General features: G+C 39.8%; 1 protein-coding gene and 1 long non-coding RNA gene across 2 annotated transcripts; one reads left to right on the top strand and one right to left on the bottom strand.

Annotated features, from left to right (window-relative positions):
- Nucleotides 1–24,183: 24,183 nt before the first annotated feature.
- Nucleotides 24,184–26,574, top strand: LOC127096129 (uncharacterized). The gene is made up of 2 exons (XR_007792703.1): nt 24,184–24,678; nt 26,260–26,574. It is a non-coding gene; the product is annotated as an uncharacterized LOC127096129 (long non-coding RNA).
- A 2,892-nt stretch (nt 26,575–29,466) lies between these two features.
- LOC127094350 (lysine-rich arabinogalactan protein 19-like) lies at nt 29,467–30,162 on the bottom strand. The gene has a single exon (XM_051033191.1). The coding sequence runs from the start codon at nt 30,160–30,162 to the stop codon at nt 29,467–29,469; it is 696 nt and encodes a 231-aa protein (XP_050889148.1).
- Nucleotides 30,163–72,089: the final 41,927 nt, after the last annotated feature.

Raw genomic sequence — 72,089 nt, 5'->3', positions numbered from 1 at the left:
AACTCACAAGACACTTTTGGATGCTACCGCGGGTGGCTCTCTTATGTCAAAGAATGCGGAAGAAGCAAAAGTCATTATTGACCGGATGGCACTCAATGATCGTCAAAGTCAACATGACCGTAGTCCTTCACAATGTAAACCGGGAGTTCTTGAGTTAAATACCAATGATGCCATTCTTGCTCAAAACAAGCTACTTTCTCAACAAGTGGAGTTGCTCACTCAACAAATGGCCAAGCTTCCATAACAAATGAAGGAAATTCAAGGTTCTCAAGTTCGACATCAAGTAGCATGTTGCGAATTATGTCAAGGAGATCATCCAACTGGTTTTTGTCCTCCACTAGAAGAAGTGAGTTATGTGAACAATCAAAATCAAGGCTATCAAAGACAACCTCCTAACAACTCATATCCAAGAAATAATCAAGGTTATCAACCATCAAGGTTCAATAACCAAAATTTTCAGCAGCAAAGTCCTTATCAACATCCAAACTCTCAAGGACAACAATTGCAAGGAGGAAATTCAAAGCTAGAGGACACTCTTCAACAATTCATGCAAGCCTCCATGGCAAATCAGAAGAGTAACGAGGCAGCAATTAAGAATTTGGAAAATCAAGTAGGCCAACTTGCGAAGCAATTGTCGGAACAAAACGCGAGATCTTCATTTTCCGCTAACACTCAAACCAATCCAAAGGAGCATTGTAAAACAATTGTCACGAGAAGCGGTAAAGAGTTGACAAGTGGAAAAAGTGAGGAAATTACAGTAGAGAATGATATGGATGTTGTACTGGAAAATGAGGATGTGGCTTGTGGAAAGGAGAAAGTGGCAGAAACTCTTCAGTTCGCGCCGCGATCTCCCTTCGTGCCGCGAAAAGAGCAGGATCAGCAAATGACAACAGAACAACAGGGTGAGGTGGAAAGGAAGAAGGAAGCCGAGCCAAGAAAGAAGAAGAAAGGAGACAAAGGCGTGGGTGTCATTCCAACTCAACATCTACCTTATCCGCATGCACCATCAAAGAAGAACAATGCTAGACATTATGCACGATTTATGGACATATTCAAACAACTTCAAATAAATATTCCATTTGCCGACGTATTAGAGCAAATGCCACGGTATGCAAAGTTCATGAAGGATATTCTCACAAAGAAAAGGAGGCATGTGGAAGACCAGACAATCTTGCTTGATGCACGTTGTAGTGCCATCATTCAAAAAACTTTCCCAAGGAAGGAATCCGATCCGGGCCGAGTCGTTTTACCGGTAACCAGTGGAGGCACCTACATTGGTAATGGCTTGATTGACTTGGGATCTAGTATCAATTTAATCCCCCTATCCATTGTTAAAAGATTGGGAAATGTTGAGATCAAATCTACAAGGATGACTTTACAACTAGCCGATAAATCTACCACTTCACCATATGGAGTTGCTCAAGATATGCTAGTGAAGGTGGACAAATTCTTGTTTCCGGTAGATTTCGTGATAGTGGAGATGGATGAGGATCGTGATGTTCCTCTAATTCTTGGAAGACCATTCATGAAAACAGCCCGGATGATGATTGACATTGATGATGGATTAATGAAAGTTAGAGTGCAAGATGAAGAGGTAACTTTCAATCTTTTTGAAGCCATGAAGCATCCTAATGACAAACATGATTCCTTCCGAATCGATGCCACCGATGAGGAAATAGTGGAGGTCGCAAACCAAGTTCATGTTTCTAATTCATTAGAGAGATCCCTTATCGGAGCCTACAATGTTTTGACCGAAAATGAAGAAAAAGAGATCGAAGCAATGTTGCATGAATTAGAGTCTTGTGGAGAGCTTGCTTATCATGAAGAGACAAATGAAGATTTGGATGTGACAAAGAAAGTGGAAGAACCAAAACTAGAGTTGAAAATGCTACCTTCACACTTGAAGTATGTGTTCCTTGGTGATGATTGTACTAAACCGGTGATCATTAGCAATACCTTGTCCATAAAAAAGGAGCACAAATTGATACAAGTGCTGAAAAAGAATGAAGGTGCAATAAGGTGGGTATTATCCGACTTGAAGGGTATTAGTCCGACCTATTGTATGCATAAGATCATGATGGAAGAAAACTTCAAACCCGTTGCACAACCTCAAAGGCGCTTAAATCCATCAATGAAAGAAGTAGTTCGGAAAGAAGTTGTCAAACTCTTGGAAGCCAGAATGATTTATCCTATCTCCGATAGTGAATGGGTGAGTCCGGTGCAAGTAGTTCCAAAAAAGGGTGGCATGACGGTTATCAAAAATGATAAAAATGAGTTGATTCCAACTAGAACGGTAACCGGGTGGAGGATGTGTATTGACTATAGAAGGCTAAACCAAGCTACAAGGAAAGATCACTTCCCACTACCTTTCATGGACCAAATGTTGGAAAGGTTGGCCGAAAAAAACTTCTATTGTTTCTTGGATGGTTATTCGGGTTACAATCAAATTTCGGTCAATCCGGCGGATCATGAGAAGACGGCTTTTACATGTCCTTTCGGCATCTTTGCTTACCAAAGAATGCCTTTTGGGTTATGTAATGCACCAGCAACATTTCAACGGTGTATGCAAGCGATATTCTCGGATTTAATAGAAGAATGCATTGAGGTGTTCATGGATGATTTCTCCGTTTATGGATCGTCTTTTGATTTGTGCTTGAAACATCTTGATGTAGTTTTGGGAAGATGTGTGGAGACCAACTTAGTGCTCAATTGGGAAAAATGCAACTTTATGGTCACCGAAGGTGCTGTACTCGGTCACAAGATCTCCTCCGAAGGGTTAGAAGTTGACAAAGCAAAGGTGGAAGTCATTGAGAAATTACCACCTCCAAAAAATATAAAAGGAATAAGGAGCTTTCTCGGACATGCCGGTTTTTACCGGAGATTCATCAAAGATTTTTCAAAGATAGCAAAGCCATTGAGTAATTTGCTCAACAAAGGTACGCACTTTCTTTTCGATGAGTCGCGTCTAAAAGCTTTCCTTGATTTGAAAGAAAAGTTAGTCACCGCACCCATAATCGTTGCACCAAATTGGACACTTGATTTTGAACGTATGTGTGATGCAAGCGATTATGCGGTTGGTGCGGTGTTGGGTCAAAGAAGAGATAAAAAATTTCATGCTATCCACTATGCTAGTAAAGTTTTAAATGAGGCGCAAGTCAATTATGTAACAACCGAAAAAGAATTACTAGATATAGTGTATGCATTGGAAAAGTTTAGAGCTTATTTGATAGGGTCTAAAGTTGTAGTCTACACCGACCATTCGGAGATCAAATATTTGTTAACCAAGCCGGATTCTAAACAAAGATTAATTCGTTGGATTCTCTTATTGCAAGAATTTGATTTGGAAATCCGGGATAAAAAAGGTTCCGAAAACTTGGTGGCGGATCATTTGTCTCGTTTGGTTAATGTAGACATTACAAACAAAGAAGAGGAAGTAAGAGAAGAATTTCCGGATGAAACACTGTATGCGATTCAAGTGAGGCCTTGGTTTGCTGATTTTGCTAATTACAAGGCAACCGGTTTAACACCGGAAGACCTCACTAGTAATCAAAGAAGGAAATTCTTGGCGGATGCAACATATTATGTTTGGGATGATCCATATTTGTTTAAAGTGGGTGTAGACAATATTTTGAGAAGGTGTGTAATAATTGAGGAGTCAAAAGACATCCTTTGGCATTGTCATAACTCTCCGTATGGAGGTCACTATAGTGGTTTGAGAGCAGCCACTAAAGTGCTCCAAGCGGGTTTTTATTGGCCGTCTTTGTTTAAAGATGCATATGAACACACGAAGAGTTGTGATACATGCCAACGGAGTGGAGGAATAGGCAAACGGGATGAAATGCCTCTAACCAACATGCTAGAAGTAGAAGTTTTTTATTGTTGGGGTATTGATTTTGTTGGCCCATTCCCCTCTTCTTTCTCAAATGAGTACATCCTAGTGGTCGTTGACTATGTTTCGAAGTGGGTGGAAGCAATAGCTTCACCTAAGGCCGATGCCAAAACAATGATTAAATTTTTAAAGAAAAACATATTCTCACGTTTTGGTGTGCCTCGGGTGTTGATAAGTGATGGAGGATCACACTTTTGCAATACACCTTTAGAAAAAGTTTTACAACATTATGGTGTAAAGCATAAGGTGACCACTCCCTACCATCCACAAGCGAATGGTCAGACGGAAGTTTTTAACCGGGAAGTCAAGCGGATCCTTGAAAAAACAGTCTCGAGTTCAAGAAAAGATTGGTCTTTAAAACTGGATGAAGCTTTGTGGATGTATCGTAACGCCTACAAAGCTCCTATTGGACTAACTCCATTTCAGATGGTGTATGGGAAGACTTGTCATCTTCCGGTGGAAGTGGAGCATAGAGCATTATGGGCTCTCAAATTCTTGAACTTTGACTCCACTTTAGCTGGAGAGAGAAGAAAAGGACAGCTCCATGAATTGGAGGAATCAAGGAACAACGCTTACCACAAAGATAGGACTTATAACTACCGGTTACTGGGTAGAAGGCCACAGAAATAGGACTTACAACTACTGGTTACTGGGTAGAAGGCCACAAAAATAGGACTTACAACTACCGGTTACTGGGTAGAAGGCCATGAAATTCCGCCGGGGAAAACATGGACGATTACTGGTTACTAAGCAATCATTCATCTAAACTATGGGGAAGTTGTAATGGAAAATAACAAGAGGAGTCAATCTAGGAACAAACTAGAGAGACACAAGGAAACAAGACTCAACCCAATAAGGATATAACTCAGGGGAGCAATTCCATCCCAATACATATTTAGGGAGGAAACTGAAACAATGATCATCCACGAGGACATAACTCAGTGGGGAATATGGAAGAAAGGATAAACACTTTCTGCCTATGGGGATGACTTTATATGGAGAGATCAGACACAAACATATGCTTGGGGAAATATATATCACCAAATATCAGGAGACAACAAACAAAGATATATGACAAAGAATGCAACATGAATATCTGAATGTTATAATTATGCATGTATATGCGTGGTTTATGTATGATGAATGCTGACAAACAGACATATCTAACATAAACAGGTCCAAGAATCAATGGACAAACATCTGGTACTACATCTCAAAAGAGAAAGCCAGGCCCACTGAAGAACATCCAATCTGATGGGGGCAACAAATACCAGGAAACACCAATCTCTGCAGGGGAATAAAGGCCAATGTTGAGAATCGAGCAAAGTCACTGCCGAGGAAAAAGATCGCTGCTAGGGAAACAGGCAGGATCACCGGGGATCAGAGACCGCTGTTGGGAATAAGCAAGGGATCACAATCACCAAAGTTGGGGATCTTCCAACAGCATGCAGAGACAAGGATAAGATCAGACCGAGAAGAAATCTACTAGGGATATTATCAGGGAGTGATGTAGAATTCTACGGGGAACAACCACCAAATAGACGCACATCAAACAACATCCACTTCTAATCACGGAAGGAAAATATCTCTGTCAAGGAGAAAGAGAATCAATCACTCCACTGGGGAAGGAATCAACACATCTTCCTCAGAAGTTCCAACGCCAAACTGAAATTAGGCAAAGCCTTAGCCGGGGAAGCTAAACGCGGATAAGATCCGCCGTAGAAGCAACTCTAACGAGGGGAAATTATCAAGGAAAGATATGAAACTCTGCGGGGAATAACCACCAAACAAAAGTTCCAAAACCATCATATTTCCTCGTACTGCTGGAGAAACAATCTTTGCCGAGGAGAAGAGAAACACCGCTATGTTGAGGATAGAAAATAAACATTTTTCAACACCCGCTCTACTCAAGAGGAACACTATCCAAGAAGGAGGAACCAACAAACAGACCCCGATCAGACAACTCCACTGGGGAAACATTGCTGACAACTGAACTGGGAATCAACTGTAGGCAATCAGCTGGGGATAGCCTGCTGGTGACCGTACTGGGGAGTTTAAATGGGATCAAACCTGCTAAGGATGAACAAGAGCCAAACTTGCTGGAGATTAATGTAGGCGAATCCACAGGGGATAAGCTACAAATCAACTGCTCACGAAGGGAGTTCCTGCTTGCTCTGCGGGGGATATTCAATCTGAATGAAAGAATATCAACTTCCTCAAAGATAGCATATCAATTTATCAATCTATAAGGGATTTTAGTTCAATCCGCACAAGGGATGACAACCATATAATCGATAACACAAATGCTAGATCCAGCTTCACTGGGGAGCTAGAATATTAAGACCAAACTCCAAACTCTCTGGGGATTTGGTGGGATTAGAGGTATACTTCTATAAACAAATCAGGACCAAAAGCTCCAGACTCTCTAGGGAATTTGGTGATGCATAATCTTCTTCTGCGCTCGCAGAGGAGACAACCTGAAAGATGATGGAGAGGATACAAGTATGCTAGGAATAATGAACAAATGTCTTACCCTTTTGGAGATCATACTATCCTTGGGAAAGCGCTGAAGACGTCCCAATTATCCTTTTCAGTCTTTGTGAATGTTCACTTTGTTTAAAAACAATTTATGAAAATTTTATTTATTTAAAACAATGATATTTATTAATTAAAACATGCAAACATTTGTTAAACAGAAACAAATAAGAGTGCAAAGAATTGGATAAAGGCTCAAATTTATTTGATGGAATGGTAGTCTGCAAATGGCAAGACTCCATGGATCTTTACAAATTTGAAATTGGTGATATATATTGGAAAAGGGCTACATTGAACATAATGACCATTTCTCTACCAACTCTGAATCCAATGTATTTGAAGCTTCAGTTGACGATGACTGAGCGAAATTCTTTGATAGAAGACGACTTAAAAAACAAAGTCTTGTCAGGATGCAGTTACTTGCCAAATCCCTAATTTTTGCCTAGATTGCCCCAGGGTGAGGTACTCAATCTAGCAGGATATATATTCATTTTTTATGTCTCTAACTTTTGCCTGGATCACCCTTTCGGGTTTTCAATCCACCGAGACGCTCATTTTTGCCTAAGCCGCCCTTTCGGGTTTTCAACTTAGCGAGCTATTCTGTTTTTATTTTAGGCGAAGTATTTCTTGACTGCATCTGAATTCACAGGACGAGTGAAATCCTCCACATCCATAGTTGTAAGTATCAAAGCACCGCCTGAAAAGGCTCTCTTAGCAACATATGGACCTTCATAGTTTGGAGTCCACTTGCCCCTGGAATCGGGCGCGAAAGACAAGACTTTCTTGAGCACAAGGTCACCTTCTCGGAACACGCGAGGCTTGACCTTCTTATCAAAGGCTTTCTTCATCCTTTACTGATACAACTCGATATGGCATATGGCAGTCAATCTCTTCTCTTCAATTAAGTTCAGTTGGTCATAACGACTCTGAACCCATTCAGCCACAATCAACTTGGCTTCCATCAAGACTCTCATTGATGGGATTTCGACCTCCACGGGGAGCACAACCTCCATGCCATATACAAGGGAGAAAGGGGTTGCCCTTGTTGAAGTGCGGACAGATGTACGATAGCCATGCAAAGCAAATGGCAGCATCTCATGCCAATCTCTGTACGTAACAACCATCTTTTGGATAATCTTCTTGATGTTCTTATTAGCAGCTTCAACAACCCCATTCATCTTGGGTCTATAAGGAGAAGAATTATGATGTGCTATCTTGAACTCGCTACAAAGCTCTTTCATCATCTTGTTGTTCAAGTTAGATCTATTATCAGTAATGATCTTGTCCGGCACACCATAACGGCATATGAGTTGATTCTTGATAAACTTCACAACCACCTGCCTGGTCACGTTTGCATACGATGCCGCTTCGACCCACTTGGTGAAGTAATCAATTACTACGAGAAAAAATCTGTGACCGTTGGACGCCTTTGGCTCTATCATGCCAATCATGTCAATTCCCCACATAGAGAAAGGCCATGGTGATGAAATCACATTCAGAAGTGTCGGGGGAATATGAATCTTATCTGCATAAATCTGACACTTATGGCATTTCTTCACATATTTGCAGCAGTCAGACTCCATTGTCAGCCAATAGTAGCCTGCTCTCAACATCTTCTTTGCCATGGCATATACATTAGAATGAGTACCAAATGAACCCTCATGGACTTCAGTCATTAACAGGCCTGCTTCGTGTCTATCCACACATCTGAGCAGAACCATGTCAAAATTCCTCTTATAAAGCACATCGCCATTGAGGTAGTAACTGCCAGATAATCTCCTCAAAGTCTTCTTATCTTTAACAGATGCCCCATGCGGGTAAGTCTGACTCTAAAGAAAGCACTTGATATCAAAATACCATGGCTTATCATCTTTCACTTCTTCAACTGCAAATACATGAGCTGGTCTATCCAAGCACATCACAGTAATATTGGGGACTTCATTCCAGAATTTCACCACAATCATAGAAGCAAGTGTAGCAAGAGCATCTGCCATCCGATTCTCATCTCGAGGAATATGATGGAAGTCAACCTCAGTGAAGAACGTTGAAATCCTCCTCGCATAATCTCTGTATGGGATAAGGCCAGGCTGATTCGTTTCCCATTCACCCTTAATATGATTAACAACGAGGGCCGAATCGCCATAAACATCAAGATGCTTGACCCTAAGATCAATACACTCTTCCAAACCCATAATACAGGCCTCATGATCCGCCATATTATTCGTGCATTTGAAAGTTAGCCTTGGTGTAAAAGGAAAATGTGTGCCCTGAGGAGTAATAATCACCGCCCCGATACCATTTCCATGTTGATTTATAGCGCCATCAAACACCATGCTCCATCGGGAACCAGACTCTGGCCCTTCATCGAGCGTAGGCTCATCGCAATCTTTCATTTTCAAATACATAATCTCCTCATCAGGGAAGTCATACTGAACTGACTGATAATCCTCAATTGGTTGATGTGCCAAGTGGTCAGCCAAGATACTACCTTTAGTAGCCTTCTGAGCTCGATACTCAATGTCATACTCAGATAACAACATCTGCCAACGGGAAATTCTCCCAGTTAAAGCAGGCTTCTCAAAGATATACTTGATTGGATCCATTTTGGATATCAACCAAGTCGTATGATTCAACATATACTGGCGTAAACGCTTAGCGGCCCAAGCCAAAACATAACATGTTTTCTCAAGCATTGAGTATCGAGACTCACAATCAGTGAACTTCTTACTAAGATAGTAGATGGTATACTCTTTCTTCCCTGATTCATCTTGCTGACCCAGGACACAACCCATAGAGTCTTCAAGAACAGTCAAATACATAATCAAGGGTCTCCCTTCCACAGGCGGAGACAAAATCGGAGGCTCAGACAGATACTCTTTAATACTGTTAAAGGCCTTCTGGAAATCCTCGATCCAATCATGACTTTGATCTTTCTGGAGGAGCTTGAATATTGGTGCACATGTGGCAGTCATGTGAGATATAAATATGGAAATATAATTCAAGCGGCCAAGAAAACCTCGGACTTGCTTCTCAGTTTTGGGCGCATGCATCTCTTGTATTGCTTTGACCTTGGCAGGATCAACTTCAATACCTCTCTCGCTAACAATAAAGCCCAATAACTTGCCGGAACGGACTCCAAATGTACACTTGTTAGGATTCAGACAAAGCTTATACTTCCTCAAACGCTGAAAAAGCATCAACAAGTGCTCTACATGTTCAACTTCCGTTCTTGACTTTGCAATCATATCATCAACATATACCTCGATCTCCTTGTGCATCATATCATGAAACAAGGTAGTCATAGCGCGTTGATATGTGGCACTAGCGTTCTTCAAACCGAAGGGCATCACTCGATAACAGAATGTTCCCCAAGGTGTGATGAATGTTGTCTTCTCCATATCCTCGTGCCATTTTAATCTGATTATATCCGGAAAATCCGTCCATAAATGAGAAGACATTGAATTTAGTTGTATTATCTACCAACATATCAATATGTGGTAGAGGAAAATCATCTTTCAGACTAGCTTTATTCAAATCTCTATAGTCCACACACATTTGGACTTTTCCATCTTTCTTAGGCACGGGCACAATATTGGCCATCCATTGAGGATATGTAGAAGTCACCAGAAACCCCGCATCAATTTTCTTCTGAACTTCCTCTTTGATCTTCACTGCCATATCGGGATGAGTTCTTCTAAGCTTCTGCTTCACAGGCACACACTCAGGCTTCAAAGGCAGGAAATGATGCACAATATCTGTATCTAGACCAGGCATGTCTTCATATGACCAGGCAAAGACGTTGACATATTCTCGCGGCAACTCAATCAACCCCTTCTTAAGAGTTTCTTCAAGGAGTGCCCCAATCTTCACTTCGCGAACACAATCTTCAGACCCCAAGTTGACTGTTTCCAGATTCTCAAGATGTGGCTGAATGATCTTCTCTTCGTGCTCAAGTAGACAGGTAATATCGTCAGGAATCTCTTCAACATCATCTTCTTCGGTCTCAAATACAGGGAACTCAAAGTTGGGAGATGGTGTTGGATCATTATGTTCAATGGGTTTGATCAACCTGCATAATGATTTTGGATATAAAAGAGATTTTAGAATTCAAACAAGGCAAATCATTATGCAGATGAAAAGATTGATTTTATTATATTTTTTAGGGTTTTATGGTGATCACCAATTTCATGCAAAAAGCAAAAAGTGAAAATAATTTGGAAAAACAAACATTTAACATGAATTTATTGAATGAATATCATTGTATTTATGAGCCAACAATGTCATCACTTCTCCTTTTGGCATGGGAGAAGGGTTTTTAAACAAAAATGAACATTACATTGACTTATGGACAACTGTTGGAACATCAACAGCGACCCAATTATTGCAGACCCCTCAAGGGATGACAAAGTTGCCAGAATCTTCCTCTGCATCATCTTCCACAACAACAGCAGCTTCCTGGTCCTCGACCGTGTGGATAAAACCACCACTCTGAAATAACCTGTGCTTGTTGAAAGTGCCTGAAGAATACCCTATGTGAGCCTGGGATTTATTGTCTTCCAGCTTGATCATTTGTCCTAAACCAGTAGTTGCGCCATGCTCAATGGCCAACTTCGCATCATTGTAGGATGCAAATGAAGAAGTTCCTTTCTTAGAAGGTTCAACAATAGATAAGGCTTGGAATAGCGTCCCAACCTCGTCCTCAGCATCAATATAAGAAAAGGAAGACAAATGGCTAACCAAGAGAGCCTTCTCTCCCCCTACCACCACCAACTTTTTGTTCTTCACGAACTTCAACTTTTGGTGTAGGATGGATGTCACGGCGACTGCCTCGTGAATCCATGATCTTCCCAACAAACAACTATATGATGGGTGGATATCCATGACCTGAAAAGTGATCTAGAAATCAGTAGGTCCTATCTTGACTGGGAGCTCAACCTCACCAATCATAGTCTTGCACGATCCATCAAAAGCTTTCACGACCACTCCACTCTGCCTCATGGGAGGCCCCTGGTATGAAAGTCTAGCCAGAGTGGATTTTGGCAACACATTTAGTGATGATCTAGTGTCTACCAGCACATTAGACATGGCATCCTCCTTACAGTTCATGGAGATGTGAAGTGCCAAATTATGGTCTCTTCCCTCCTCAGGGAGATCAGCATCACAAAAACTCAGATTGTTACAAGCAGTAATGTTTGCAACAATACTATCAAATTGCTCTATAGTGACGTCATGATCTACATACGCCACGTCCAACACCTTCTGCAAAGCTTCTCGGTGTGGCTCAGAGTTCATCAACAAAGATAACACAGAGATCTTTGAAGGCATTTGTAGAAGCTGATCTACAACATTGTACTCACTCCTCTTGATGAGCCTTAACATCTCATCATAGTCCTCTTTAATCATGCCATTCCGGCCAGCAGGGATGGGAGTTTTAGCAGCAGCGGCAGGTCTATTAACAGCAAGTGTCGGATTCGGAGAAACAGAAGAATTCCCCAAAGGACGAACGACACTATCAGCAGTATCAGCTCTTCTGGTGTCAGCCTGGGGTTTTGGCAGCGCCGAGAAAACATGACCACTATGGGTCAGACCATTGACATCAGCAATGTTAACAACAGAAGTGGAGGGTAGGGGCACCTCCTTCCCATCTTCCAATGCCACAACATTATAACGATAGGGAACAACTTTGTCAGAAGAGTAGGGCACAGGGCCAGCTGGCTTAATTATGAGAGTAGGAGAAGCCTTCTGCTTGCTGCCATCGTATCGGATGACAACAGGCTCAGGTATCTTGAATACCGGTGATATCACATTAACTTCATCGTCCTTATCACGATTCTGAAGTATCTCTATTACACCCTGATCCAACATTTCTTGGATGTCTTTTCTGACTTGACGACATCCTCTCACATTGACAGTGCAAACACGGCAACTGTCATGGTCATGCTCGTAGTGATTGTATCCACACAACAGTATGTGCATCTCGGCCAAAGATTGTCGGATATGGCTGACACATCGGACCTTATATTTACCAGGGCAACCCTGAACCATGTTGACAGCAGACTTCCCATGCTCGGGCAATGGGTTCTTCTTGACATTAGGATCTACGTCCTCGAAAAACAATATACCGCTTCTCACAAAGTCTTGAACCTTGGTCTTCAACGGGTAGCAATTATCCACATCATGTCCGGGAGCATCGGAATGATAAACACAATGAAGCTCAGGCTTATACCACCACTGAAGGTTGGTAGGTATAGGAGGTGGGTCACGTGGAGTGATTAGTTTCCTTTCAATTAAAGAAGGATATAGCTTTGTGTAGGTCATGGGAATAAGATCAAAATTGACCCTCTTCCTATCATAGCTTGTACTGGTCTGATTGTTGTTTCGAGGATGGTAGGCCTGCTGTTGAGGACGGTCCTGTTGTTGCTGATATTGTTGATGTTGTTGTTGCTGGTTCTGATTATGATGCTGATATTGCTGATTTTCTCTGAAAACAGGTGCTATATGAGCCACCTGGTGCTGATTACTGGCTGGACGCACAGTCTTCCTCTTCACAGAGGGTCTTCTAGATTTGACATGGGAGGTCACAGCATGTGCCTCACCATCTTTCTTCTTTGCAAATGCCCCATAACATTTGGTAGAAGAGCCTTCTTCTCTAGTCAGGCGCCCTTCCTTGACTCCTTCTTCTAAACGCATCCCCATATTCCCCATCTTGGTGAAGTCAGAAGGAGCGCTAGCGATCATTCGCTCATAATAGAATGAACTCAAGGTCTTCAGAAAGATCTTGGTCATTTCCTTCTCTTCTAGCGGAGGCACAATCTGTGCAGCCAATACTCGCCACCTCTGGGCGTACTCCTTAAAAGTTTCCTTATCCTTCTAGGACATGGCCCTCAATTGGTCCCTATCGGGAGCCATATCAATGTTGTATTTGTATTGCTTGACGAAGGCTTCGCCAAGATCGTTGAAGAAGCGGATGTTCGCAGTATCCAGGCCCATGTACCATCTCAATGCGGCACCAGACAAGCTGTCCTGGAAATAATGGATTAGGAGTTGATCATTGTCGGTCTGAGTCGACATCTTACGTGCATACATAACCAAATGGCTGAGCGGGCAAGTGTTTCCTTTATACTTTTCAAAGTCAGGCACTTTGAATTTGACAGGAATCTTGACATTAGGAACAAGGCAAAGCTCAGCTGCAGATTTTCCAAAGAGGTCCTTCCCTCTGAGAGTTTTAAGTTCCTTGCGTAGCTCAACGAATTGATCGTTCATAGCATCCATTTTCTCATACACGTCTGGGCCCTCAAATGGCTCAGAGTGGTAAATGGTGTCATCTACTCCCGGCAAAGTATGCACGATTGGAGGTGACACAGCAAGGACCGGGCTAGATGCCGACAGAGAAGCAAACGTTGGGGCGAGACCCTCAGGAACAAAGTTCGCGGGCATCCCCCAGGGAAACCCGACTGGCATAGCAGTAGGCGCAAAGTGGGCACTGGCAGCAGACACTGTTGAGGATGCAATCTCAGAAATGATTGTCCTCTACGGAGGAGTTGAAGGCGTTGGAGTAGACTGGCTTTGGGCGGCCAAGAAAGACTCCATCAGGGCAGTCAATCTTGCCACTACCTCCTTCAGCTCTCTGTTCTCTTGTTCTAGGTGATCCATCAACTTTGATGAGTTGGCTCTGGTGTAGTATCGGTGCGTCAGCTTGTCTTCAAAATAAATGAAGAACACAGAGTTAGACCATTGAACAAGAAGCCCTGGAACAAAACCTGCTTATGCACATGATACATGCAATGTTTGTGCATATGATTTTATTTTTTAATCAGAGGAACTTTTAGAGTTCTATTTGCAAATATTTGGAAATATTAATCATTTAGACATATATGGAAAAATCATATCAATAATATATGGAAAATATTTTTACACCAAAGAAGTACAGTCTTGGTAACCAAATACAATACAAGAGAGAAGGAAAATGAACGTCCTATGGAACCCTAGAAACAATCGTCTAAAGCTCTCGAGACTGGAAGATAAGCTACACGAAGCCTCTTCACCTCTCTCTCATAGGCTGCTTCCATATCTGCCATCTCCTTGGCGAGTCGATCATACTTCCTCTTCCAAAACCTGGAAGACTGAGGAAGAAGAGAAGTCACCACATCATCAGGCTCATCGATAACCTGATGCTCAAGAAACTCTATCAATGCATCCTTATCTCTAAGCTGCTGAAGTAGCTCTTCTCGCTCACGGACCCAAGCACGTGAACGGTCTTCGTCTCTCAACTCCTCTACTCCTTGGTCAGGAAGGGTTGAAGGCCCAGCCACAACCATAGGTGTAGGTCTCAGGTAATCATAAGGCATAAGGTACTCAGAAACTCTCCTCCTAACCCACGAGGTATAGGGTTCCAAAGCAATACAATTCTTCGAACCAAGCTCTTTCCTTCCCTTCCTATGAATCTTGCGCCAAGCGCGGACTATCCTGCCCTTCAAGTTTTAGGGATCTTTACCCTCTTGAAAGAACACACCTTCTAACAAAATGTTATTAGGTTTATCCTTTAAGGGGAACCCAAGCTGACAACGTGCTAAAATAGGGTTGTAGTTAATCCCACCACATGTACCAAGAAGAGGCACATTGGAGAATTCACCACAAGAGTCAATAATCTTCACACCATCATATACACGGTTATACCAAAAGATATCATCATTAGAGAGAGACATAAGTCTCGTGGACCACCGTAGACATCCTTTGTTTTCCTTGAAGGCGGCCGTCTGTGGCAAGTGCGAAATAAACCACTTGTACAACAGAGGCAAACAACACACAATGGTACCACCACCCTTTGCATTCCTTATATGCAAAGAGAAATAAGTGTCACCCAACAGAGTAGGAACGGGATTAAGAGTAGAGAAAATCCTAATAGCGTTCACATCCACAAACTTGTCGATGTTGGGGAATAACACTAGCTCGTAGATGAGAAGTACAAATATGGCCTCAAAGGCGTCCTCACTCATGGCCTTCCCATACAGAGTAGCTTGAGCAATAAGGAAATCAGATGGGAGACCTTGAATTCCACCTTTGGTAGTCATATGAGCACCAATAATAGATTCATCTATATGCAACAAATCAACAATCTCTTGAGAAGTAGGAACTCTCTCCAAGCCACTGAACGACAACTGATCTAGAATAGGTATACCCACAAGATGGGCATACTCCTCAAGCGTATGCAAAAGTTGGAAATCCGGAAATGTGAAGCAACGGTACAAGGGATCATAGAACTGCACCAATACACTCATCAGACCTTCATCCACCTGAGTAGCAAGAATAGACAGAAGCTTCCCATGGCGAGCCTTGAACTCCAAGGGATCTAATACATAGGATTTCAAACTCCTTAACTCTTTCAAGTCGGGTTGTCTGAAACTGTACTTCTTTGTATTCCTTCTTTGCTTATCCATGTCTGAAAATTTGCAAATAGACCTATTAAGTTCCTTGAAAATTTTCTCATTGTTGATGATATGGATGTGTATGAATGCATGAATGCATGGATGCAACAATCACACTCAAGGATCAAGCAAAACACGCCATGCAAAGGTCATGGGATGGATCAAGTCATCCTTAATATCAATCATCCATTTTGGTGGATTATGGTTTACACCTTATCAACACCCAAGTTCCATTGATATTAAGGATATACAAGAACGGATCAAACATGAATCAAAGGTTTGTTGCAAGTCACGAGCATGGAGTCTCGGTTAAGAACCACCCAAAGGGAGTATACTAAGGTTAAACCTGACAATCATGTTCTACAAGAGGTTCCCATAGTCATCATCCCATCTTTCGGATATTATCGGATAAACGACTACTCGTATTCCAAAAATATTCTCAAGAGAGACTCTTATGAGTGTAGTATCGCGTAACAATCGTATCAAATCTTACACTTGAATGACATTCGCACTACGTCCTAAAAATAGGCCAAGATGGGCTTGGTAAACTAAGGTCCTTGGCTTCTAAGGCATATATTGGAAAGAGTAATGCCTAACCACGACTACTCGTGTGATATTATTGATCCCAACATAACCTCCACCAAGTGAATGGGCTTGCAAGTCAACTTACTAAGGAATAACTCCACACAAGTCAACAAGACTATGCCATTCTCCTATCATAAGTGCACTCGAGTTCGGGTATAGAACTCATCTCACAAGAGACCACCAAGCACACAAGCAATTAATATATCAAGCAATTCATACATTACAAACAAAACAGTAATCCCAAATTTGCACAAAAATATGTCACAAATAATATAAACAATACAATACAACAAATGTGAAAAGTAGGCAAAACCCACTAGGCAAATGATCCCCAGCAGATTCGCCACTTTTATGTAGCGGGGTATTCGTTACCTTTTGATTTATTGACTAAATCAAAAGTAAATCATACAATTCGAGTCGACACCGCACTTCTATTTATCCAAAGGAAAGGTTAGAAAGCGAACAAAAACCGAGAAGTTTTATCAAATCAAAATCTAATAAAAATGTCAGAGATCTGGGTAAGGGGGTTGGTTATGCAATGGGAAGGTTTTAAGCACCCAAAACATCCTTAGTACTCTAAGGGAGCCGTTTTCACCAATGTTGTAAGGTAGGTTGGTATTTGTGAAAATTATTTGTGCAAACATGATTGGGGAGATGAGAAAAGAATATACAATTTATTTACAATTTGTGTTTGAATGGATAAACCCATTGCCTACGTACCATCTTAAAAAGGTAGGATCAAAACCTCGTAGTTCAGGATAAAAATCTCAAAAGAAGTTGGTGAATTGATTGGTCAAAAGCCTTAAGGTCTTTTGTTATCAAAGGGATAAAACTCAACCTAAAACCACAAATCCACCATGTGAGGAGAGCTTCAACATGCTAGTGAGGGGTTAACCCTATAATAAGCATGGAAGACTTATAGTCCATCACTAAGGATAAAGGTGAGTATTATATCAACCTCTAGGATAACTCAAACCTAATAGCTAATGTTTATGAAAATCTTTGGCAAGAAATGGCCATTGAAACCACAAAAACAATTGAGTGAGTTGTATTTACCAATGAAAAGTATTCATAAAATATGGTCAAAATTGACTTAAGGATTCAATTCAAAATAAGTGTTATGAAAAGAGTTTGGAAAATCAAAAGCATAGTGCTTAGGTTTCTAATTTTGAAAACAATGTTAATGTTTGCACAAAAGTTTGGCTTGGGTTAGAGTGGAGGGAAGAAGAAGAATGGCTAAGTCCTAAACATACAAAGATGAAGGAAGAGAAATAAAACCACAATGGAGTTCCCTTCTTGAGATCATAGTGATGATCCAAGTAGCTCCCATCCTTTGGAATTAGCAAGCAATAAAGCAAATAACTCAAGCAATCAAGCACATAACAATCAAGCTCCTAGGAATCTTCCAATGGCTTTTGTATCTCTCACTTTGGATGCTCATGACAATGGTTCTTCTACTTGGCTCAAGTTTGGGATCCCTAGCACAAGAACACACACATCAAAAAGTTCCACAATACAATAGAAAGAATGGACAAGAGTGAGTTTAGAATTGGGTCCTTTCAATTCATCTTCAAGCTTTAAGCATTCTAAAGGCATGAGGCCTTGTTGTTCTTTGACATTTTCTTCATCTTTGTTTAGCATTCTAAAGGCATGAGTCCTAGTTTCTCTTTGACTCCATTAGCATAGGTAAGGTCCTAAAATCTAAGTCCTTTGTCCATTTGCATTTTGGTTCACACAATCAAAACAAAACAAGCACAATAGTATATACACAATCATGTGCTCAAGTGAGCAAAAGGCAAATTGCATTAACATAAACATGAGCTCAAGTGAGCAAAGGGCAAAAGAAAATGAAATAATGTACAAGAATATTAAATTGCATTAAAGTAAATTGCAAGAATTAAATGACTTGAATTAAAAGTTAATGTTAATAGTTAGTGTTAGTGTGCCATAAGACAATTTAGCGCTATGTTAAGCAATCGTAAGTGGACTAATGTAGTAGTCACACCTATCTGAGGTCGGTCAATAAAACCATAGGCAACAAACACAAGTTAGAGACCATGACTAGTAAGCCAAGCTCCTACAATTTGTCATGCCAAAAGAAAAGAAGAATGATCTTGTATTGATTTAGGTTTTTTGCTTGACCAAGAAGCAACCTATCCTCAATGCAAATCCATTCACTTAATCTATGATCAAGATGAATTAGATTTGAATCAAGGAAGGTTAATCCTCTCATATGTCAAGGCTAACCACCAATCTTTAACTCATTGATCAAAAAGAAAGAAGAAGAAGAAGAAGAAGAAGAAGAAGAATGTACATGAATTGAAATTCAAATGAAATAAGCAAAGTACATTGACCAAAGATGAATGTAATCAAAGTCAATCAATGGTAAACAGAAGCAAAATGAAACTTAGAAGTCAAGAATCAAATAAAATATTTTTGGTATTTTTGAAAATTAAAATAATACTTGAATTAAAATAAACAATTAAAGGTCAAACTTCAAATCCATTTCAAATCAACTTGGAAAAGGCCAAATTGATCATCCTAAGTTCAACAAGGTCAATCAAAGTTTGACAAAAAATTTCAGCATTTTTGGAAACCAGAAACTATTTTTAAACAATTAAAAATGAATAAAAAATAACATAATTGAACTAAAATCTAAAATAAATCTCAAACCAATTTGAAAATTGATGAGAATATTTTTCATGGATTCATCATCATTCATATATGTTAAAAAAATATTTTTGCATTTTTTGAATATTGGAAACTATTTAAAATGAATTAAAATAACCAGAAAAGAGAAAATTCACAAAAAATATCAAATGACAAAATAAAAAATATTAAAAATCATTTTCAGAAACTAGAATTAAAAAAAGGAAATAATGCAATTGGTCCCATATTTTTTGGATTTAAAATGAAAGAGATATGAATTTTTGAAATAAAATGAAATAAAGGAAAATAAAATAGAAAAATAAGAAAATAGGAAAAGCCTGGCGCGTTGGATCAATCTCATTAAATGATGTGGCACATCAGATGGCTCACAGGCGCGCGCTCACCAAAGGCTTTAGTCAACTGAGAAACATAATGCATTAAAAATAGTCATAAGAATGGAAGGCTATGATTAGATCTGGGAATGCAATCACACGGCCTAGATTAAATCTGGCAACGGGGACGATGGTGTACACCACCGTCTTCTTCGGCGAGCTTGTTAGCTCCCGTGGAAGTTGCAGGTCATGAAATCTCAACCAAAAGGGACGATCCTCATATCATAGGAAAGCTAGGGTGATGTACATCACCCTTGTGCCATTGATTTTCACTCTAGACTCTCATAGAAAGAGAAATCAGAGATGGAAAATTATGGAGTTCAAACTGAACTTGATGGATTTATGAAATTAAGTACACAATTCAATTGCCTCTTATGAGAGGACTTCAGAGGAGCCAACAAACACAAGAAATGAGCAAGAATCAGTGAGTTTCGAATTGAAAAAGTTTGAACAACAACCTTTGAAGTGCAACTCTATGAAGCACGATCCTTCCCAATTCTTGATAGCAGCTTGTTCTTGAGATGGAAATAGGGCTAGGCTAAGGAATTAGAGTCCAATAATCAACCAAGGAAGTTGAAAATTGGATCTGAAAAATTGAAGTGAAATGCAAAAATTCCTTTTGAGTGAGGTTTGGATTGAGTTCTGCAACATGTAAGGTGCCTTAAGGTTCATCTGGAATGAGGCTGAGCATCTCTATTTATAGCACAAAGTGATGTAAGTCATGCAAAGTTCATGTGTGCATGAAGTGAGGGCCTTCATGCACGGGCCTGTACAGGCGCATGGGAGGCCCAAATGCAAATTATTTGGCATGTTGATATCACATGAAGCTGAATTGGACGTGTAAAATTGATGGAATTGGCTTGTGCAATAAGTTTTCACATGGTTTCCAAAAATGCACATAAACTTTCCTTTCTTCGAAAATGCCTCTTACCAAAATGAAACATGGCCTTGTCGGTAATGGTTGGAAAGGTATTGATATGAGGAACAATTGTTATGTTGAACAAAAATCCATTTGGAATTGGGAAATTAATGAAAACTGATCATAAAGTTCAAGGTGCAAAACATGTGTATGTGAATTTTGTCAAAATGGACCAACTTCAAGCTCTTCTGTTTTAATGATGCAAGCCTCAAATGACAAAACCTTCAACATCAAAGTTATAGATAGTTTCAATACAATCCATTTGGACTCAAATTTTGCATAATTTGGATTTTTGATGAGAAAGTTATGGGCACTTGAAGTTGGATTTTTTCACATTTCAATGAATTTGGTCCAAAGTGACCTATAATGTTTTGCATTATCACATGTGTTTATTTTAGGATTATGAAAATTTGTTCAACATAACAAATTAATTAGACATCTTAAACTTTCCAATTCATTTGATCCCACCTCAAAATCGTGAAAAATGAGTGAGTTAGGTCCTTGGGAAGTTGACCTAAAATTAGGGTTTCAGTCAAAATGACCTATAATGTTTTGAAATGGATGATGACCTTCCAAGCTTCAAATCAATTTTTGATGAACATTAAAGTTGTTCATATGGTTCTTAATAATATTTTTTCTCTTGGGGTCATCTTCATTTGACAAAGACATTAAAAGTTAGGTCTCAGTGGATTTCAAAATAGTAAGATGAATTGACTGATCAACTTCTCAAGTCCAAACTTCAAATCTTGATGAATTGATGATTGAGGACACTCACATAAGCTCAAATATGTATTAAATGATGAATGAAATAACTTCCCTTGATTTTATTTGATCATGGGTTGAGGTTGCTTCATGAGCAAGGCACAGTTGATGCATAGATGAATTAGGGTTTCCTTGGGAAACAAACCTCAAGCCCTTTAGTTTTTCTTGATCAAATTGACAAATTGAGATACTTGGGAGGCATATATGATGATTGAGATATTTGTGAACCATTGTCATGCTTGCTTTCACCTTCATCTGGCCACATCAATGAGCATAGGGGCCTCCTAGGAGCCTTGGATCTTATGATTGCTCAAGCTACAAAACAAAAGATGTTAGTGACATATTTTTGTGCTTTTGGTTAGTAAACAAAATAAGAAAAGAAATAATATACAATTCAAGCATGCTTGGTGGTCTCAAACCAACTCACACAAGTCCCACCATATAATCCTTGAGGCAAATGCAAAATGCAATGATATGATGCCATGAGGGATCTTAGGGTCAAAATTAGGGTCTTACAGAAAACACAAGAAAGAGTTGTTATAATAGTGATGATAAAGGAGGTTAGATCTTATTATCAGAATCCCTTATTTCTACTTGATTGATGAAACACACATTAATAAACATGCAATGACTACAAAGTTACATGGGGGACTAACTCTACCACTAAATTGAATACCTTGGCGTGTAACTCACTAACCTAAGAGCCAATTCCCCAATCCCTCGGGCTAATTATAACGTTAGATTATGCCATATCGCACGTTAATCCGTGTCGCTCTACGAAAAATACCCGAGCGCATCGCACGCTCGAAATACAATGGAGCCGCTACTGAACTTTATTTATTCCAAAGGAAAGGAAAAATATCGATAAAACTTAAGGAGAAGAGAAACAGGGTAAGGAAGTCGGTTATGCAAGGGGAATGTATTAGCACCCCTCACATCTGTTGTACTCAACGGGAACCATTTTGATTGTTCTTTGCATGGATGGATGTTATTATGTAAAGGTGACTTGTAATTGATTTTAATAAAGGTGGAAAATAATTTATTAACTAATGTGCTCGCCAAGGATTCAAATCCTCGTGCCGACATATTCTTATAGTGCAATGAGAAAATCAGAGGTTCGTAGTGTGTGGTAGAAAACTACATATTTGTTGGTTGATTTTAGGGAACTATGTTATAGTCGCACCCTGGAAGTGTTTTGACGTTAGCTAATTCTGATCCTCATTCAGATGCTCTAAGCTTTTAGTCTGACTGCTAAGGAATATATTATAACAGTTATTTTATGAAAATAAAATGGTTTGATTTGAAAAGAGTTTGTAATTGAATTGAATTAAATTGGAAAGAATTTATGAAATGGTGAAAATGTTGTTTGGAGCAAGAGTGTGTTGTTTGAACCCATAGAGTCGTGTATCTGAACCAAAGAGTGTCGCGTTTAACCAATAAATGATGATTAACCAATGTAGAATTGTAGGGTTTTGCCTAGATCCAGGGATCAAGACCTACAAAAGGGGGGTCTGCCTAAGCCTGATCCTCACAAGGCAGACATGCAAGAAAATGAGGAGTTTTCCTAAGCCTGAGTATCACAAGGCAAATATGCATGAATGGGGGATTGCCTAAGCCTGGGTCTCACAAGGAAACCATGTATGACATAGTCAGTCTAAGCCTGAGTCTCACAAGACAGACATGCATGAGAAAGGATTTACCTAAGCCTGAGTCTCACAAGGTAAACATAAAAGAAAAGGGGGGGGGGGGGGTCTGCCTAAGCCTGAGTCTCACAAGGAAGACATGCATGAGAATGAGGGGTTCTTCTAAGCCTGAGTCTCACAAGGAAAACATACATGAGAGGGGCTTACTTAAGCCTGAGTATTACAAGGAAAACATACATGAAAAGGGTTTTAACCATGAAAAGGTGATTAACCTACGGAGGAGGTGATAACCAAGAACCGATGATTAACCTCGAGAGTTATGCATGGTTTAAAGATTGGTTTTTAACCAAGAGAAGGTGATTAACCCATGAAGGAGGTGATTAACCAAGAGAATGTGATTAACCTCAAGAGTTGTATGGGTATTAAAAGAGTATAGTTTTTAGTCTAGAGATAAAGGTGTTATGGATGTTGATTGTTGAAGTGTTGTCTGAGAATGAAAGTTGTCAATTGTTTGATTTAATTTGCACTAAAGTCTATAAACGAAGGTGAATACTTTGAATAATTGGGGCCTAAGTCCCGTATTCAAAGATATTCAACACAAGGTTAGGAAATATCCCTCTCTTTTATCTCTGTTGCTTAAGGATCGTGGCGCACAATTCATATCATAATTAACATGTGTTTTGAAAGTAAAAGAGGTTTTGTTTGAAAAAGGATGAGGAAAGGTGTGCTTGAATGGGTGAAACTCAGTAGGGTCAGGTCTTAATGTTCTTCTATCTCCAAGATCTTGAAACTTGACTTCAGATTGACTTAATGGATCAGATGTAATGCAAGTGCAAAGGTCTAACTCAATCAAGTGATCAAGGGACTTTTGATCACTTAAATGGATGTGAGGAGCATACAAATTATTCATGAAAAGTTATAACAAACAACTCTAAGTCACAAAAGGTAATTAATTGATCAAAAATGAAAGTGATCAACTAATCCACCAATAAGGGATCATGCAAAGAATCACACAATAAGAACATGAATTTAATTAAAAAAACTAAAAGCTAATCTCAAGTTAATCATGAAATTAACTAGAAATTATAACAATTAAATCAATTAAGAATCTAACCTAACTAAAAATTATCCTAAAGAAATTCATGTTCAAAGTGTGTTTTTATTGTATTTTTTCAAGTGTAGGAAAAATGGTAAAAGCAAAAAGAATGAACAATAAGTAAAATAAAAACAACACTATGCAGGGGGAGAAATGGATAAAGGAGTTTGGTCAGTAAAAGGGGCGCTAGGCCCATGCAGTGAGGCTCATGGTTGTGTTTCTTATATGAGTTTAGAGTAGGGGTGTGAATTGGAGGAAATAGAAGTGTGGTGGAGTAAACGTTTTTGGGCTCAGCTGAAGGCCCAACACAAATAGGGAAAAGGGTATAGTGACTCAGTTTCACTCTCATTTTAATTTCTCTCCATCATACATGCTCTCTCCTTCCCTTTTAAGACTTACCTCGCCAGAAATCGCTCTGTCATGCCAGAGGTGGCGGAGCAACCCAGCCTAGCCAAAACAACCACCAATCAGATGGTTTTTACCTCCTTCATTCACCTCTTACCCTTAATTCAACTAAAAAAGCCTCTGAATCCTTCGTTTCAATCATAACACCTCAAGAACCCTAAAAATTCTAAACCAAAATTAAATGGCTACCATCCACATATCCGTGTTAATACCTTAAGGCTATTACTTAGTAACTCAAGGGCTACAAAGAGGTAACAAATTTGAAGCAAAATTAGGAAGAATAAAGGAAGCTACTTGCAAAGCGGAGAATTACCCTGGGGATTGTTGAAGTTGCTTGAAGAAGATGATGCATAGAGAAAATACCAGAGAATTGATCAGGTAATAGACTTCAAACCTTAAATCTTTGTTATTCTTGCTATTTATTCTTCTTCTTCCGAGCCTTAGTTATGTAGGAATATGAAATTGTTATGTTGTTGTTGTTGTTGTTGATGAGTGTAGAGAGAGTGTAAAGTAGCGAGTGTGCATAGGGGCTTAGCTCTTGTCGCAACAAACTTCAATGTGAAGCTTTATAAACAAAGGAAGAGTTTAGAGCTTTGAGTATTGGTAAAGGAGAGTAGAGAGTGAGTGCGGAGAAATTGCAGAGAGAGTGAATTGTGGTGCAGAGTGAAAGTGATGATTGTGGTTGAGGGAGAATGAAGATGAATTGTATGTTATATAAATATTGAAGTGTAAGGAGATTGTAACAATTGAGGGAAGTTGTTATGGAAAGTTAGTTGAAGGTTTGGTCAGCTGTTAGTGTTAACTGGTCTCATGAACAAATTAGTTAGAGGGTTAACTCTGTTAGTTTTCTGTTAATGATTTGAATTTTGACAATTATTCAAGTTGAAGTTAGGGTATTGGACAATTAGAAAGTTAATTGTTAATTTTAACTAAATTGTTAATGCATTAATTTGGTCATTGAGTTAGGGTGGTTACTTTGATTATTGAATTGACGCTAACTGGATTGTTAAGTGAATTTGAATGCAGTTTTGAGTGAATGGATAAGATTTATTGTCTAAGGTAGTTAATCAGCCAGTTGGAGTTAACTAGACTGTTATGGGATTTGAACGAAAACTAATTTGTTATGCTAACTGAACTATTAACTAGTAGGAAATGCTAATCAATTAGGTTAGGAAAAAAAGAATCAATTAGTTAAGCTTGTAAATTTGAAAAACAATTATGTTAAATGGGCTATTATGGAACTGTGGAATTATGATTGTGTTAATAAACTGTTGGGTAATTAATTATATTAGGAGAGTTAGATTAGTAGTCAAAACAGTTAGGAAAATGTATTAGAGTTAGGGGAAATCAAGTAGTTAAGTTTGTTAACCATGACAGTTAGCATGTTAGGAGTTTGTTAAAATTTAGCAATTTGGAATTGTTATGTTAATGCTAAATTCTTGCTAATTGTTAGGATTGTTAGAGGTTAGTTGGCATTATTAACTATGGTTATAACTGACTGTTATCAATTAGTGACAAATTGAAAAATAAATGCTAGTTGGATGTTAATTAGCAGTTAGGATAACATGTGCTATGGTTAAAAGTTACTGATATTTTGAGAATTGGTTAATGGTTAACTAAGGTAATTTGGATTGTAATGCTAATTACCTAGAGACTAAGGATGGGTGAATCAATTGTTATAAAATTGGAAAAGAGATAGGAACATTATGGTAGGCATGCTGAATTTTATGTGAATGTGATCATGTTTTAAACTTGGATTGAACTTTGAACCTTAGGACATGTTTAACATTTTGACAAAGGGCCTGGTTTGGTTTGGATTTGAGGCTTGCATATTTTATTGATGTGTATATGTTTAGGTTGAACCTTTAGGGTAAGCATGATGAGTTTTTGTGCGCCTTGTGTTTTTGTTTGTGTCATGACTTGGTTTGTATTGCTGCATGACATATGCTCATTTGGTAGGGTGAACTTGGCTTGGCATGAAGATGTAGTCATCAAGATTGGAATGGAATTTAAAAGTTGGAATGATATCATGGACAAGGAAAGATTTTGGATTGCATCAAGAACATGGATCAATGGAATGTCTTGAGGATGAAGACAAAAGTAGGCTAGGGTTAGTTTAACTTTGGTCAACTGTTTGACCAAAATTCAACTTTAGGTTAAAAAAGGATTTTTCTGTATGTAATTTGTGGTTTTAATTTTGTAATGAAATTTGATATTTGTAATGAGATTCTTGGCCTTTGAATAGCCATTTTCCACATGATTTCTCAAGAATAAGTTTTTTCCCTCCAAATCAAAATATTTGAATATTTGAATTGTGAACTTTAACTTTGAATTCTTGAAGGTCTTGAACCATAGAACGAATAGCTAACCAATACTACCATGTAAAAGGTCCCACAAAGAAATTGGTCAAGAAAAAGTCAGCCTTCCATGGTTGACTTTGTTGACCAAAGTCATTCTAGTCCATTACTTCCAAATTCACATGTCCATGATGTAATCCACACAATCAAAAGCCTAAACCAACATTAGGATCTCAAAGACTTAATCCAAGACCAATGAACATTCAAAACTTGTTGTGCCCATAATCAGAAAGTTAAGATGAAGCATAATGAAACCCATAGGCTTGATTCACAAGTGCACCATAGATACCCTAGCTTATGAATTAATCTCCTTGTCACAATCCATTACTTTGCATCATAAATAACAAAAACCCTTTGAATCAATGATGTCATTTAACCAATCTAAGTGAAAATGAATGATCTATATGATTAGAGCATGAGTATGCAGAAGAACCAAGGACCATGAGTCAGATAAAAATGAAAAAAAAAGGTAGGCAAATTTTGGGGCATGACAATCCCTAAGTCACAATTCCTAATTATCCTATCCCTAGTCAATTAGAGAAATCAACGATTAAATTAGTTCAGATATATGAAGGTAGAGAAAAACAAGAAAAGGGGTTTGAATTGTTTTAAGAGAATAATTTATTTTAGAAATAATACACACGCAGAGAGAAAAGAAATCAACACAGAATTTTTATACTGGTTCGCTTGAAATTCAAAGCTACTCCAGTTCACCCGGTCAAGGTGATTTCACCTTCAAAAAGGACTTAATCCACTAATCTTGAAAGATTACACAAACAATTGTCTAAGAGAATAGAGATCCCTTATCCCTCTCAAGTTTACAGACTTCACAAGTCACTTGAGGAAATTTCTTAGCAATATAATATGATTACATTAATGAATAGTGCTTCTAACATAAGCAGAAATTACACAAGGTAAGAGCAAGAAATATTTCCACGTTAGAGCAGCAGCTCGTGAGGGAATGACTAATGAATAGTGAAAGTATTGTATTCTCGTGTGTTTCAGGTGTTTTCTTTGGGTGGAGTTCCGTCCTTTATATAGGAGTATTGAGCATACCGTTGAGTGATGTTAATGTCAGATCTTGGGGAATGATGGATGATTAATGTCATTAATCTCTGTGTTCTTTCCAAAGCAATATTTGGAGCACCATAAAATCCTTCCTAAAATAGCTTCTTTCCATAAGCGAATTTCTTTAAGGTTAAGCTTTTTGAATCAGAGGATCCTAATGTTAGAGCCTTTATTAAGCGTTTGCGACTTCAGAAGATGCTTGTTGCTGATTGTCTTCAGAGTTTCTCTTTACTTGATTTCATCAGAGCCTACATCTTCAAATTCTAGAGTCATTCTTCCACTTCAGAGTGTCTGACTTCTTTAGTTTAGCTTGCGCTTACGTTTGATTAGAGTCAGAGCTTCTGTTTGCGTATCTTCCAAGTGGTATCTCAGAGCTTGATTCTGTATCTGATGAATGTATATCTGACTGTTTTGATTAGAGTCTTGCATACTTAGAAATATTTTGTTAGGGTACCATTTTGTTTCATCCTTTGTTATCATCAAAATCTTAGAGATACATTGTAGAACTAAATTTGTTCTTACAATCTCCCCCTTTTTGATGATGACAAAACAAGTCAGAGTGATGATGAAACATTGAATAGTATCTCAAAATCAGATAAGAACAGGGGACTCCCCCTGAGTTAAATCATCAGATTTATCAGAAGTTCTTACCAGACCTTCCTTGTGTGGTAGTTGGTTTTATACCTTAGCTGTTATCCTGCATAACTTTAGTTCTTATAAATCATTAAGATATTAATTTTTGCAGTGTATTAAAAGGTTTAGATATGTATTTTCATCATAGCTGTTTTAGTTCTCCCCCTTTTTGTCATACTCAAAAAGACATAGAAAGTACAACAAGAAACAAATATTCATATAAGAGAAAAACTGGTACAAATATGCAGTAATGAAAGCATATATCAGGAAGCATAAGAAAACATCAGAAGAAAACAACAAAGATCAAAGAGCTAAGTGCCTAAGGGTTTGGAGGCGGAGGCATCCTTTGGAGCAGTTGAGTCAGCAGGTTCTGAATGTTGTTGTTGACGGAGTCCTGGTGATCCAACCTTGCTCTCACAACTTGTTGTTCTTTTTGCAGTTCCTTCATAGTTTTCAAGACTAGAGGGGTGAAACCAGAGTTAGATTGCTCCCCTTGAGTCAGAGCATCAGCACTGGCCTTTGCAGTTTCCTCTGCAGCAATGTGTGTTGCCTCTTCAGCTTCGACTTTTGCTTTTGCCTCAGCCTCAACAGCAGCCACAGCAGCAACAACCTTCTCCTCAGCTTCTCTGATTCGTTGCTCTTCTTCGAGGCGAGCTTTCTCTTTTTCTTCCTTCCTGGCCTTTTCCTCAGTCTCTCTGACCAAGCGAGCCTGTAGCCTTACTCCAACATCTCTGATAAAGTCGTTGCAGACTTATTCATAGAGGCCTTTCAGTTTGAAGGCTTCAGAGGTCATCCATCTGATCACTCTGTTCCAGTGGATCCTCACTGCAAAGGGATCATCACTGATGCCAAAGTTGATAGACAGAGAATTGATCTTCTCCACTGAAGTCTCTGCAAATAAAGTTATTGCTTCTTCTAATATGGGGAAGGCAGTTTCTGGTTCAGGGTTAGAGGATGAGGAGGATGGTGTTGTTGGGTTGGTGTCAGCGGGATCTGGAGTAGGAGTGATGATGTCTTCAGAGGTTGGTAGCAGGGGAATATCAGAGGGAGGTGGTGTCGTTTGTTCGGGTGGTGTACTAGATTTATGTTCAGATGGTGAAGGTGTTGGTTATTCAGGAGGTGGTGTTTGTGGTTGTTCAGATGGTGGATTTGTTTGTTGTTCAGGGGGTGGTGTTTGAGGTTGATCATATGGAGGTGGATTTTGTTGTTTAGGGGGTGGAGAGGTGACTTCTTGTTCAGGTTGTGGTGGTTGCTGTGAGGCCAGAGCACGTGCCTGAAGTTGAGCTAGTGTGGGGGATTGGGGGTCAGAGGGTTTGTTGTCAGATGAGAGAATGTAGTATGGTGGGGATGAAGGTGTGGAAGATGATGGTGAGGTGGTTTCGTTCAGCATTTCTGCTTCAGAAACTGGTAAGGTAGTGGTTGCGAGATTAAATTTCAGAGATGGCGGGTTAGAGGATCTGGTGGTGGAGGGTGGTGTTTCTGATTGGATGTTGATGGGAGTGGTTTGGGGAAGATAAGAAGCAATTGACTTTAATTTAACAGAGCGAGAGGGAGGCAGATACTTACTTGGAGAATCAGCTAGAGGGACTAGAGGTCTTGACCCATAAGTTTCTCCCAATTTAGCCTTATTGGCATTCTTTGACTTTTCAAAAGGCTCTCGCATCCTCTTCATGAAGTTTGGTGGATGCTCAAGCAGCCAATCCATAGAGAACACAGAGATATCCACCCCTTTGGCTTGCAAGGTCTTGCGGATAGTGATCCACCACTTCTGGAGGGTCAATCTTGGAGAAAAGGTAGAGACCATTTGAGATTTTCCTCTTATCCTTGAGTGCTTCCCAGGAAGTGTCTAGAGTTGGTTTAGTTCTGACTTGATCAATCACCCTTATACTCTTAAGATTCCGAGCATTCAGAGGTCTTCCAGTGTCATTAGTGACATCTTCCATCAGGTTGTGACGGATCAGGTGATCCACGAACCCACTCTCGATCAAAACATCGGAGATGAGTCTCCCCAAGGGAATGTAGGTTCTGGGTTTCATATTATTTTTGGTATCCTTGACAAAATCTCTGAGATACTTGAAGAGCAGCGCTAACAGATTCAGTTTCAGCCTTTTGTGAATGCAGTAGAGAATGCACTCCTGATCCGTGTTGATGTAGTCATAAGAGTTTGATGCAGGGCGGTGATGGATGGTGCCCAGGATGATCTTCATCTAGAGACGGATTTCTGATGAAGTTCTTTGTTCTTGGAATGTTTGCCCTCAGTGTTTTGTTGAAAGATGGTGGGGGCTATTTCCTGGGACAAGTACTTTTCCCTAGGATTGATGTTGTAGATTCTTCTTCCCCCCGTCTTTTCCATGTTCAGAAGGGAGGCTATTGACTTCTCAGTGATGACTATTTTGACTCCCAGAACGTGAGAGATGATATAGTAATCATCTAAGTCTACGAAGTGCCAAAACTCCTTTACCAGATAGGTGTACACAGGACCGGAAAGTCTCTGAAAGTAGGTTTCCCACCTTTGCGTTCTTAATTCCTCAGTGAGGTCTATGCCATTTCACTTCATGTTGTCGAAATCTACCAGTGATTCACACAGTACATCAAGCTTCTCAAAGGGTGTGGCAAGATGAATGTGAGGTTCGCGGTCTAGAATGTGTGGTTCTCTATAGATTCGGGTTGAAACGACACTAGTAGTTGCAATTGTTTGTTGAGTAGAAATGGGTGTTTGATTAGTTGATTCCATCTGCCAAGAATAGTTATAGACGGATTGTTGTTGAGCATCCATGTAGAAGTTGTTGAAATAGTTTGAAGGATGAACAACTTTGCTTGAGGATAATGAAGAACTTGTTGAAGATGATAAACTGAGAAAGAGAGAGAGAGAGAGGTTTGTGTAGGGCGTGAGTGTAAAAGTGTGAGATTGTGATGAGTGAAAAGTATAAATACCCAAGGAAATGCATGCAAAATGACAGCGTTAGAGGCAGTTGAGAAGTTATAAAATTAATGGTGCACATTATCCAAGTTTACACGCTTAGGAGAGAAATGATTACATCCCATGATGGAGGTCTAATCCCCAAATCAGCATACTGCTCGAGGAGATCTCAAGAGTCTGTCTCTTGATATCTGCTAGACAACTGTCTAGAAGATCCAAAGTCAGACGCATGATACCCCACGTGTTGATTTATCTGATCTTCAGGAATACCAAAAGATTGGATCCTGAGGATTTCTGATTCAGATAACGCCTAACTGGTAGAAGTATCAGAGTCAGATCCAGATACCAGATGTTTATTTCATAGCCTTATTTTGCTATTTCAAAGAAGCACATTTGGTTTATTCTGGGCAAATTTCAATTTTTAAAATTTTCAGAATAAAGGAGAATCTATCTTCAGCGAGGGGTTTAGTGAAATATCAGCCCATTGATGGTCTGTATCAATAAATTTTAATGATATTACCCCTTTCTGAACATAGTCTCTGATGAAATGATGTTTTATCTCTATGTGCTTAGATCTGGAATGCAAGATATGGTTCTTACTTAAACATATGGTAGCAGTATTATCACAGAAGATAAGAACGTTACTCTTAAAGATCTGAAGGTCTTCTAGTTGATTTTTCATCCAGAGCATCTGAGTAGTGCAAAGTGAAGTTGATATATATTCTGCTTCTACATTAGACAGGGCGATGGTTGACTGTCTTTTGCTGGCCCACGATATGAGATTATTTCCCAAGAACTGACAGTTCCCAGATGTACTTTTACGTTCCATTCTGTCCCCTGCATAATCTGTATCGCAATAACCAGAGAGCCTATACTCTGATGTTTTCTCATACATCAGGCCAAGGTTAGGGGTTCCTTTCAGACACCTTAGGATTCTTTTAACAGATGTTAAATGAGATTCCTTAGGATCTGATTGGAATCTGGCACAAAGACATACACTAAAAAGAATATCAGGGCGCGTAGCCGTCAGATAGAGAAGAGAGCCTATCATACCACAATAGAGCTTCTGACAGACCTTCTGACTAGCCTCTTCTTTCTCCAGAATACAAGTTGGATGCATGGGTGTCTTAGCAGGTTTTCATTCTGACATTTTGAATTTCTTCAGAATTTGTTTTATGTATTTACTTTGATATACATAGGTAGCTTCTGAAGCTTAATTAATTTGAATTCCCAGAAAGAACTTTAGTTCTTGTATTAAGTTCATTTCAAATTCTGCCTGCATTAGCTCAAAGAATTCTTGGCACACAAAGGGGTTAGCTGAACCAAAAATAATATCATCAACATATATCTGGCATATCATGAGATCATTTCTAATGTTTTTACAGAAGAGTGTAGAGTCGACCTTTCCTCTAATAAAGTCATGTTCCCGGAGAAAGTTGCTTAGTCTTTCCCGGAGAAAGGAGCTTGTTTTAGTCCATACAATGATTTTTTCAGTTTAAAAACATGTTCTGGACATTTAGAATTTTCAAAACCTGGAGGTTGATTGACATACACTTCTTCTGATATGTAACCATCAAGGAATGCGCTCTTGACATCCATCTAATATAATTTGATGGAATGATTTACATCAAAAGAGACAAGTAAGCGAATATATTCTAACCTGGCGACTGGAGCAAAGGTTTCATTATAGTCAATGCCTTTTTGTTGACTGTAACCTTGTGCCACCAGTCGTGCTTTGTTTCTGACTACTTCTCCTTTTTTGTTCAGTTTGTTTTTGAATACCCATCTTGTTCCAATAATATGAGTTCCTTTAGGCTTTGGGACAAGATCACAGACATCATTCTTTGAGAATTGATCCAGTTCTTCTTTCATTTCCAGAACCCAGTCATTGTCTTGAAGTGCCTCATCACAGGAAGTAGGCTTGATTAGAGATACTAATCCCAGAGGAGTTTCTTCAGATACTTTGAATTTTGACCTGGTTCTGACAAGTTCATCCTTGTTTCCCATAATCAAATCTTCAGAGATGTTAGGGCGACTTCTTGATCTTTTCTGGATAGTTGAAACTTCAGTTGCATCTGGATTTTGTTTCTCAGTTTCTTCTGATGCTTTAGTCTTTTCGTCAGAGCCTGCAAGAGTTATCTCCAAATCTGCAAGTTTCTCAACTAGCTTTGACTTTTTAGGGTCAAGCTTATCATTAAATCTAACATGTATTGATTCTTCCATAATTTTGGTTTCTGTGTTGTATACTCTGTAGCCTTTAGAGCGTTTTGAGTATCCTAACATAATACCTTTTTGTGCTTTTGAATCAAACTTGTTCAGATGTTCTTTAGTATTAAGAATAAAGCACGAGCATCCAACAGGATGGAAGTAATAAATGTTAGGTTTTCTTCCCTTACACAGTTCATAGTGAGTCTTCTCCAGAATAGGTCTTATAGAGATTCTATTATGAATATAGCATGTTGTATTTACTACTTCAGCCCAAAAGTGCTTAGCCATATTTGTTTCGTTGATCATGGTTCTGGCCATTTCTCGGAGTGTCCTATTCTTCCTCTCTACAACTCCATTTTATTATGGAGTTCTATGGCAGGAGAAATCATGGGATATTCCATTAGAGTCGAACAGTTCTTCAAAGAACTTATTTTTGAATTCGCCACCATGATCACTTCTGACTCGGATAATTTTAGAGTCAAGTTCGTTTTGCACTTTAGAATAGAAGCTAGTGAATACAGAGTGGGACTCACTCTTGTGCTTTGGGAATTTTACCCATGTCCAGCGACTAAAATCATTAACAATGACCAGTCCATACTTCTTTCCATTGACTGACATTGTCTTAACAGGCCCAAAAAGGTCAATGTGAAGAAGTTCCAGAGGCTTAGAGGTGGAAACAACATTTTTTTAAAAAGATGTTTTAGAAAATTTTCCTTTCTGACATGCCTCACACAGAGCATCTGAAGAAAACTTCAGCTTAGGTAGACCTCTGACTAACTCGAGTTTATTTAGTTGAGAGAGTTTTCTCATGCTAATGTGGACCAAGCGTTTATGCCATACCCATTAATCTTCGTGAACAGACATCAGACATTTTACATTTTGATCTTTTAGATCTGAAAGATTTATTTTGTAAATGTTGTTTTTCCTCTTGCCAGTGATTAGAACTGTTCCATTATTCTGATTAATTGCTTTACATGTTTTTTGATTGAAGATTACATCATAATTGTTATCACTTAATTGGATTATTGATAACAAATTGTGCATTAATCCTTCTACGTAGAGAACATTAGATATAGAGGGAAGAGATCCATTACCAATAGTTCTGGAGCCTCTGATTATACCTTTCTGATTTCCTCCGAAACCTACGAAGCCAACATCTTTAAGTTCCAGGCTTTGGAACATATGCTTTCTTCCCGTCATGTGTCGCGAGCATCCAAAGTCCAGGTACCATGACTGGTGTCTTAACTCTGCTGCATAAGATATCTGCAACATAAACAATCTTATCCTTTGGTACCCATAATCTTTTGGGTCCTTTGTGATTAGTTTTTCCAGAGTTTCTTAGAACTTTGGGTTCTCTAGCATTAGTAAAACGTTGTGTTTGTGCATGTGTGTAGTGATAAGAAAAAAGCGATTTGGGTTTGTCATCTGTGGAAGATTTATCTTCACTAGGATCACACCTTATTCCTCTTTTATTATTTTGACTGACTCCATAAATCATTGATGCCATCCTGCTTCTTTCTATCCCATTTTTCAGAAACTTTTGAAAAGATTTTTCATATTTATATATCATTGTGTTCGAAGTTTGTGAGGCTTGAGATAAAGCTTTTTCAAGTTTTAAACTTTGTTTATTTGTGGATTCTCTTTCTTTTGTCAGAGTTAGATTTTCATCTTTTAGTTCTGAAACTGTCAACTCAAGCTTATCACATTCTTTGGTGGTTCCTTCAAGAACTCTTTTTAGTGCTTTAAATTTTTGTTTAAGTTTCTGATATGAGTTCAAAGATTCAGAAAGGCGTGATTCAAGGTCAGAGCGAGAAAGATAATAAAATACCTCTTCAGAATCAGATTCTTCATCTGATGTGTTTCTAGAGGTGGTAGCCATGCATGCAACGTTTGCCTGTTCTTCGGAGTCTCATTCAGAGGAATCAGATCCACTGTCGTCCCAGGTGGCCATCAGTCCCTTCTTGGTTTTGAAGGAGCTTTTCTTGAAACTTTCTCTTCTGGAGCTTTCTTTCTTCAGCTTTGGGCATTCGTTTCTATAATGACCTGTTTCCTTACATTCATAGCATGTTACCTCTTTGTTTGATTTGCCTCTGGAAGTTGGTTCTGAATGGTCTCCCTTGGGTCTTGGTCTTCTGAAGTTATTATTCCTTTTGCTCCAGAGTTGTTTTACTCTTCTGGATAAAAGGTATAACTCTTCTTCATCGTCAGAGTCCTCCTTTTCAGAGTCGTCATTGCCTTCCTCTTCAGCTTGGAAGGCTTTGTTCCTTTCTGGTTTGCGTCTTTCAGATTTGGACTTTAGTGCTACATATTTGATCTTATTTTGAGGCTCATCTTCCTCAAGTTCTATCTCGTGACTTCTGAGTGAACTGATGAGTTCTTCAAGGCTGATATTGTTCAGATCCTTTGACAATTTTAATGCTATGACCATGGGTCTCCATTTCTTTAGCAAGCTTCTGACTATCTTTTTGACATGATCTATAGTTATGTAGACTTTTTCCAGAACCCTGAGTCCTGCAATTAAAGTTTGAAATCTAGAAAACATTACATCTATAGCTTCATCGTCCTCCATCTTGAAGGCTTTGTACTTCTGAATTAGAGCCAGAACCTTTGTCTCTTTGACTTGAGAACTTCCTTCGTGAGTCATCCTCAGGGAGTCAAGTATTTCTTTAGTTGTTTCCCTATTGGTGATCTTTTCATATTCATTATAGTAAATGGAATTCAACAATATTGTTCTGGCTTTGTGATGGTTTTTTAAGTCACGCTTCTGATCATCTGTCATCTTGCTTCTGGCCACGGCAACACCAGCGTCAGATACAGGAGGTATGTAGCCAATAGTAACTATGTCCCACAGATCAACATCATAGCCCAGAAAGAAACTTCCAATTCTATCTTTCCAGTAATCAAATTTTTCTCCATCAAAGATTGGAGGTTTAACATTGTAACTATCTCTTTCATTGGTGTTGGCCATAGTGTTTTTCTCACGCTGGATCTCTCTACACTGTTAAGTGTTTGATTAGAAAATCAATAACAGAGTCGTAGCTCTGATACCAATTGAAGGTAGAGAAAAACAAGAAAGGGGGTTTGAATTGTTTTGAGAGAATAATTTTTTTTAGAAATAATACATACGCAGAGACAAAAGAAATCAACACAGAATTTTTATACCGGTTCGCTTGAAATTCCAAGCTACTCCAGTCCACCCGGTCAAGGTGATTTCACCTTCAAAAAGGACTTAATCCACTAATCTTGAAAGATTACACAAACAATCGTCTAAGAGAATAGATATCCCTTAGCCCTCTCAAGCTTACAGACTTCACAAGTCACTTGAGGAAATTTCTTAGCAATATAGTATGATTACAGTAATGAATAGTGCTTCTAACATAAGCAGAAATTACACAAGGTAAGAGCAAGAAATATTCCCACGTTAGAGCAGAAGTTCGTGAGGGAATGACTAATGAATAGTGGACGTATTGTATTCTCGTGTGTTTCAGGTGTTTTCTTTGGGTGGCGTTCCGTCCTTTGTATAGGAGTATTGAGCAGACCGTTGAGTGATGTTAATGTCAGATCTTGGGCAATGATGGATGATTAATGTCATTAATCTCTGTGTTCTTTCCAAAGCAATATTTGGAGCGCCATAAAATCCTTCCTAAAATAGCTTCTTTTCATAAGCGAATTTCTTCAAGGTTAAGCTTTCTGAATGAGAGGATCCTAATGTCAGAGCCTTTATTAAGCGATTGCGACTTCAGAAGATGCTTGTTGCTGGCTGTCTTTAGAGTTTCTCTTTACTTGATTTTATCAGAGTGTACATCTTCAAATTCTAGAGTCATTCTTCCACTTCAGAGTGTCTGACTTCTTTAGTTTAGCTTGCACTTGCGTTTGGTTAGAGTCAGAGCTTCTGTTTGTGTATCTTCCAAATGGTATCTTAGAGCTTGATTCTGTATTTGATGAATGTCTATCTGATTATTTTGATTAGAGTCCTGCATACTTAGAAATATTTCGTTAGGGTACCATTTTTGTTTCATCCTTTGTTATCATCAAAATCTTAGAGATACATTGTAGAACTAAATTTGTTCTTACAATATATACCCATAGGGTCAGTAGTTACTACTTATAAAAATCAAATCGAATGTCATAACAAACAATAGGCAATGAGCATAATCAGTAACTGAATAATATCTAAGAGTCAGAACAATTACATTAACCTCATCTGATCATATGACCCAATCAAATAAAAAATAGGTTCATCATCAAATCAGACCTAACCTAAGAGAAATCTATCTACTCATGTTGAAATTAATCAATACCATAATTGTAGACTCGAATATCATGAAGAATCAACGAAGAAGAAGCTATCCAGTGGCTCAAATGGCTTCTAAAAGCTCCCAAATTGTAAAACTATATCTCTTTTATGTCTTAGAAATCGAACCCCTTTTTCTTCTCCATTTTTTTCTTTTCAAAGCCATCAAAAACGTGTCAGGTGAGTGTACAATTGCGGCCGCACTGAGGAGCAAAGCGGTCACATTGAGAAATGAAGTCAGAAATACGGCCGCGTAAGGATGAGGTGTAACACCCCGATGAAATAAGGATAATTATTTAATTTAAATTAATAGTATATTTATTAATTTAATTAAATAATTGGATTATTATTATTGGATTATTATTATTATTATTATTGGAATAAAAGTTGGAATTAAAAAGGTCCCATTTGGTAAAAAGGGTTATTTTTCACGTGAAAAGGAAAAAGAGACAGAAAAGTGGAAAAAGAGCCAGAGAACAAGGGTTGAAGAGAGGAAGAACTCGAAGCTAAAGGATTGCCGGATTAACTCAGGTAAGGGGGGTTTATCGTCGTTTGATGGGTATTATGGGTTAACATGTAATGGGTAGTGATAAACCATTGATTTGACTCTAATTAGAATGATGTATGCTGAAATTTGTGAAATATTGGATGAACGAAATTTGGATTATAATTGAAGGAAATTCGTAGGAATTAGAGGTAATAAGGTTAGAAATTGTGAGATTGAAAGTGTATGATCTGTGTTAGACAATATGAATGAATGTTGTGTAAAAATTGGAATGTGGAAGGTTGGATCTGAGAATCTCGTAGCAGAGAAAACCATAGCAGATCTGGAAATCTGGTTTCTGGTCATACGCGTATGACACTAGGTGATACGCGTATGAGATGGTCTGGTACGCGTATGGCACTAGGCAATACGCGTATGGATGAGGAAGATGATGTTTTGAACGTAGTTTTGTCTCTGTTGGTACGCGTATGAGGATGTGGTACGCGTAGCATACGCGTATGAGGCAGACAATACGCGTATGGGATTGGCTGAGAAATGGGCCATACGCGTATGGGACTAGGCAATACGCGTATGGGCAGAATTGTGATTTTTCTGTGCTGTTGTTGTGCAGTTTTTGGTTGTTCAGCTGAGTAATGTAATTTTAGCTGATGTATGATATAGTAGGGATCGTTTCCCGTTGTTTTGAGCAGTGTAGGTATTAGTAGAGTGTGCTAATACTGTGATTATTAATTGGCATGACATGATATGATTTTTGTGATAACATGCTGATGATTTATGATGGTATGCATAATATTGTGAATGTATCTGTTATGCATGTGTTGGTGAATGGACTGTTTTATGGCTTAGAGTGTGAGCATATGTCCATTGTGGATTGTTGTTGATGATGTTGCATTGCTAGGTGAATTAGCATGCATATTGTGGCCTTTATGGTGGTAGCTAATTCCCATAGTGAGGAATTAGTGAGTTAGTCATTATGGACTGTTGTTGATGTTTGCATGCTAGGTGAATTAGCGTGCATAGCATGGCCCTTGGGGTGGTAGCTAATTCCCATGGTGAGGAATTAGTGAGTGAGTCACTAGGTCTCAAATGAGTGGGACTAGTGAGCTTGGTAGCCGTATCTGGATTTGATCGGTGAGGTTGAACTATATGTTCACGAATAGTCGGTACCGCATGCATGGAGTCTCATTGCATAATGTATGTATGGCGTATAATATGAATGGATGTATTCCAATATTATACGTGTGTTTTGTGTTTGTGTTGAATATGATTTTGAGTTGATGTTACCATTGCTGAATGTGTAATCTGATTTGGGTGATGAATGCGTTAAGTTACTTAGCATTACATGATATTTTATAATGCTTATTATATCGATTGAGGAACTCACCCTTACAACTATGTTTCAGGTAACGAGCAGTGATTGAGTAGAAGCTAGTCCTTGGAGTCTAGTGTAGTTCCTTAGTGGGTCATGCTCTGGTAGATGTAACATCGGGACGGGATGTTTTACTTGTTTTTCATTGTTGATTGTTGAACAAGTTTACATGTAATGTGTGTAGCACCTCAAATTTGCACCTATCATTGTACATACATTTTCATATTAGGTCCTAGCATATCATGGTCCATTGCATAGCATTGCATTGCCTCATTTGCCTCAAGTGCAAGCCAATCAAGGAATTAGGTCAAACTGATCAGGAGATCAGTCAACCAAGCAAGCAAGTGCATTTCTCAAGGAGCCAAGGCCCTAGGGTTTGTCCAACAAGATCACATGACTTGGGGGTCCATTTGAAGTGTTCAAGTCAAGGGTTGAAGGCTCAGAGGTCATCAGTTCACACACAGACAGTCAAAAACCCTAGACAGTCAACAGTCAGTCAAAGCAGTGGATGGTGGCCATTCTTGTGGGATTTGGGCACCATGATCAATAATCAAGAGTTCATACAACTTGGGACATCATTTGAAGTCAAGTTCTCAAGGAATTAGGGTTTGGAAGTCATCAGTCAATGCGCAGTCAGCCAGAAACCCTAAAAGTCAACTGTTGGTCAACTGTCCATTTAATCAGTGATTTGATGACTGGAATTGGTTTGTGAGAGCTCATTCATGGCCAAATAGTCTTCATATATCATGTCAAACACCATCATGGAAGAATTTGAAGCCAGATCAAAAATTTCCAAAAATGGAAACTGGACCTGTAACTGAAACTTACCAAAAATGGAAAGTCTTGATCCTCAAACTTACATCATGATACAAGCTTCAAATGAATTTTTGCCCAACATGAAAGTTGAAGATCTTGTTCTCCCATTTCCAAAAAAGTCCAAGAACTCTTAATTCCCATGTGTGGTTGGCAAGTTATGATCGAATCGACTTCAGAAATTCTTGAACTTCAAAAGGCCATATCTCTCAAACCGTTTGGCCAATTTGGGTGGGGTTTTTCCCTACAAGTCACATTTGTTCCCCTCTTTCCAAAAATATAAATTTCATAAGCCAAAACTTCACCAATCAAAATGGCATTTTTTGACTTGTCTCATTTAAATTCAAGTTTGACCAAGAGTTGACTTTTTGATTTAATCATCTTTTAACCATTTGGCCATTGGAATATGTTCAGAAATGTTATTTAAAACTTGTTGGAAGCCCATTCCCATGAAGTACATACAGCCCATGCTAGTTTGCTTGATTTTTGGAAAGAAAGTACAAGTTTCACCAAACCACATCCCATAAGCCATGCTTTTACCACAAGACAGCAGACTTTGACCATGATTTTCTGTCAAACCAATCCTAATAGCAGGCACATAAACCACCTTTGACAGCCAAAAAAACCAGAAACTGCACTCATTCATACTCATCCTTGGCACTTGACCAAAAGCTGTCAAAAACACAAAACCTGCTAGCAACATCCAACAGCAGATTTGAGGAAGATTTTTTGTCATTGTGTGAACCATAATGAGAGCCTCCAAACCAGCAATACACGGCATACAACTCACTCCCTCAAGAATTGACCTTGCTTGGCATTTCTAATTTTCTGTCAAGAACACCCTAAGAACCAAACCCTGCAGGACCAAAAGCAACACTCAACAGCAGGTTTGGAAAATGATTTTCTGTCATTTGTGGACTTGATTTGGAGCTTCTAACCACAGAAGTCCTTACCCCCTCTCATTAGGCATTTTTTCTCCAAATTAAAAATGCTGTTCAAAACACAAGCAACATGAAAACAGAAGATCAAGAACCTCATTCCCTGCCATGGTAAACCAATTGCAGACAACAAGCCAACAGAAAAACCTTGTGCTCTCACTCTCTCAAAAAGGAGCACATTTTGACCATTTACCAAACCTATCAAAAAAACTTCCAAAGATCAAAACCCTGGCCTTTGTTTTTTCACTATCCTTTCCTCATTCTGAACTAATGGCAGCCATCACACACAGCAAAAAGCCTTGGTTCATCTCATTCTAAAAAAACACATTTTGCACTTTTCAAAAACAGTCAAGAAATTCTAAGGAACCTAAGCCTGGCCTTTGTCTTCTCATCATCCAAGCATCATTTGTGACTCATGGCAAGCCTCATTTTGCTGCTGTAACAGCCTTTCCACCACTGTCTTCTCTAAGCACTCATCCATGACAGTCTATGATTGGAGCATTTTCCCACATTCCTGAGCCAAAGCATCTGCATCATTCATCATTGGGAGGGTGCTAACACAACTGTTTCTCTTCAAAACAACCAAACAACATCAGAAACACTACTGCTCTTCCAAATTGGTAAAAATTCGACTTCCACTATTCTTAAAACCATTACATGCTTAGTGTAGGTCTATCCATGCTGATTGTCATGATGCTTTTATTTTTGGAAATGGTTGCTTATTCATGAAGTTACATCGTTTTGAAGTTTGGTGTTAAGATTTGTTTTTGTTCGATTCATGAGCATGGTTGTGTTTTAAGAAAAACCAATGATGGATTTAGGTTGTGTGCTGTTTGATGATCACAATGGTATAGTCAATTGCAATTTCTGGGCACTCTTAAAAATCACGATTTGGGAGAGGAATGAATGCTGTACTGTTCATTAAAACCCTAGCCTTTGATTTTCCAGATTTTTTCTCTTCATTCACGTGTACATGGCTTTACTGTTCCAATCCCCCAGAGCCAATCAAATTATTTCATTTTCTGGACCAAAACGCAGCGCTTTGATAAGTGGATGGCTTATTTACAAAAATGCCACAGCGTGCCCTAATTAGACCATTAATCCATGTTGTTTTGCATTTTAATTCACCAATCTTGTAAAATTCATAACTTGTTCAATTTTGATCCAAATTTAATGGGATTTTTTGTGTTGAGTTCATCATGGTCTCTACTTTTTTATCATTATTTTTCCAGAATTTTGTGATCAATGGATTTTAATTTGTATGAGGGTTTGTGACATGTGACCAATTTTTGTACACTTTGCCAAATCAATTGTGAAATGATGAGAATGTATCCAATGGCTCCCAAATTTTTTTTGCTTAAACTAGACACACTCATGGTGATTTTGGTGTAGAGTTTGTGAATTTATCTTTTGTGGATTGAGAGATATGATTTTTTGAACTAGGGTGTGAAAATTTGTGTCACACCATTGATGCCCAACTTCATGATTTTCATTACCATGCTTCTTGACCTCCAATTGATCTGATTTTTTGCATGAACCAACTCTTGTATGTCTAGTTTGCATGTGATTTTTTGTGGATTTATTTGTGGCATTTCCTAATTGTTTGAGATTTTCTCCCCTGGTTAGTCATATGTTGACCTTGTGTGACACCTGTTCCCATTTCATTTGTGAAATTCTCATACTTTATTGGATGGACATGAAATTTTACATGAGATAACTAGACATCCTCATCTTTGCCATGGTTTTAGTCCCATTCATTTATCATACACCATCTCTGACTTATGATTTTTCTAAGTTGATGCATGTTTGGTTGACTTCTTTGAGCATGTTCAAAATTGCTTTGACTTTCTGATTTTCATTGACTGCCTTCCACTTGTCCAAATGAGATGAAATTTGACATGCTTACCATGCTGTGGATTGTGATTGATCATGATTTATTTGATGATTTTTGGAAATGTTTAGGATTGCTTTTGATTCAAGTCTTGCTGTTGACTTCTATGAGCTTCTAAATGCCATGTTTTGACCTAATTTGATCATGAAATGATGATAGTGATTGATATGAGTGTGAACCCAATTGGCTGTGTTTCTTAATTATTTGAACATAATTTTGGATGCTTGCCCCTTGCTGTTTTGACTTTCTTATTCTCTTTTGACCCTAGGCTTGCCCTAGTGGTCCTGCTACTCACCTTTGAGCTCATGTTTTCAGGTTGACCAACAAATGACCAATGAGACCAATTTCTTTTGATTGAGCTTGCCTAAATACCATGACTAACTTGTTTGTTTTGTAGGTAGCTTGGCTCACATGCTTTAAGCTTTGTGCCTTGCACATTCACTAGCTTGTGTTGACTGGTTGATGTCTGTTTCATTTTGATTTAACTCTGACTTGTATACTAACTGTGCTTGATTGATTTCAGGTACTTTAGTTGCTTTTAGTTCCTTGTGAACTTTTGCTTTGCTTTGCTTGTATAAGCAATTTGCATTGAGGTATGTCTCTTTGTCTTCATGTAGTCTGGAAGACCTGGCCTGTTACTTGGCCAGGCAATTGTCTGAAGTCCTCCTTAAGAGGCAATGTTTGTGGATGTTTAATTTTGTCCTTGCATAGAGTCAAAGTCCTCCTAAGTGAAGAGGCAATTGGTGGAAGGTAGGGATATGCAATCTATCCCCCACTATTCAGTGTGTCATCTGCTTTGCTCACACCACTGTGTTGATGCATTGCGGATACAAACCCAAGATCTTGTACAATTATACAATTGAGTCAGTTTTAAATGTGTAGAAGGGTTCCCACTTTCTGAACCCACACATTCTTGTCTTAAGCTCTCCCAGGCCAGGGATAAGAGCTGTGAAGTCTTATCTTCACTCACCTTTCATCTGCTTCACCTTAGCCCCTCAATGGCAAGGTTAAGAGCACATTCACCCAGTTCCAGAGGTTTGTTTGTTGAGGTTGATATGACCCCTCGACTAAAACCTAGCCTTGTTTGAGCCACTTGCTTGTGTATAGTGTGTGCTATCTGTGCTTGTAGGATTGTTTGACTTGCTTCCTGTGCAAGTTAGGATTGTTTGACTTGCTTCCTGTGCAAGTTAGGATTGTTTGACTTGCTTCCTGTGCAAGTTAGGATTAGTTTAGACTTGCTTCCTGTGCAAGTTAGGTTTTGCTTGGCTTGCTTCCTGTGCAAGTTAAGTGTGTGTGTGGCTTGCTTCCTGTGCAAGTCATGTCTAGGATAGGCTGGCTCTCTGTGCCAGTTAGCTAGAAACCTTAACTTAGGGATGATTTTGCATGATAACATCTAGGCTCGAGTCGTAGTCTCCCTAGTTGTGTCTCCCTCTGTTATCTGGTTAGGCTAGTCCTTTATCCCTCCGTAGGGGAACTACATCGCCCTGATCTTCACACCAGATGAAGTATGTAGGCAGGAGATTGAGCTGATCTCTCCGGGCGCCTTTTCTTTTCTTTGTGTGTGTGCTTGACAGTTATAGGCTCGAGTCCCCGACTCCCTATTAACTTGTTGTGTTGTTGTGTGCTTGGAAGCTGATGTAAGACCATCGAGTGGCATTCGGGTTCCAGTGTGTGTTTGTTGGTTCGGATGCTGATGTAAGTCCAGTGATTGGCATTCGGGCTCCATGTTTGCCTGTGTTCGCTTTGCTTGTGTGTGTGTCAGCCGAGCTACGAATGCTCTGATTCTTCTCTCGTCCGAGAAGATACGTATGCATAGGATGCGATATCCTAGCGAGCATGTGTCGTTTCCCCATTCCGAACTACTTCGACTCTGATGTCTATGCCTGATAGACTAAGTAGGCCCAGGATACGATATCCTGCCGAGTCAGTTTCAGTCAGTTTCTTTTGTCTCTTTTCAGCCAGTGTGTGTGAGTTTGAGCAGTGTTTTAGCAACCAATTTCCTTTCTATTGTGCGTGGATCCCGTCGAGTACGACGGATGCGTAGGGGTGCTAATACCTTCCCTTCGCATAACCGACTCCCGAACCCATTCTCTTTGGTCGCGAGACCATGTTCTTTTCCAGGTTTACTTCGAGCGTTTCCTTTCCCTCTTTTGGGATAAATAACGCACGGTGGCGGCTCTGTTGTTTCTTCTGTTCCCGCCGGTTTTTCGCGTGATGCGACAGCTGGCGACTCTGCTGGGGATATAGAGAAGTTGACCTCTGCTGGTCCATCTTCCCTGAGCGAGTCTCTCCTAACGCTCTCTAGGATTAGGGTTTTGGTTGCTTTCTGCTTGTTGTATTTTATTGCATTCATTGTATATATGTACATTTATTGTTTGCATTGATTGTGTGCATTGATGTTTGCATTCATATTCATTATTCATTACTGGCTGGCTGTCTGTTTTTCTCTGTGTGGGGGGGAGTCAGTTGAGGTAAAAGGTCCAATACCCAGACCATGAGTGAAAATCTAGGATGATTAGGAATAGAGTGATTCATGGGAAGCGGGTGGTATGGCGCCACTTAGAGGAACATTGATATCACGAGCAGTTCAGACCCTGGTGGGATACTGTCGTTACATACTTCGGGTGTGTATATGATAGTATTTCTGCGAAAAGTTATTTATGCTGCGTTTCTCTCAGCTTTACCCTGGCCTAGACTACACCCGTGAGTGGGGAAGGGTTATTTCATTACAGGTACCGTTGGTGACTCGGTTCTGTTGGTGACTTGGTTCTGATGGTGACTTGGTGTTCAGACAGTGTTCAGTTAACCTTAAGTGGGATTTATGTTCCGATTTTGACTGAAGCTTCGACCTAGTATCAGAGTTTGCACAACCAGCCAGTCCAGTCTGCATCATGTGCATCATAGCATATTTATTTTTCAAAAGAAACGCATTGAAAAAAAAAAAAAATCATCAAAAAAAAAAAGAAAAAAGGAAAAAACTAATCTCTGCATGCATATCATTTCTCAGGTACATTCCAGAGTCTGTCTACTGATAGAGATGACAACGGTCCCCGAGCCGAAGCGGAAGACATGTTCTTACAGTTTCCACCGTGAGCCGTTGACTCCGCTAGTTGAGTTGGGTAGCCTCGTGATAGATGACCGACTGAAGAGTTTTGTTGGGCGGTACGGAAATATCTTGACAGTATTGAAGACAGTAGTAGATCCAGTGCCTCTGCAGACACTAGTACAGTTTTATGATCCAGAACTCAGATGCTTCACTTTCCAGGATTATCAGCTAGCACCCACTCTCGAAGAGTATTCTATCCTATTGAGTATCCCTATTCAGCATCAGACTCCCTTCTTGGACGTCCCAAAGGAGGTCGACTTCAGATTGATTGCCAGAGCTCTCCGGTTGAGTGTTGAGGAAGTTGGTGAGAATTGGAAGCCCTGTGGGGAAGTAGTAGGTCTGCCTTTGAAGTTTCTGTTGAGGGTAGCCAGAGTTGAAGCAGAGAAAGGAAATTGGGAAGTTTTTCACGCTCAGCTAGCTGCCATGATCTATGGGATCATCTTATTTCCCAGTATGCCAAATTTCATTGACTTCACTGCTATCAGCATTTTCATCAGAGGGAATCCAATCCCTACTCTTCTAGCAGATACTTACTATGCCATTCACAGCAGGCATGGTAAGGGAGGAGCCATCAGGTGCTGCCTGCCTCTTCTGTTCAAATGGTTCATGTCTCTTCTGCCAGCCAGTGGACCATTTGTGGATACCCAGAGCACTCTGAAGTGGACTCAGAGGGTCATGTCGCTCACTTCCTATGACATCAGGTGGCAGTCGTACCGGATGGATGTGAAGGATGTCATCATAAGTTGTGGTGAATTCCGGAGCGTGCCACTCATAGGGACCAAAGGTTGCATCAACTACAATCCAGTTCTTTCTCTTCGCCAGCTAGGGTTTGTTATGAGTGAAAGACCGCTCGAAGCTGAGATGGCCGAAAGTTTTTGTTTTGAGAAGAAGGATGACCCTGCTAAGTTGGAGCAGATAGGGAAAGCCTGGAGAGATGTGGGAATGAAGGATGGATCCGTCTTAGGGAAGAAGTTTGCCATTGCAATGCCCGATTACACCGATTGGGTAAAGAAGAGAGTGGAAACTTTGCTGCTACCCTATGATAGGATGGAGCCGTTGCAAGAGCAACCACCTTTGGTCCTTGCTGATAGTGTGCCTGCAGAGCACTACAAGCAAGCCTTGATGGAGAATCGCCGTTTGAGAGAGAAGGAGCAAGATACCCAGATGGAGCTGTACAAAGCTAAAGCTGATAAGCTGCACTTGGCCCATCAACTCAGGGAAGTGCAAGGAGAGGATGCTAGCAGAGCAAGGAACAAGAAGAGATCCTACGAGGAGATGGAGAGCATGTTAGACGCAGAACATCGGGAGCGCTTGAGGCTGCAGAGGGTTGAGGCCAGCTATCAGAAGAAGATCAGAGACTTGGAGAAGCAACTCAGAGATAAAGACATCCAGTTGAAGAAGGAAGTAGACTTGAGACAGGAATCAGAGAACCACCTTGGAGGAGAAGTGGTAGAGCTTAGACGGCAGTTGAAGGAGAAGATTACCCCTCTACCAGAATGTTCAGAATGCACACTGTTGATAGACCAGTGCCATTACCTGAAGACCCTCATTCCGGAAGACCGTCTGTCTTAGTTTGTGTCTCTGATTGTATTTTGTTGAGAATCACCTCCAGGCTTGTTGGATGGGATTCATTTGCGTGTAAGACATCTCTTAGATCTTTTGTTAAGAATCACCTCCAGGCTTGTTGGATGGGATTCTTTTTCTTTGTACGTTGTTTATTCAGATATTCTGTTGACATTGGTTGTATGCCTTTTTACCCTTATGTATATATAAGGATGTCAGCATTTCCTTGTATCTGTTTGTTCTCTTGTTGCTGCAGGTTGCCATCTTTTCAGGATGGGTCAGGCTCTTTGAATGCCTGAGAAATGAGCATATCATGTGCATCATACGCATCATTAGCATCATACTCATATCATTTTGCATAACAGGTGTTCTTGGTCGTGACTTCTCACTCTTGGTTCCTGTTCAGGCAGGATAGCTGATCAACGTCCGCACCGCTACTCAACAAGACTGAATCAACAGAGAAGTATGGATCAATTTCAAGCTGAGTTGGCTGAGATGAAGGCTAGCATGGCCCAGTTTATGAATATGATGCAAGGGGTTGCGCAAGGTCAAGAAGAACTCCGAGCCATGGTTCAGAGACAAGAGGCTGCAAATCCACCGGTCAACCATGCTCCGCCAGAGGGAGGCCCGGTTAATGATAACAATGCTGCTGCTGCTGTACCCATCAACAACTATGCTGTAGGTGATGAGTTGGGGGGTATTCGAATCAACGGTCAACCTATTGTTCCAGATGCCGCTAATGCCAGAGTAGTCCGTGCTCCGGCCCGTAATCCTGTTCCGATTGTTGACAGACAAGAGGATATGTTCTCTCTGCTAAGTGAAGACGAAGACGTTCTGGGAAGGGTTAACGAGAGAGACCGTAAAGTTGAAGCTCTTGCTGAGAAGATCCGTGCTATGGAAAGTCAGAATTCTCTCGGTTTTGATGTTACTAATATGGGATTGGTTGAAGGTTTGAGAATCCCTCACAAGTTCAAAGCACCGTCATTCGACAAATACAACGGTACTTCTTGCCCTCGCACCCATGTGCAGGCTTATTATCGAAAGATCTCTGCGTATACCGATGATGAAAAGATGTGGATGTATTTTTTCCAAGATAGTCTATCTGGGGCTTCTTTGGACTGGTACATGGAATTGAAGAGAGATTCGATCCGATGCTGGAGAGATTTGGGTGAGGCCTTTTTGAGGCAATACAAACACAACATGGACATGGCACCGAGCCGGACTCAGCTGCAGAGTCTATGTCAGAAATCTGGAGAGAGCTTCAAGGAGTATGCTCAGAGGTGGCGTGAACTGGCTGCTAGGGTTCAACCCCCTATGCTGGAGAGGGAGTTGACAGATATGTTTATCGGTACTCTTCAAGGTGTGTTTATGGACCGGATGGGGAGCTGCCCATTCGGTAGTTTTTCTGATGTCGTCATTTGTGGAGAGAGGACTGAGAGTTTGATTAAAACTGGGAAGATCCAAGATGCTGGTTCCTCTTCTTCTAAGAAGCCATTTGTTGGGGCACCTCGCCGAAGAGAGGGTGAAACTAATGCTGTTCAACACCGCAGGGATCAGAACAGAAGTGAATACCGTCAAGCTGCTGCAGTAACCATTCCGGCACCTCAACCTCGTCAACAACAACAACAAAGAGTTCAACAACCGCAACAACAACAACAACAACAACGTCCTTTCCAGCCTAGGCAGAGATTACAGGCTGATAGAAGATTTGATCCTCTGCCTATGTCTTACGCAGAGCTACTACCCGAACTACTCCGGTTAGGGTTTGTAGAGTTGCGTACGATGGCCACTCCAACAGTATTGCCTCCTGGGTACGACGCCAACGTCCGTTGTGACTTTCACTCTGGGGCACCAGGGCATCATACTGAGAAGTGTCGGGCTCTCCAGCACAAGGTCCAAGATTTGATCGATGCCAAGGCGATCAACTTCGCACCAGTGCCTAACGTCGTAAACAACCCTATGCCTCAGCATGGTGGGCATAGAGTGAACAATATTGAGGGGAAAGAAGCTGAAGATCTGGTTGTTAATGTTGATGATGTTCAGACTTCTCTGTTAGTTGTGAAGCGCCGTCTGCTGAATGGGGGTGTCTACCCGGGCTGTGATAAGGATTGTTTGGGCTGTGCAGAATCTGAGAATGGTTGCGACCAGTTGAGGGCCGATATCCAGGGTATGATGGATGAGGGTTGTTTGCAATTCAGTAGGGCTGTAAAAGATCGTGGAACAGTGTCAACTATCACCATTTACTTTAAACCAACTGAAGGACGTGGACAAAGGGTCGTTAGTGCACCTGCAGCGAATGGTATCCCAGTTACCATTTCCGTACCTGTAGCCATCAGTGCTCCAACTACTGTTGCTGCGTCTGGAAGAAGGGTCGTTGAGGATAGTAGAGCCGTGCCGTGGAAGTATGATAATGCTCACCGCAGTTACAGAAAGGCTGAAAGTCAGACGAGACCAGTGAATCAAACTCCAGTGACGATTGGTTTACCAAATAGAGTTCCTGCAACTGTTGGTCCGGCTGTGGATAATGTAGGGGGTCCAGGAGGTTTTACCAGAAGCGGTCGTCTGTTCGCACCGCAGCCTTTGAGGGACAATAATGCTGAGGCTCTCGCCAGAGCAAAGGGTAAGCAAGCTGTGGTTGAGGAAGAGCCTGTTCAGAAGGAAGCGCCCGAGGGGTCATTTGAGAAGGACGTGGAGGAGTTTATGAAAATAATCAAGAAGAGTGACTACAAGATTGTAGATCAGTTGAATCAAACTCCGTCCAAGATTTCTATACTTTCACTGTTGATGTGCTCTGAGGCACACCGTAATGCCTTGCTGAAGATGTTGAATCTGGCTTACGTGCCTCAGAAGATTTCTGTCAATCAACTGGAGGGTGTGATGGCCAATGTGAGCACCAGGCATGGTGTAGGATTCACCAACCTGGACCTACCGCCTGAAGGGCGTAACCATAACAAAGCCTTGCACATCACCATGGAGTGCAAGGGGGCAGTGTTGTCTCACGTATTGGTAGACACCGGGTCGTCGCTGAATGTGTTGCCTAAGCAGATTCTGAAGAAGATTGATGCGGAAGGGTCTGTGCTTAATCCCAGTGACCTGATCGTTCGTGCTTTCGACGGATCCAAACGTTCTGTGTGTGGAGAAGTTACCTTGCCTGTGAAGATAGGTCCTGAGGTATTCGATATCATCTTCTATGTTATGGACATCCAGCCCGCCTATAGTTGTTTATTGGGGCGTCCATGGATTCATGCAGCAGGGGCAGTCTCGTCGACTCTCCATCAAAAGCTCAAGTATGTCTGGAACGGTCAGATTGTGACTGTGTGCGGTGAAGAAGAGATTCTGGTGAGTCATCTATCCTCGTTCAAATATGTTGAGGTGGATGGCGAGATCCACGAAACCTTATGCCAGGCGTTTGAGACTGTGGCTCTTGAGAAAGTGGCGTACGCTGAGCAGAGGAAGCCAGGTGCTTCAATTACTTCTTATAAGCAGGCCAAAGAGGTTGTTGATTCTGGCAAAACTGAAGGCTGGGGCAAGATGGTGGATTTGCCGGTTAAAGAAGACAAATTTGGCGTTGGTTATGAGCCTCTCCGAGCAGAGCAGAATGGTCAAGCGGGTCCGAGTACCTTTACCAGCGCTGGGCTGATGAATCATGGTGATGTCTCTGCAACCGGTAGTGAAGACTGCGACAGTGATTGTGATCTGGACAACTGGGTTCGCCCGTGTGCACCAGGGGGGTCTATCAGCAACTGGACGGCTGAAGAAGTGGTTCAAGTTACTCTTCTGACAGAGTAATTTTCTGTTGTTTTGTCATTTTTGCATGAAAATCCTACGTTCTGCCCAGGGCGTAGCGATTCATTGTAGGGCCTCATCATGTTTTAATGATTATCATTAATGAAGGACATTTTTTGAAATCAAATTTCGTGATCCCTGTCTTTCTATTTTTTGTTTTCATCTTTTTTTCAAAACAATAAGAATGGCAATGTTTTTGTTTTTTGTGACTCTATTGAACTCTTTTTTCTAAAACAAAGCATTAAACATGCAGAAGCGATCTTATGGCATTCACTATGAACGGTTCTGTTATGGCTCAGTATGATTTCGACAATCCCATTTACCAAGCTGAAGAGGAGAGTGAGGAAGACTGTGAACTCCCTGCAGAATTGGTCAGATTGCTGAAGCAGGAGGAAAGGGTCATCCAACCTCATCAGGAGGAATTGGAGGTTGTTAATTTGGGTACTGAGGACGCCAAAAGAGAAATCAAGATTGGGGCTGCTTTAGAGGACTCTGTCAAGAGGAGGCTGATTGAGATGCTGAGAGAATATGTGGAGGTATTCGCCTGGTCATACCAAGATATGCCTGGTTTAGATACAGATATTGTGATGCACCGATTACCTCTTAGAGAAGGATGTCCTTCGGTCAAGCAGAAGCTTCGTAGAACGAGTCCTGACATGGCAACTAAGATCAAGGAAGAGGTTCAGAAGCAGTGGGATGCGGGTTTTCTGGCTGTTACAAGTTATCCACCGTGGGTGGCCAACATCGTTCCTGTGCCGAAGAAGGATGGTAAAGTCAGAATGTGTGTCGATTACCGGGATTTGAATAGAGCGAGTCCGAAAGATGATTTCCCATTACCTCACATTGATGTATTGGTTGATAATACGGCTCAATCCTCGGTATTCTCTTTCATGGATGGTTTCTCTGGATATAATCAGATCAAGATGGCGCCAGAGGACATGGAAAAGACGACATTCATTACACCTTGGGGCACGTTCTGCTATAAGGTGATGCCATTTGGGCTAAAGAATGCTGGTGCTACCTATCAGAGGGCAATGACGACTCTCTTTCATGACATGATGCACAAAGAAATTGAAGTGTACGTAGATGATATGATCGCGAAGTCGCAGACAGAAGAGGAGCACCTGATTAATTTACAGAAGCTGTTTGACCGGTTGAGAAAGTTCAAGTTGAGGTTGAATCCGAACAAGTGTACGTTTGGAGTGAGATCAGGGAAGCTTTTAGGCTTCATTGTCAGTGAGAAAGGGATTGAGGTTGATCCAGCAAAAGTCAAAGCTATTCAAGAGATGCCTGAACCGAAAACGGAGAAGCAAGTCCGTGGGTTTTTAGGGAGATTGAACTACATTGCAAGGTTCATATCTCATCTAACTGCTACATGTGAACCAATTTTCAAACTGCTTAGAAAGAATCAAGCGATCAAGTGGAATGATGATTGTCAGAAAGCTTTTGACAAGATTAAAGAGTATTTACAGAAACCTCCAATCCTTATACCTCCAGTTCCTGGGAGACCTCTGATAATGTACCTGTCAGTGACTGAGAACTCGATGGGGTGTGTATTGGGACAGCATGACGAGTCTGGTCGAAAAGAGCATGCCATATACTACCTTAGCAAAAAGTTTACCGACTGTGAAACAAGATATTCACTGCTCGAGAAAACTTGCTGCGCTTTGGCCTGGGCTGCTCGCCGACTGAGGCAGTATATGTTGAACCATACTACCTTATTGATTTCTAAGATGGATCCAGTGAAGTACATCTTTGAGAAGCCGGCTCTCACCGGACGCGTTGCTCGTTGGCAGATGATTCTAACAGAATATGATATTCAGTACACGTCACAGAAGGCCATCAAAGGTAGTATTCTGTCAGACTACCTCGCCGAGCAACCGATTGAAGATTATCAGCCTATGATGTTTGAATTCCCTGATGAAGACATCATGTATCTTAAGATGAAAGATTGTGAAGAGCCTCTCGTCGAGGAAGGACCGGATCCGGATGACAAATGGACACTGATGTTTGATGGGGCTGTGAATATGAACGGTAACGGTGTGGGTGCAGTATTGATCAATCCTAAAGGTGCTCATATACCTTTTTCTGCCAGATTGATGTTTGACGTCACCAACAATGAAGCTGAGTATGAGGCTTGTATCATGGGGATAGAAGAAGCCATTGATCTGAGGATCAAAACTCTTGATATATTTGGAGATTCAGCTCTAGTGGTCAATCAAGTCAATGGAGATTGGAATACGAATCAGCCGCATCTGATTCCATATAGAGATTATACCAGAAGAATACTGACGTTCTTCAAGAAGGTGAAGTTGTATCATGTCCCCCGGGATGAGAATCAAATGGCTGATGCCTTGGCTACTCTGTCGTCTATGATCAAAGTTCATTGGTGGAATCATGTACCACATGTTGCGGTGAATCGACTCGAGAGGCCTGCGTATGTGTTTGCAGCCGAGTCTGTTGTGATTGATGAGAAGCCGTGGTATTATGACATCAAGAATTTCCTCAAGACTCAAGAGTATCCTGAAGGTGCGTCGAAGAATGACAAGAAAACCCTGAGGAGGCTAGCTGGAAGCTTCTATTTGAATCAGGATGATGTGTTGTATAAGAGAAACTTTGACATGGTCTTGCTCAGATGCGTGGACAGACCCGAGGCAGACATGTTAATGCAGGAAGTTCATGAAGGTTCCTTCGGTACTCATGCCGGCGGACATGAAATGGCTAAGAAACTGTTGAGAGCAGGTTATTACTGGATGACTATGGAATCCGATTGTTTCAAGTATGCTCGGAAGTGCCATAAGTGTCAAATCTATGCTGATAAGGTGCATGTACCACCAAGCCCTCTGAATGTCATGAATTCGCCTTGGCCGTTTGCCATGTGGGGCATTGATATGATTGGGAAGATCGAGCCTACTGCTTCGAATGGACATCGCTTCATCTTGGTTGCGATCGATTACTTCACCAAGTGGGTGGAAGCAGCTTCCTATGCTAACGTTACCAAACAAGTGGTTACCCGGTTCATCAAGAAAGAAATCATATGCCGTTATGGAGTTCCTGAGAGAATCATCACTGACAATGGTTCTAATCTCAACAACAAAATGATGAAAGAGCTTTGTAAAGATTTCAAGATTGAACATCACAATTCTTCTCCCTACAGACCGAAGATGAATGGTGCTGTAGAAGCGGCGAACAAGAATATCAAGAAGATTGTGCAGAAGATGGTCGTTACGTACAAGGATTGGCATGAGATGCTGCCTTTCGCTTTGCATGGGTACCGTACCTCAGTACGTACGTCGACCGGGGCAACCCCTTACTCCCTTGTGTATGGTATGGAAGCGGTCCTACCTGTTGAAGTGGAGATTCCTTCTCTGAGAGTTTTATTGGATGTCAAGCTGGACGAAGCCGAGTGGATTCGAACAAGGTTTAACGAGTTGAGCCTTATCGAGGAGAGACGGCTAGCAGCTGTATGCCATGGACAGTTGTATCAGCGAAGGATGAAGCGAGCCTTTGATCAGAAAGTGCGTCCTCGAAGCTATCAGATCGGTGATCTAGTTTTGAAAAGGATCCTCCCTCCCGGTGCAGATAACAGGGGCAAATGGACTCCTAATTATGAAGGTCCGTATATTGTGAAGAAGGTCTTCTCTGGTGGAGCCTTGATGCTTACAACTATGGATGGTGAAGATTTTCCGTCTCCTGTTAACTCAGATGTAGTCAAAAAATACTTCGCATAAATAGACCCGCTGGACAAAAAGAAAAAAGAGTCCAGGCAAAAAATGGGCATCCCGGCGAACCAAAAACAGAAAGAAAAGGTTCGGGCAAAAATTAGGGATAAAATGAAAGGAATTTGTACACCCGGTAAGTCGAAAACCCGCAAGGGCGGCTTAGGCAAAAATGGGTATCCCGGTGGATTGAAAACCCGAAAGGGCGATCCAGGCAAAAGTTAGGGATTAAAGCGAAGACTACAGTCTGAGTTGTCTATACTTCGTCGAGCTTTGTCGTCTGCCATCTCGAAAGATGTGATCCGTCCAGTCATTCTTCTCAGAAAGCAAGGAGTTGGGAGGAAAACTGATAATCTGTGAGTTATAACAGAATTAGGAAATAGTGGATGCCGTGTTCACATTGCCATTAGGATAGATTTTTTCCTTTTGTGCGCAATTACCTCTTTCTAGGAATTGCCTCCCAATGTATTTGCCTTCTCAGGCACATTTTCAATCAATAAAAGTCGTTATTCAGATAAATGGCTCTTCTGTTTTTATTTTTACTGTTTTGTTTGCAAAATGTCCGAATTTTTGATAAGCATTGCATATAAGAACATGGAGGCTACACAATAACGTGCAGGACGACAAAACATTTGAAAATCATTTTGAATGTTGAGGACACTTGAGCGTATCTTGTCCATGTATCCCCTGGGGGCATTTATTTGCGATGTTTTTCAGATTGGCATCTGTGAGGATGTTTCCTCAGCAAATATTTTCCCCAAGCAAGTTTGGAAGCTACCAGAGCTATGTTCCCCCGCGAAGACGTCTGTGGATAGTGCCTTCTATTCCCCAACAGATCTGAGGATTGCCTATCCCCGGCAGGCCTGTATTTGCTGATTTCCTCCCCGAGCGAGGCAGGTTCATTGAAATTTATCTCCAGCATTTATCCTATCTGTGGACTGAAGGTTATCCCCAGCGAAGTTTACCTTTTCCCAGCAGCAGTGCTATTCTTCAACATGAGTGTGAAGTCGCTTTACCATTCCCCAAGCAGAGTTCCCCGCAGAGTATTTCCCCAAGAGGAATCTCCCCACAGAGTCAGAGTATCTGATCATTTCGGCTCACTAGCCAGGGTTCATTTGCATTTTGCATGTAGTAATCATTGCATTCTCAAAAATTGCGTAGCATTTCCATTCATAAATGGAGCATTACGCCATGGAAAAAAATCAAACATATGCATTCATATGTTCGAAACCCCATCAGACCGTATTCCCTGCAGAGACGGATTTTTGTTCAACCTGTGCAACGCATTTGTTACAGTTGCTCCAGTCAACATTTGGTGTTGATAATCCCCATAGAGGTTTATTTCCTCATCCGTTGGTGAAAGGAAATCCTGCTTCTCCCCAGTGAGACCCCCCTGCAAGTGTTCAGCCTTGCCCGGTCATCTTGTAGATGTCAGTACCCTGTCAGCACCCGTGTGTGTTGTTTCCTTGGTGTCGGTAAACACCATCTTTCGGTGATTTCCAGTCATGCGTAAGTGTCTGGTCTTCTTTGGTGTCGGTAAACACCATCTTTCGGTGATTTCCAGTCATGCGTAAGTTTCTGGTCTTCTTTGGTGTCGGTAAACACCATCTTTCGGTGATTTCCCAGTCATGCGTAAGTGTCTGGTCTTCTTTGATGTCTGTAAACATCATCTCTCGATGTTCGTAACGTCGGCCTCCCTTCCCTAGTGAAAATTACTCCTCTCCGTTGGTGTCGATAAACGTCGAGTTTTTCCTAGTCATCCGTGATGTCTAGTTGTACCCTCCCCATGTGGACTTACCTCTCCGTTGGTTTCGATAAACGACGAGTTTTTCCCATTCGTCCGTTGACGTCTGGTTGTGTTTCTCTTATTCCCATTCATTTGTAAATGTCTGGTCGATCTTTTTTTTGGTGTCTGTAAACATCATCTTTCGATGTCTGTAAACGTCGAGTTTTCCCATTCATCTGTAAATGTCTGGTCGATTTTTTTGGTGTCTGTAAACATCATCTTTCGATGTCTGTAAACGTCGAGTCTCCCCATTCATCAGTAAATGTCTGGTCGATCTTTTTGGTGTCTGTAAACATCATCTTCCGATGTCTGTAAACGTCGAGTTTTCTCCCATTCATCCGTCGATGTCTGGCCGAGTCCTCCCAGTCATTCATTAATGTCTGGCTACCTCTCCGTTGGTTTCGATAAACGTCGAGTTTTTCCCATTTCGTCCGTTGACGTATGGTTGTATCCCATCCGGTCATTCATTAATGTCTGGTTACCTCTCCGTTGGTCTTGGTAAACGTCGAGTTTTTCCTAGTTGTCCGTTGACATCTAGTTGTGATTTCTTTTCCCATTCATCGTCGTTGCGATGTCTGGATGTGGCTGTACCCTTTAAAAACAAAACCCAAAAAAATATATACCCAGCAATAAATATCAAATCCCAGTGGACGTTTCCATTGGCGGATCCCTGTATTGTGAAAATTCTACGGTTCTTGGTATTCAATCCCTGTTTACCCTGAAAGTCTGACAGCCGTTGCTCTCATCCATTCGGGTTCCCAGCTGATTGAATAGGGGCAGCTGTAGCACCTCAAATTTGCACCTATCATTGTACATACATTTTCATATTAGGTCCTAGCATATCATGGTCCATTGCATAGCATTGCATTGCCTCATTTGCCTCAAGTGCAAGCCAATCAAGGAATTAGGTCAAACTGATCAGGAGATCAGTCAACCAAGCAAGCAAGTGCATTTCTCAAGGAGCCAAGGCCCTAGGGTTTGTCCAACAAGATCACATGACTTGGGGGTCCATTTGAAGTGTTCAAGTCAAGGGTTGAAGGCTCAGAGGTCATCAGTTCACACACAGACAGTCAAAAACCCTAGACAGTCAACAGTCAGTCAAAGCAGTGGATGGTGGCCATTCTTGTGGGATTTGGGCACCATGATCAATAATCAAGAGTTCATACAACTTGGGACATCATTTGAAGTCAAGTTCTCAAGGAATTAGGGTTTGGAAGTCATCAGTCAATGCGCAGTCAGCCAGAAACCCTAAAAGTCAACTGTTGGTCAACTGTCCATTTAATCAGTGATTTGATGACTGGAATTGGTTTGTGAGAGCTCATTCATGGCCAAATAGTCTTCATATATCATGTCAAACACCATCATGGAAGAATTTGAAGCCAGATCAAAAATTTCCAAAAATGGAAACTGGACCTGTAACTGAAACTTACCAAAAATGGAAAGTCTTGATCCTCAAACTTACATCATGATACAAGCTTCAAATGAATTTTTGCCCAACATGAAAGTTGAAGATCTTGTTCTCCCATTTCCAAAAAAGTCCAAGAACTCTTAATTCCCATGTGTGGTTGGCAAGTTATGATCGAATCGACTTCAGAAATTCTTGAACTTCAAAAGGCCATATCTCTCAAACCGTTTGGCCAATTTGGGTGGGGTTTTTTCCTACAAGTCACATTTGTTCCCCTCTTTCCAAAAATATAAATTTCATAAGCCAAAACTTCACCAATCAAAATGGCATTTTTGACTTGTCTCATTTAAATTCAAGTTTGACCAAGAGTTGACTTTTTGATTTAATCATCTTTTAACCATTTGGCCATTGGAATATGTTCAGAAATGTTATTTAAAACTTGTTGGAAGCCCATTCCCATGAAGTACATACAGCCCATGCTAGTTTGCTTGATTTTTGGAAAGAAAGTACAAGTTTCACCAAACCACATCCCATAAGCCATGCTTTTACCACAAGACAGCAGACTTTGACCATGATTTTCTGTCAAACCAATCCTAATAGCAGGCACATAAACCACCTTTGACAGCCAAAAAAACCAGAAACTGCACTCATTCATACTCATCCTTGGCACTTGACCAAAAGCTGTCAAAAACACAAAACCTGCTAGCAACATCCAACAGCAGATTTGAGGAAGATTTTTTGTCATTGTGTGAACCATAATGAGAGCCTCCAAACCAGCAATACACGGCATACAACTCACTCCCTCAAGAATTGACCTTGCTTGGCATTTCTAATTTTCTGTCAAGAACACCCTAAGAACCAAACCCTGCAGGACCAAAAGCAACGCTCAACAGCAGGTTTGGAAAATGATTTTCTGTCATTTGTGGACTTGATTTGGAGCTTCTAACCACAGAAGTCCTTACCCCCTCTCATTAGGCATTTTTTCTCCAAATTAAAAATGCTGTTCAAAACACAAGCAACATGAAAACAGAAGATCAAGAACCTCATTCCCTGCCATGGTAAACCAATTGCAGACAACAAGCCAACAGAAAAACCTTGTGCTCTCACTCTCTCAAAAAGAAGCACATTTTGACCATTTACCAAACCTATCAAAAAAACTTCCAAAGATCAAAACCCTGGCCTTTGTTTTTTCACTATCCTTTCCTCATTCTGAACTAATGGCAGCCATCACACACAGCAAAAAGCCTTGGTTCATCTCATTCTAAAAAAACACATTTTGCACTTTTCAAAAACAGTCAAGAAATTCTAAGGAACCTAAGCCTGGCCTTTGTCTTCTCATCATCCAAGCATCATTTGTGACTCATGGCAAGCCTCATTTTGCTGCTGTAACAGCCTTTCCACCACTGTCTTCTCTAAGCACTCATCCATGACAGTCTATGATTGGAGCATTTTCCCACATTCCTGAGCCAAAGCATCTGCATCATTCATCATTGGGAGGGTGCTAACACAACTGTTTCTCTTCAAAACAACCAAACAACATCAGAAACACTACTGCTCTTCCAAATTGGTAAAAATTCGACTTCCACTATTCTTAAAACCATTACATGCTTAGTGTAGGTCTATCCATGCTGATTGTCATGATGCTTTTATTTTTGGAAATGGTTGCTTATTCATGAAGTTACATCGTTTTGAAGTTTGGTGTTAAGATTTGTTTTTGTTCGATTCATGAGCATGGTTGTGTTTTAAGAAAAACCAATGATGGATTTAGGTTGTGTGCTGTTTGATGATCACAATGGTATAGTCAATTGCAATTTCTGGGCACTCTTAAAAATCACGATTTGGGAGAGGAATGAATGCTGTACTGTTCATTAAAACCCTAGCCTTTGATTTTCCAGATTTTTTCTCTTCATTCACGTGTACATGGCTTTACTGTTCCAATCCCCCAGAGCCAATCAAATTATTTCATTTTCTGGACCAAAACGCAACGCTTTGATAAGTGGATGGCTTATTTACAAAAATGCCACAGCGTGCCCTAATTAGACCATTAATCCATGTTGTTTTGCATTTTAATTCACCAATCTTGTAAAATTCATAACTTGTTCAATTTTGATCCAAATTTAATGGGATTTTTTGTGTTGAGTTCATCATGGTCTCTACTTTTTTATCATTATTTTTCCAGAATTTTGTGATCAATGGATTTTAATTTGTATGAGGGTTTGTGACATGTGACCAATTTTTGTACACTTTGCCAAATCAATTGTGAAATGATGAGAATGTATCCAATGGCTCCCAAATTTTTTTTGCTTAAACTAGACACACTCATGGTGATTTTGGTGTAGAGTTTGTGAATTTATCTTTTGTGTATTGAGAGATATGATTTTTTGAACTAGGGTGTGACAATTTGTGTCACACCATTGATGCCCAACTTCATGATTTTCATTACCATGCTTCTTGACCTCCAATTGATCTGATTTTTTGCATGAACCAACTCTTGTATGTCTAGTTTGCATGTGATTTTTTGTGGATTTATTTGTGGCATTTCCTAATTGTTTGAGATTTTCTCCCCTGGTTAGTCATATGTTGACCTTGTGTGACACCTGTTCCCATTTCATTTGTGAAATTCTCATACTTTATTGGATGGACATGAAATTTTACATGAGATAACTAGACATACTCATCTTTGCCATGGTTTTAGTCCCATTCATTTATCATACACCATCTCTGACTTATGATTTTTCTAAGTTGATGCATGTTTGGTTGACTTCTTTGAGCATGTTCAAAATTGCTTTGACTTTCTGATTTTCATTGACTGCCTTCCACTTGTCCAAATGAGATGAAATTTGACATGCTTACCATGCTGTGGATTGTGATTGATCATGATTTATTTGATGATTTTTGGAAATGTTTAGGATTGCTTTTGATTCAAGTCTTGCTGTTGACTTCTATGAGCTTCTAAATGCCATGTTTTGACCTAATTTGATCATGAAATGATGATAGTGATTGATATGAGTGTGAACCCAATTGGCTGTGTTTCTTAATTATTTGAACATAATTTTGGATGCTTGCCCCTTGCTGTTTTGACTTTCTTATTCTCTTTTGACCCTAGGCTTGCCCTAGTGGTCCTGCTACTCACCTTTGAGCTCATGTTTTCAGGTTGACCAACAAATGACCAATGAGACCAATTTCTTTTGATTGAGCTTGCCTAAATACCATGACTAACTTGTTTGTTTTGTAGGTAGCTTGGCTCACATGCTTTAAGCTTTGTGCCTTGCACATTCACTAGCTTGTGTTGACTGGTTGATGTCTGTTTCATTTTGATTTAACTCTGACTTGTATACTAACTGTGCTTGATTGATTTCAGGTACTTTAGTTGCTTTTAGTTCCTTGTGAACTTTTGCTTTGCTTTGCTTGTATAAGCAATTTGCATTGAGGTATGTCTCTTTGTCTTCATGTAGTCTGGAAGACCTGGCCTGTTACTTGGCCAGGCAACTGTCTGAAGTCCTCCTTAAGAGGCAATGTTTGTGGATGTTTAATTTTGTCCTTGCATAGAGTCAAAGTCCTCCTAAGTGAAGAGGCAATTGGTGGAAGGTAGGGATATGCAATCTATCCCCCACTATTCAGTGTGTCATCTGCTTTGCTCACACCACTGTGTTGATGCATTGCGGATACAAACCCAAGATCTTGTACAATTATACAATTGAGTCAGTTTTAAATGTGTAGAAGGGTTCCCACTTTCTGAACCCACACATTCTTGTCTTAAGCTCTCCCAGGCCAGGGATAAGAGCTGTGAAGTCTTATCTTCACTCACCTTTCATCTGCTTCACCTTAGCCCCTCAATGGCAAGGTTAAGAGCACATTCACCCAGTTCCAGAGGTTTGTTTGTTGAGGTTGATATGACCCCTCGACTAAAACCTAGCCTTGTTTGAGCCACTTGCTTGTGTATAGTGTGTGCTATCTGTGCTTGTAGGATTGTTTGACTTGCTTCCTGTGCAAGTTAGGATTGTTTGACTTGCTTCCTGTGCAAGTTAGGATTGTTTGACTTGCTTCCTGTGCAAGTTAGGATTAGTTTAGACTTGCTTCCTGTGCAAGTTAGGTTTTGCTTGACTTGCTTCCTGTGCAAGTTAAGTGTGTGTGTGGCTTGCTTCCTGTGCAAGTCATGTCTAGGATAGGCTGGCTCTCTGTGCCAGTTAGCTAGAAACCTTAACTTAGGGATGATTTTGCATGATAACATCTAGGCTCGAGTCGTAGTCTCCCTAGTTGTGTCTCCCTCTGTTATCTGGTTAGGCTAGTCCTTTATCCCTCCGTAGGGGAACTACATCGCCCTGATCTTCACACCAGATGAAGTATGTAGGCAGGAGATTGAGCTGATCTCTCCGGGCGCCTTTTCTTTTCTTTTGTGTGTGTGCTTGACAGTTATAGGCTCGAGTCCCCGACTCCCTATTAACTTGTTGTGTTGTTGTGTGCTTGGAAGCTGATGTAAGACCATCGAGTGGCATTCGGGTTCCAGTGTGTGTTTGTTGGTTCGGATGCTGATGTAAGTCCAGTGATTGGCATTCGGGCTCCATGTTTGCCTGTGTTCGCTTTGCTTGTGTGTGTGTCAGCCGAGCTACGAATGCTCTGATTCTTCTCTCGTCCGAGAAGATACGTATGCATAGGATGCGATATCCTAGCGAGCATGTGTCGTTTCCCCATTCCGAACTACTTCGACTCTGATGTCTATGCCTGATAGACTAAGTAGGCCCAGGATACGATATCCTGCCGAGTCAGTTTCAGTCAGTTTCTTTTGTCTCTTTTCAGCCAGTGTGTGTGAGTTTGAGCAGTGTTTTAGCAACCAATTTCCTTTCTATTGTGCGTGGATCCCGTCGAGTACGACGGATGCGTAGGGGTGCTAATACCTTCCCTTCGCATAACCGACTCCCGAACCCATTCTCTTTGGTCGCGAGACCATGTTCTTTTCCAGGTTTACTTCGAGCGTTTCCTTTCCCTCTTTTGGGATAAATAACGCACGGTGGCGGCTCTGTTGTTTCTTCTGTTCCCGCCGGTTTTTCGCGTGATGCGACAATGTGTTACATGTTTTGCATTGTTGTTAGATTTTATCCGCTGCGAATTATGCAAATGTTTTATTTTGATTAAATAAATGAGCATGACAGGATATTTTGGTGAATGGTGTGAAGTGTCAAGTGTGACACCCTTAATTGCATATCTACTCTGATTTATGTTTTGTTGATTTAATTAAATATTGGGGTATTTTAGAAGGGTGTTACATGAGGCGCGGGCACGTAAATTCTAGTAGTTACAACATAATTTTTTTTACCAATATTCACACTAAGCCTTTTTCTTCATCCTTTGTGAATTTTCAACGCTTTTTCCACACTTTTGCTTCTAACTTGCTAATTTTTTTGTCCGATTTGTCTGATTTTTCTTTCTAAATGATATGCAATGACATCATATTATCGACATGTAATATTCTATATTAGATATGGGAGCTCTATAATGTGTTCCCTTCGGGTCGTCCCTACTCATTGACAACGTTTATAGCCTCGATACTTGATCAAAAATACCAGTTTTGAGGCAATTTGTTGGTTTGAATATGGGCGTGGAATGGCCTAGAAGGGGTGTTGAATAGACCGTTCCTCAATAAAGTTTTTTATTCAAAATTAGTTAAAAAGCGCAAGAGAAAAAGTTTTGAAAAACATTTTAACAAAAATTACGCAATCAAAGTAATGTAGAGGTGAATTCAATGATAACCAGATGATGTTAAATTTACTAATCAATAATATGATAATTATTCCAATCAAATTCAAACCGAGACGTTTGAATAAAATTTGATTAATTGATACAACAATCTAGAACTATAAATTTCCATAATAATTGCCATAAGTAAATATTTTGCAAACTTTATTTAACACATAACTAAGCTTAAATATTAAATCTCTATGAACAATAAAACTTCGCCACATGCAAATTAGAAATCCTATAAAATCTAAAAACATGAAAATTATACAAAGAAATGAAAAGTGGTAGAAATAAAGAAAATGTATAGTGAAATTTATACTAGTTCAGTGCATCTTCCTTGCTTTCACTTAATCTAGTCCCCAATGGTAAGCCACCTAAAATTGTTGAGTATTCCACTAACAGAAAATTTACATAGTGTATTTTTATACAAATGATAACCACATATACTGAAAACTTAGATCTAACATCTAAGCTACATAAATGTTATTCTCGCATTTCCTTCAGCTGCACCCATCTCGTTTGGATGGAAAACCTCCAAAATCTACAATCTTGAATAAACTCATATTCTTAGAACTAAATCACTCCAAGATTCCGTCTGTAATGATCTTCATTTGGTCTTTCTGGAATTCTCTTGTACGAGTCTTTAAACTTGTTAAAGGAGCTAAAAAGTCCACGGGCTCTTGGAGAATAACTTTTTTTTTCTTAATTGGATGTTAATCTTGATAAATCTACAACTTGATTTTTATATCTGAAAAATAATCTTCACAAGATCATTATAACACATAATGAATCTCTTTATAACTAGATCATTATAACACCTAAAGTTGAGAAACACACATTAAAGGTGTTTTTGGTTTAAGGAAGATGATAAAGTTTTTCAAGAAAATCTCACATAACAACTTTACAAACTCAAGAAATCAACCTTAAAAAAAGTTTATTCAAAATTAATATGATAGAGAGCTTTGTGTGATATATGAACAGTTAAGTTTTTTCAAAGGTTATTATGTTGAAAAAGTTATGAACTAGAGAGAAAAATTAGTTTTTATATGTGTTAAAGATAAGACACAAAGTAGTGTTAGATATAATTAAAATTCATTTATGTTGCATTTAGGATTAATTTGTATTTCATTTTGTGATACTCTGGTTGTATAAATACTGAAATTCAGTTTAGTTTGAAGAGAGAATCATTTTCATTTTCATTGTTTTTTGTTTTGAAAGGAAGTTAGTTACAAATTTGTTTTCTCTCTTTTCTTATCCCACCATCTTCTTCATCTTCAACCTTGTGCACAAACAATTGGTATCTAGAGCTCTGGTTCAGATTCAGATTGGGAAACACGAGTGTATGTGAGGCATGTGTGATTGTGATCGTTTATGAAATTCACAGTGAGTTGAAGTTCGAAATCTAAACAGAATTACATTTCTTGATTCTTAAGGATTGGGAAACACGAGTGTTAGTGAGATTTAGGTGATTTTGCACAAGAACAAAGATGAACGGTTGAAACGGTAGCTTGAAGACAAAGCTTTCAATCTTTGATTGAAATGATTGGAATCAATGAATGATTCATATGCATGTGTTGTTTGGCGCTCAAGATGTTCTTGATCTCGTCAATAATGGTTACATAACGGTTACAACATATGCAACCGAAGCATAAAGAAACACACATAGAGAAACAAGGAAGAACGATCAGAAGGCCTTGTTCTACATCCATTAGTGTGTGGATGTGAATATGTTTGAGAAGATCGTTGATTCAACAATGACGAAGGCTGCGTGGGACACACTGGTACAATGTTATGGAGATGATAGATCAGTGAAGAAGGTAAAACGTCAGTGTCTACTTAAGCATTATGAGAATATCAACATGAAGAACAATGAGAAGGCACCTGATTACATCTCCAGAGTGATTCTGATCATAAATGAGATGAAATCTTGTGGAGAGACTCTATCTGGACAAGTAATCATTGAAAAGGTACTGAGATCACTTACTCCTCAATTTGATTACATTGTTGTAGCGATTGAACACTCTAAAGAACTTAGAACCCTGAGAATTGAAGAGCTCCAAAGTAGTAGAGAGGCACAAGAGTTACGTCTGATTGAGAGAATATCTAAAAGAGAGGTAAAGCAGAATCTGAAAGCATCTTATGGTAAGAAGAATCAGAAGCAGTCTTGGTCAGAGGTCAAAAAGAGACATGGTGGTGGTTATAAGAATTCATAAGTCTCCAACTTTGATAAGAAGAAAGATCAGAAGGGAACTGAGAAGTTTGATAAGAATAAGGTTTAATGCTACTGTTGTAAGAAATTTGACCACTTTGTTCCTGACTATTGATCAAATAAGGAAAGGAAATAAGAAGAATCATCATAGCCATAGGAGAGTCTGATGATGAACATGTGCTATTGATGGCTTCTGAGTCTCATGGTGAATATTTGGTAGATCGGTGGTATATGGAAATTGGTTGCTCAAATTACTTAACTAGAAATAAACAATAACTGATTAATTTTGACTCTAGAAATAGGACAAAAATTAAATATACTGATGATAAGTATATGAATGCTGAATGAATGGGAAATGTCAAGGTCGGAGTGAAGAATGGAAAAATTGTTCTGATAAAGGATGTTTGATATATTCCTGGTATGAAAAGAAATTTGATAATTGTAGGTCAACTAATTGAGAAAGGATTCTCAGTTACTATGAAGGACAATTTCTTGAAGTTGTATGATTCTGATCAAAAGTTGTTTATGCAGTCTAAACAGGGAAGCAACGGAACATTCAAGGTGAATGTGGAAATAGATGAAACTAAATGCCTCAGTGCAGAAGGTGTTGAATGTGATAGTGAGTTGTGCCACAAGAGATTGTGGCATCTGAACTTCAGAAGCTTAGGGCATTTAAGTTCTAAGAAGCTGGTACATGGCATTCCTAAGATTGTGATTCCTGAGAAGTCATGTGAGATATGCATGAAAGGTAAGCAACCTAGATTGCAATTTGCATCATAAGTGGCTCAAAGAGCAAAACCTGCAGTAATGCACTCTGATGTATATGGACCATTTAAAGTGCCTTCACTTTGAGGAAACAAGTACTTTGTGTCATTTATGGATGAGTTCACAAGAATGCCATGGGTAGCACTCATAAAGTTTAAACATGAGGTGTTTACTGAGTTTCAGAAATTCAAGGTGAAGGATGAAAAACAAAGTGGTCAGAAGCTAAAAATTCTCAGAACTGATGGTGGAGGTGAGCATAACTCCTCAGACCTCAAAAGGTTTTGTGAGGAGAATGGAATTGAGCATGAGGTTACTGCTCCATACACTCCTTAACACAATGGTCTTGCTGAAACAAGAAACAAAACTTTCCTTGATATTACATGGAGCATGCTGATGGAGAAGAAGCTCCATTACACCTTGTGGGGAGGAGTTGTTGTCATTGCAGCATATATGCTCAATAGGTGTCCAAACAAGAAGCTGAAGGAAATTGTTTCGTTTGAGAAGTGGACTGGATATAAGCAAAGTGTGAGCCATCCGAAGGTGTTTGGTTCTGTTTGTTATAAACATGTTCCAGATGCTAATAGAAGGAAGTTGGATGACAAAAGAAGACTCATGTTGCTTGTACGATACCAATGTACATGTGCTTATAAGTTCTATTGTCATGTCACTAACAAAGTTGAATTAGATAAGATATCATTGGAATAAAGTTGAATTAGATAAGATATCATTGTGAGCAAAACATGCAGTGTTAACACCTGAGTTAACTTATGAAGATATTTAAGACTCTGAAGGAGAATCTGCCTCTGAAGGAGATTATGAGTCTGAAGATGAGTTAGAATCTAAAGGCGACTCTAATGTTGAAGTTGAGTCTGAAGACGAGTATGAATCTGAAGTTAAGTATGAAGGTGAGCCTGACTCTGAAGGTGAATCTGATTATTGTCCGTATCCTGATGATGATCCAGACTCTAGTGGTAATCATGCCATTGAATGTGGTCCAGCCTCTGAAGGTAGTCCAACATCTGATACTATTCCAATATCTAAAAAATATTATGAACAAGTTCATATACCACAAAGAATCAGACAAATACCAAGAAGATTTACAGAGTTTGGCATGTTGCAAGATACTAAGATAGACTCTAAAGTGGAAGTCATTCAGTGTGCCATATTGGTAGACTCTGAACCAGTTAGTACTGAATAAGTTCTCAAGAAAAAAGTGCGGCTGAAGAACAGAAAGAAGAACTTGAGGCTATAGAAAGAAATAAAACTTGGGAGTTGTCTGAGCTTCCAAAGAACAAAAAAGCCATCAGTGTGAGATGGTTTTACAAGTTGAAACTGAACCTAGATGATCAATTAGAAAACACAAAGCAAGGTCAGTAGCTAGAGGATTTCTAGAGAAATCTGGATTAGATTACTTTGAGGTGTTTGTGCATGTAGCTAGACATGAAACAATCAGACTGGTGATTGCTATTACTGCTAAGTTGAAGTTAGAATCAAGAGATAAAAAATTTGTGTTGTGTAGAGCAATACCTTTGGATCATTAATTTCTTGTTCTTTGTCAGGAAGGTCTTTGGGTTCATTCTACATTTGGTCATCAGGAATAGACAAGTCTTCTTTTCCTGTTCCTTTATTAGAAGGACCGATAGTTGGAGTTATTGTTTCTGTTGGAGGATTTGTTTTTTGAGTGGCACCTTTTTTCCTATCGACGTAATGGTTTCGAAGAAGCCTTAGGCTTAGGTCTCGAGAAGATCAGAGTTTTTTCTCTATCTTCTGAACTTTCGAATTCAGCCAAGGTTTGTGATGGTTTTGGAGTAGCCTGAAAAAGTGATTGGTTAGTTTGCTGAATCATTGAAGCTGCCAAATAGGGAAATCAGATGCATATCTGTGTCGAGGTAACCTTTTTGGATTTCTTCTTTTCTTCATTTTTGTGGTTGTCGGAGAGACTGGATCACGTTTTCGATTCTGAACTAAAAGGTGTGTTAGAGTCATTTCAAAGATTATCTAAATGTAAAAATGGAAAAGACTTGCCTTGTTATTTTTGGGTTCTTCTTCTTTCTTAGCTTCACCAGCATCTGAAGGGACTTCGACATTGGTGTCACATTTTGCTTAAGTTTCACCTACAACGAAAAAGTGTGAGAAGTCGAAGGTATGAATGAAAATAATTTGAATAAATGATTAATATGGACTAATTATTTTTCTCTGGATTCTCTTGTAAGTTGGAAAAGGAAGTCGACAATCTCTTGAAACCTGGTCAATCCCACGCATCTACCCCTAAAGAGGGCCATGATCGAATGAAAGGTTTTCGATTCGAGGAACAAGTTAATGTACTTCATGAAAGTTATTTCTGAGGAAGTATCATATGGAGTGGTTAGGGAAAGTTTAGTGCCTTTGATGCTCCTACAAACATTTTCTTCCATCAAAGCTTTTGAAGTGGTTATGTGTAGTTTTGGTTCGAATTTAACATTTAACTAGATTTGTAAAAGCCACAAAGGGATGGACAAAAGATATGACTTGTTGGTTTCAGGAAGGTGTTTCAACTTATAAGAAGCGTTTCCAATTGATTGATATAGATTGGAGAAAAGTAGCTCACTTATGAGGTTATTGCTCTATACACTCCTTAACACAATTATCTTACTGAAACAAGAAACAAAACTTTGCTTGATATTACAAGGAGCATGATGATGGAGAAGAAGATCCCTTACACCTTGTGGGGAGAAGTTGTTGTCATTGCAGCATATATGCTCAACAGGTGTCCAAACAAGAAGCTGAAGGAAAATTGTGTCATTTGAGAAGTGGACCAAAGATAAGCAAAGTGTGAGCCATCCGAAGGTGTTTGGTTCTGTTTGTTATAAACATGTTCCGGATGCTAATAAAAGGAAGTTAGATGATAAAAGAAGAGTCATGTTGCTTGTATGATACCAATGTACATGTGCTTATAAGTTCTATTGTCCTGTCACTAACAAAGTTAAATTAGGTAAGATAACATTGGAACAAAGTTGAATTAGATAAGATATCATTGTGAGCAAAACATGCAGTGTTAACACGTGAGTTAACTTATGAAGATATTTCAGACTCTGAAGGAGAATCTCCCTCTGAAGGAGATTATGAGTATGAAGATGAGTTAGAGTCTGAAGGAGACTCTAATGTTGAAGTTGAGTCTGAAGACGAGTATGAATCTTAAGTTAAGTATGAAGGTGAGTTTGACTCTGAAGGTGAATCTGATTATGGTCCATATTATGATGATGATCCAGACTATAGTTGTAATCATGCCTTTGAAGGTGGTCTAGCCTCTGAAGGTAGTCCAACATCTGATATTATTCAAATATCTAAAAAATATTATGAACAAGTTCATATACCACAAAGAATAAGACCAATACCAAGAAGATTTACAGAGTTTGGCATGTTGCAAGATACTAAGATAGACTCTAAAGTGGAAGTCATTTAGTGTGTCATGTTGGTAGACTTTGAACCAGTTAGTACCGAATAAGTTCTCAAGAAAAAAGTGCGGCTGAAGACCAGAAAGAAGAAATTGAGGCTATAGAAAGAAATAAAACTTGGGAGTTGACTGAGCTTCCAAAGAACAAGAAAGCCATCAGTGTGAGATGGTTTTACAAGTTGAAACTGAACCTAGATGGATCAATTAGAAAACACAAAGCAAGGTCAGTAGCTAGAGGATTTCTAGAGAAACCTGGATTAGATTATTTTGAGGTGTTTGTGCATGTAGCTAGACATGAAACAATCAGACTGGTGATTGCTATTACTGCTAAGTTGAAGTTAGAATCAAGAGATAAAAAATTTGTGTTGTGTAGAGCAATACCTTTGGATCATTAGTTTCTTGTTCTTTGTCGGGAAGGTCTTTGGGTTCATCCTACATTTAGTCATTAGGAATAGACAAGTCTTCTTTTCCTGTTCCTTTATTAGAAGGACCGGCAGTTGGAGTTATTGTTTCTATTGGAGGATTTTTTTTAGTGGCACCTTTTTTCCTATCGACGTAATGGTTTCGAAGAAGCCTTAGGCTTAGGTCTCGAGAAGATCAGAGTTTTTTCTCTATCTTCTGAACTTTCGAATTCAGCCAAGGTTTGTGCTGGTTTTGGAGTAGCCTGAAAAAGTGATTGGTTAGTTTGCTAATTCATTGAAGCTGCCAAATAGGGAAATCAGATGCATATCTGTGTCGAGGTAACCTTTTTGGATTTCTTCTTTTCTTCGTTTTTGTGGTTGTCGGAGAGACTGGATCACGTTTTCGATTCTAAACTAAAAGGTGTGTTAGAGTCATTTCAAAGATTATCTAAATGTAAAAATGGAAAAGACTTGCCTTGTTATTTTTGGGTTCTTCTTCTTTCTTAGCTTCACCAGCATCTGAAGGGACTTTGACATTGGTGTCACATTTTGCTTAAGTTTCACCTACAACGAAAAAGTGTGAGAAGTCGAAGGTATGAATGAAAATAATTTGAATAAATGATTAATATGGACTACTTTTTTTTCTCTGGATTCTCTTGTAAGTTGGAAAAGGCAGTCGACAATCTCTTGCGGAAGTTTTCTTCAGAGAAGTGGCTTTGAAGTAGTTCGTCCATCAGTTGTTAAATTCCACTGTCAAATAGAAGGACGATTGAAAGTGGAAAGTAGGAAATTTGATGACTTATTGACGAGTAAACGCCAAGCAATATCTGTATTCATGAGCAGTAAATTTCCTTTCCGACCATAAAATGTCATCCTCCCAAGAA

This window comes from Lathyrus oleraceus, chromosome 6, assembly GCF_024323335.1.
Source record: "Lathyrus oleraceus cultivar Zhongwan6 chromosome 6, CAAS_Psat_ZW6_1.0, whole genome shotgun sequence".
NCBI classification, from domain to species: Eukaryota; Viridiplantae; Streptophyta; class Magnoliopsida; order Fabales; family Fabaceae; genus Lathyrus; species Lathyrus oleraceus.
The sequence above is the reverse complement of the archived record's forward strand: the minus strand, read 5'-3'. Positions and strand labels throughout refer to the sequence as shown.

What these genes read in the sequence shown, in the direction of transcription:
- LOC127094350 (XM_051033191.1), bottom strand. Translation starts at nt 30,162, where the DNA reads ATGGTCTCTACCTTTTCTCCAAGATTGACCCTCCAGAAGTGGTGGATC.